The sequence below is a fragment of the Pelobates fuscus genome, chromosome 3 (assembly GCF_036172605.1).
Source record: "Pelobates fuscus isolate aPelFus1 chromosome 3, aPelFus1.pri, whole genome shotgun sequence".
NCBI classification, from domain to species: domain Eukaryota; kingdom Metazoa; phylum Chordata; class Amphibia; order Anura; family Pelobatidae; genus Pelobates; species Pelobates fuscus.
In genome coordinates, this window is record NC_086319.1 from 334437304 (window position 1) to 334509392 (window position 72089).

General features: G+C 41.7%; 1 protein-coding gene across 4 annotated transcripts; it reads left to right on the forward strand.

Moving 5' to 3' along the window:
- The first annotated feature begins 2488 nt into the window (after positions 1 to 2488).
- Positions 2489 to 37581, forward strand: LEO1 (LEO1 homolog, Paf1/RNA polymerase II complex component). Of its 4 annotated transcripts, none has more exons than XM_063449049.1 (12): positions 2489 to 2622; positions 5452 to 6729; positions 20609 to 20713; positions 21858 to 21952; positions 22286 to 22431; positions 29843 to 29927; positions 30611 to 30705; positions 30852 to 30986; positions 34236 to 34371; positions 35241 to 35424; positions 35801 to 35901; positions 36985 to 37581. In XM_063449049.1, the coding sequence occupies exons 1-12, from the start codon at positions 2559 to 2561 to the stop codon at positions 37093 to 37095; spliced, it is 2535 nt and encodes an 844-aa protein (XP_063305119.1). In that variant the 5' UTR covers positions 2489 to 2558; the 3' UTR covers positions 37096 to 37581. The 4 variants fall into 4 exon arrangements, with proteins under 4 accessions (XP_063305119.1, XP_063305117.1, XP_063305118.1 ...); XM_063449047.1 differs by lacking the exon at positions 36985 to 37581 and having other exon boundaries at positions 5452 to 6311; positions 6348 to 6729; positions 35801 to 36046; XM_063449048.1 differs by lacking the exon at positions 36985 to 37581 and having other exon boundaries at positions 5452 to 6052; positions 6116 to 6729; positions 35801 to 36046.
- The last annotated feature ends 34508 nt before the right edge of the window (positions 37582 to 72089 follow it).

The window sequence follows — 72089 nt, forward strand, 5'->3', positions numbered from 1 at the left end:
ACAATTGCCTCAGTATAAACCAGAGTTGCACATGCAGAAAGCTTTAAAAGCCATGAATACATAGCCCTTTTTTATTTATTACAGCACGGCGGAACTACCGCTGGCACAACCAGTGTGGCAGCATCAGGGCCCTCGCGCTCAGGGGGGGGGGGACGACATCTGGTGGCCCATGAACTTGGGGTACTCGATGGGTAGTGCAGAATAGGGGCCTGAACAGGCAAACATTACATACAAACACACTACTGTTTTAAAAAAAAAAAAAGATCTCTAGCTTGAATTGCATCTAACTTTTGTCCACACTTGCACAAGAGGGAGTGCGGGGGGCAAAACTATTTCTTACACCAGGGTCCTCTCTACTTTGGTTATGGGAATCCTTTACTATCAAGATATTTGGTTTGATATTTTACTACTCACAGTCACAATGTTTCCCTGAGCAGGCAGGTGTCCATGTGCACACATCCACATAGCTTACTTTAGCCCTGCCTTCTTCATGTCTTAATTTCTCCGATAGGCAGCCTTTGCAAGATGTTTATCACACCCAAAAAAAATGTACATAAATAAATACATGTTTTCATTAGGGGAATAAAAACTAAATAGTGATTTTTATTTTGCCAATGTGGTGTTCCCTTTAAGTATCTGTATATACACTAAATATACAGAGTATGCATACTAAATAGTGATTTTTTTTTGTTTTAATTTGTTTTTGCCAACGGAGTGTTCTGTTAAAGTACAGCTGCATATACAGGGGATATATATATTAAGTAGTGATTTCAAAAAATGCCAATGGAGTGTTACTTTGAAGTGCAGTTTTTTTTTTATATTTTATAAAAGCAAAAAGAGTTTGAACTATTTAATAAACCATAAAACTATAGCAAATAAAATGTAAATGCTGATTTTTGGTTTGTGACTGTTATTTGCAGTCTGACTGAGCTGTCACTTTCTTGCAGTAGATTAGAAGAATAAATTATGTTAAATTGGCAGTGGTTGCGTGTGAATTCTTTCTTCTGCCCAGCCTTATTGGAACCACTCTGGAGCATGGCACAGTCAAAGCGGGAAAGGCATGTGACGTTGATCCATGGTGTCATGTCCCTATTCCCAACCGCTCCTTTAGAGTTCAGACCTCCAAAGCCTTCTCTATAATACAGTGGTACCTTGGTTTACGAATTTAATGCGTTCTCCAGGACTTTTCTTATTGCGAAAAATTCGTAAACCGAAACACGGTTTCCCATAGGAATGCATTGAAAACCAATGAATTCGTTCCGGAGGTCAGAAAAAAGTCAAAATGAGCTGGCATGGAAAGAAACCCACAATGCAGAACACATAGTAAAAGGCATGCAAACGACAAAGCTCAGCTTCCTACCTTTCCACCGCTTGAGAAATGCACCAAAAAGTTCCAAAAAGTCCCAAAACCGCTGCGAATAAATTTCAGAATGGCTCCAAAACTCAATGCAAAAACTGCTCCAACACCTCCACACTCGACGCCACGTTCTACCCACAGACTACAGCATGCACGGTGGTGGCGCTATTAACCTCCCAGGTGCAATGCATCCTGGGGAAACTTGCTTCGTATTGCGAAAAATCTTTGTAAACCGAGGCATTAGTCTGAATGGAATTTCATTTGTAAACTGAAAATTATGTTAACCTAGGCGTTTGTAAACCGAGGTAACACTGTAAACGGTTCACGCTGGAGGCCTGGAGTAGATAACTGTGTGCCTCCGAAAAGGAGTTTAAGTTGCAGTAATCAATGTAGCACATCCATGCAGCACCAGGTAGACTGGGCAGTTAAGGATCAGGCAGGTTAGCAACACTTCACACACACAGCTCAGCTCCGTTGGCTGTTTCTGTACAGAGCAGCCTCTCTCCTTGCAGATACTGGGGGGGGACAAACACCTGCAATTGTAGCGGTATTTAAATATACTGGTATCGGATGGGCAGCCTCAAATACTAGCTATGCCAGTAAAATACCGTCCGGCTGGCAACCCTATCAAGTTTGGTCGTGTTGGATGTTCTTCTTCTTCTTCTTCTTCTTATTATTATTATTATGATATTTATAGAGCGCTGTCAAATTCTGCAGCGCTTTACAATGGGTGGACGAACAGACATGTTATTAACTATTTTGCTGCGGGAGTAGTAAAGAAGGAATTTAATGCATAATATGAGCCTCCTGTCTGAGATAAAATCAACACTATATAAAGGGAATGCCAGGCCTGGACTGACCATTGGGCAAACCAGGCATTAGCCCAGTGGCTTGGATGGCTATGGGACAAAGCAGAAAATAAAGAGAATTATAAAATTCTAGGTCAAAATAGTCAAGTGGGAAAAAAATATGTTTCATCCAGTACAGCTAGTATTTTGGCCCCACATGTAGCAGTGAGATTTCCAATTTCCCTATCTCTCTTCACTGTCACTTTTTAGTCTGGTATCTGATCTGTCTGTCAGTGTTCGCTTTTTTCCTTGTTGATAAAGTTATTGACAGAGTGAGGCTTGCGCTGTCCCAGCAGGCCTCTCTCCCTCCCTCGTCGTGTCTCCCAGTCTGCCAGCTCTTCCGGCTCTCAGTCATGGCGGACATGCAGGATCTGTTCGGGAGCGATGCCGACTCCGACAACGAGCAGAAACGTATCGGTGAGTGACAGATGGTCCGACCGGGAGATATTCCAAACACCGGGTTATTCACATTACAGACCGGCTGGACCCCCACCAGCTCTCCTAATACAGGACTACAGCCTGACCACCTAATATATAATATATACACTACAGCCTAGCCACCTAATATATAATATATACACTACAGCCTGACCACCTAATATATAATATATACACTACAGCCTGACCATATAATATATAATATATACACTACAGCCTGACCACCTAATATATAATATATACACTACAGCCTGACCACCTAATATATAATATATACACTACAGCCTGACCACCTAATATATAATATATACACTACAGCCTGGCCACCTAATATATAATATATACACTACAGCCTGACCACCTAATATATAATATATACACTACAGCCTGGCCACCTAATATATAATATATACACTACAGCCTGGCCACCTAATATATAATATATACACTACAGCCTGACCACCTAATATATAATATATACACTACAGCCTGACCACCTAATATATAATATATACACTACAGCCTGGCCACCTAATATATAATATATACACTACAGCCTGGCCACCTAATATATAATATATACACTACAGCCTGACCACCTAATATATAATATATACACTACAGCCTGGCCACCTAATATATAATATATACACTACAGCCTGGCCACCTAATATATAATATATACACTACAGCCTGGCCACCTAATATATAATATATACACCACAGCCTGGCCACCTAATATATAATATATACACCACAGCCTGACCACCTAATATATAATATATACACTACAGCCTGGCCATATAATATATAATATATACACTACAGCCTGGCCACCTAATATATAATATATACACCACAGCCTGGCCACCTAATATATAATATATACACCACAGCCTGACCACCTAATATATAATATATACACTACAGCCTGGCCACCTAATATATAATATATACACTACAGCCTGGCCACCTAATATATAATATATACACTACAGCCTGGCCACCTAATATATAATATATACACTACAGCCTGGCCACCTAATATATAATATATACACTAAAGCCTGGCCACCTAATATATAATATATACACTACAGCCTGACCACCTAATATATAATATATACACTACAGCCTGACCACCTAATATATAATATATACACTACAGCCTGGCCATATAATATATACACTACAGCCTGACCACCTAATATATAATATATACACTACAGCCTGACCACCTAATATATAATATATACACTACAGCCTGACCACCTAATATATAATATATACACTACAGGCTGACCACATAATATATACACTACAGCCTGACCACATAATATATAATATAGACACTACAGCCTGACCACATAATATATACACTACAGCCTGACCACATAATATATAATATATACACTACAGCCTGACCACCAAATATATAATATGTAATATATAAACTACAGCCTGACCACCTAATATATAATATATACACTACAGCCTGACCACCTAATATATACACTACAGCATGACCACATAATATATACACTACAGCCTGACCACATAATATATACACTACAGCCTGACCACATAATATATACACTACAGCCTGACCACCTAATATATAATATATACACTACAGCCTGACCACCTAATATATAATATATACACTACAGCCTGACCACCTAATTTAGAATATATACACTACAGCCTGACCACCTAATATATAATATATACACCACAGCCTGACCACCTAATTTAGAATATATACACTACAGCCTGACCACCTAATATATAATATATACACCACAGCCTGACCACCTAATATATAATATATACACCACAGCCTGGCCACATAAAACAGATATATAATATGTACACTACAGCCTTGTCACATATTACAGATATATAATATATACACTACAGCCTGAATTCATAATACATATATATAATATATACACCACAGCATGACCACCTAATATATAATATATACACCACAGCCTGACCACCTAATATATCATATTTACACTACAGCCTGGCCACATAAAACAGATATATAATATGTACACTACAGCCTTGTCACATATTACAGATATATAATATATACACTACAGCCTGACTTCATAATACAGATATATAATATATACACCACAGCCTGACCACCTAATATATAATATATACACCACAGCCTGACCACCTAATATATAATATATACACCACAGCCTGACCACCTAATATATCATATTTACACTACAGCCTGGTCACATAATACAGATATATAATATGTACACTACAGGCTGGTCACCTAATACACAGTGGGGGTAGGATATATAATATGCACACTATTGCCTCGTCACCTAATACAGATCTATATACATTACAGCCTGGTCACCTAATACACAGTGAGGGCAGGAGAGTGCTATGATATATACAGTACAGCCTGATCAACACACACACCCACAGCCTATCCACCTCAAGGGAAGTAAACAAATTAACAAATGTGAACCGTAGTGGAATAAATACATATCTTAGATATTATTTTGTGATTATTTGTGCACATTTTCGATATAGCAAAGTACTCACCAGCATAAAATAAATTAATTGAAAAATGACTTATATTTATTATGTTGATCTTATTAATATTATTACGATTGTAGATCTTTATTTATAAATAAATCTGTAAAAAATAAGAAAACAACCAAGAGTTACATCTTATAATTGAAACATGCCTGTTTTTTGTGTTTTTTTGTTTATTGTTTGGCATAAATGAGGTGTGATAACAAATGTCTTGCTTTTCATACTTCCCATTTGCAGATTCTGATTCTGCTTCTGGATCAGATTCAGAACCAGGAAATATTGGTTCAGTAAGCAACCCTTCAGCAAGTGAGAGTGAGCAAGATGAGGATGATGAGCATGCTGTGGTAAAGCCAAGCAACAAAGAATTATTTGGAGATGATAGTGAGGATGAAGCAGTGTCTCAACACAGTGGCAGTGACAATCACTCAGAAAGGTCAGATAATCAGTCAGAAATAGCACACTCTGATCAAGAGGAAAACGATCAGTCGGATGCTGAGCCGCATAGTGGTTCTGAGGCCCTTCATGAAGATGACAATGAGGGAGATGGACAGAGATCTGATCACAGTAGTCATCATTCTGAGGCAGAAGGTTCAGATAGAGATGGCCACTCTGAGGATGAAAAATGGGCAAGGGAAGACAAAAGTGACCAGTCTGATGAGGATGAGAAAATGCAGGATTCTGATGATGATCTCCAGCATTCAGACGATGAGGGCCACCAAAGATCTGAAAGATCAGATGATAATGTGCATCACAGATCAGAGGATGATGATGATGGACATGGGCATAACATGTCAGATGATGAGGGACATCTCCGGTCAGATGATGAGGTACAGCACAGGTCGGATGATGATGATGAGGGACATCACAGGTCAGATGATGATGATGATGAGGTACGTCAGAGGTCGGATGATGATGAGGTACGTCAGAGGTCGGATGATGATGATGAGGTACGTCAGAGGTCGGATGATGATGATGAGGTACGTCACAGGTCGGATGATGATGATGAGGTACGTCACAGGTCGGATGATGATGATGAGGTACGTCACAGGTCGGATGATGATGATGAGGTACGTCACAGGTCGGATGATGATGATGAGGTACGTCACAGGTCGGATGATGATGATGATGATGAGGTACGTCACAGGTCGGATGATGAAATTAATCATCAATCAGATGGAGAAGAACGGGAAACACACCAATCGGATGATGAGGATCACAGACCTCGTATTTCAGATGATGAAGAAAATGAACAGCAGCATTCAGATGATGATCGCCAACATTCTGATGATGATCACCGTCCGTCAGATGGCGAAGAGAGGGAACAGCAGCACTCAGAAGATGAGGAGCATGAACTTCAACATTCTGATGATGAAAACGATCGCCAAAGGTCAGATGGTGAACTTCAGCACTCTGATAATGAACGCCGGCGGTCTGATGATGAGGAAAGACAACATTCTGATGATGAGGAGCAGGATCGCCACCGCTCAGATGGTGAAGAGAATGAGCACAAATCAGGTAGGAACACTATGGAATTAAACAAACTATTTAGGTTCCTGGTCACCCTTAGATCGCATGGAATTATGTTAAACTTACCTTTTTTGCCATGCTGCGGCTGGCCTTGTCTCCATGGCAAAACGCCACGCTGCTCCAATCAATACATCTCTTTTGAGAACGTTTGGAGATGCTGAATGTCGGTGCTGCACACTGTGTTTTGTAATGAGCATATTAAAGTTTGTTTTTATAGGTATTCCTAAAGTAACTGAACTGTTAGCATTGAATTCTCACTTGCTGGTTTTATCCATAGACCACAGGCCCAGGGAAATTAGATTTCTACATAGCAATACCTTAAATATCAAAGTTCCCACAGCTAATTTATTTTCTTTCCTTTTGGTGTTGTCCTGCCTTTTGTACCCGACACCAGATTTCTTCTGTAAATAAAATTGTTACTGCCCCTGACATGGCACTTATCATGCTTCTACAAGGATAGTCCCAGGATCAGTAATATCTACTGGAGCTGCCATAGTTAAACACTACCTCCAAAACTGACAGAGTACAATAAGTAACTCTCATAACCTGACTGAATAATCCAGTGGACTTTTTTTTTATTTGATCATATAAAGTATTATACTAGAGATTAGTATGTAATGATAATTAGTATTGTAATTTTCATAACTGATGAAAAATACACAAATGCCTCTTTTTAAAGGGAAACTATAGTTACCAGAACAACTACAGCTTAAAGGACCACTATAGTGCCAGGAAAACACTAGTTTTCCTGGCACTTTAGTGCCCTGAGGGTTCCCCCACCCTCAGGGTCCCACTCCCGCCGGGCTGAAGGGGGAGGAAGAGGGTTAAACGAGGGAGCCGGCGCAGGGGACTCTCCTCCTCCTTCGGTCGTCATCGGCTGAATGCGCATGCGCGCGCATTCAGCCAGTCCATAGGAAAGCATTCTCAATGCTTTCCTATGGACGCTGGCTTCTTCTCACTGTGAAAATCACAGTGAGAAGCGCCTCTAGCGGCTGTCAATGAGACAGCCACTAGAGGCTGGATTAACCCATTGTAAACATAGCAGTTTCTATGTTTACAGCAGGCAGGGTTAATCGTAGATGGACCTGGCACCCAGACCACTTCATTAAGCTGAAGTGGTATGGGTGCATATAGTGGTCCTTTAATATAGTTTTTCTGGTGAGTATAGTCAGTCCCTGCAGGCATTTTGCTGTAAACACTGCCTTCTCATAAAAAGTGCCTTGGAACACCTGTAGTGGCCACTCCTTTGACAGCCACTAGAGGTGCTGCCTGGAGCAGTGCTGCACAGTGTGTAGCACTGGTGTTTAACTTCTCCACTTTCTGGATGGAGACACTGAACTTTCCCCATAGAGATGCATTGATTCAGTACATTGTTCGAGAAAAAGCTGATTGGCCAGGCCTATTGGATTGGTTCTGATGATGTCAGTCAATAAGGCGGATTGGGGGCGGAGCCAGTGCAGAAGGACCTGTGCGACTCTGGAAATAAGGTAAGTTTTATTTATGGAGGGTAAGTGGCGGGGCAAACCATCTATATAGTGGTTATAAAACTAAAGGTTCAGCAATACACATTTGTGTTCCTGATCCTGTAGTATTCTTTTTATCTACTGAACAAAATTCAAATATGTAGGTAAAAGTAGTGGCACTTGTTCACCTGCAAGTTAAAGCAGGTTTGTGTTTTGCAGGGAAACACAGAAATGATGTTTGATCAGCCCCATAACACATTAAAGAGTTACTATAGTGCCAGGAATACAAAGCTGTATTCCTGGCACTATCGCTCCCCCTTTATTTATTTACCTTATCACAGTGCCACTGTCCTTCGGCACAGGGCTGGCACTCCACCCCCTCCGACATCCTGCAATGAGCAGGCGCTAATGCGCAATGGCGGCAATTCCAGCAATTCCAGCGAGCGCATTAGACCTCCATATGCACGCATTGAATCAGTGCTTTCCTAGGGGAAAAAAAATCTGACTCTGGATGTCCTTATGCAGAGCGTGAGGACGTCCAGCATCAGATACTGGACCAAATGTTCGCTTTGATCGAGGAAGCCCTCTAGTGGCTGTCTAGGAGAACTGCAATGTTTAACATTGCAGCACTAAGTTCAAAAGAGACACTGCACCCAGACCACTTCAATGAGCTGAAGTGGTCTGGGTGCCTATATTATACCTTTTAAAGCTGAACTGTCACTTGTGGAATTTTTGCACAACCAAATAGCTATAGTTCAGACGGGTCCTGCCAGGCATCGCTTTGTTATGGTACTTTTTGAAAGTAAACCAAAATGTTTAAAGTCTATCTGTTCCTGTCCAAATCAATAAAATTAAATTGCGTATATACGCTGAAGTAATTAAGTCTGACACACGAGGTTCAGGTTAAAATAACTTCGAGAAAGTTTATTGGCAAGTGAAGTAAAAGCGGGCGCGCAGGCCCTTTTAAGAGGCATTTTGCGTCATCATTGATTATTAGAATATCAGCAAATAAACATCATCAATTGGATTAATTGTTAAGTGACGGAGTTAGTGTCTTACCTATTGGTTAGTAAAATTAAGAGGTTAGTCCCGTGCCCACCCATCAGAGGTGGGATTATTCTGGACACGGGTGGGGGACAAGGGGGTCCTAAGCGTCATTTTACACAGTCAATGATATCAAGCTTTATGTCCAGGTGCAAGGTCTCTTATGAATAGAACATTTCATTACTACTGTGTTCTATGGCCTTCAAACTGTACTATCTTACAAGCTCTTAAGGAGTAGCCAGCAAGTCTTAAGGAGTAGCCAGCACCTCCTGGTACTTGTCCTTGAAGGAAACACGGTCTTTGTCTACTGTATTAATTGGGTTGAGAAGTTCAGTCACGTAATGTAGTTTTAAAATGAACAAGTTAAGTCATGAGGACAAAATGGAGGATTGAAGAAGTCAGGTTAGGAGGACAAAATGGAGGACGAAGTCACAGTATAAAGTTAAAATGGAGTTAGTACAATAATTCAATACAAGTACAATAAAGATTTTTAATAATTCCACATCAGTCCCCCCTATGAAATGTTAGATTCTAAGAGATAAAACTTTATTATGTTAGTATCAGAAGACGTGTTAACCCAAAGGCACAAAAACCCCGTGGCCGCTAGCTAGATGTTAATGCAAAGTGCAAGGCTGTCCCTAGATCTGACCCTAATAGGCTAACCATCCGTCAGTATGGCTCTCGAACGCTTCACACCCAAGGGTATCCCATGGCAGCTAACCCACCACTTCTCCACATGGGGCCTTTACCATTCACTGACAGATGCTGTCCCTGAGCTAGTCCCTTCCTAGAATTCCTGCACTTTATCGACAAAAGGGAATGTTTGCAACGGCAGACAGGGTGAGTTGATGTCTTGAGATTCTTGGTCATCAACTTCGAGATGGGTAAAAGCGGGTGCCGCTTGGTCAACAGTCTTCATGAGGGATTTTCTCAGACATGGGAGGACACAACAAAAGAGAAGAGCAAAAATAAAGAGAAAAATTAGTATAGCCATACCAATCTGCATTAAAGCCTTTTGCCATCCTGTCATCCAACCAAACCATCTTTCCCAGGGATCTTTTATCCCAGAATTCCTTTTTAACTCTTCAGACAAGTCATTTAATTTTTCTATAGCTAGTGTGACTTTACCATTAGGGCCTGTGTTTTCTGGGATGTAGGTACAACATGTCATAGTGTCGGGCAAAATCTTACAAACCCCTCCTTTTTCGGCTAAGATCATATCTAGGGCCATCCTATTCTGAAAAGTCATTTGGGAGGTGGCCTGTAACTGTTCGGCCAATCCCTGGAGGGCGTCTCTGGTGTAATTGACAAAACGCTGTTGATTATAATAAATGTAATTTATCCAATTTAGATTCTTGTTTGCGGTAACTATGGTAAAAATTGATTCAAATCCTGCAGCAACTTCATCCCTAGCTTTAAACTCATTGGGCACCCCCCTGGGCACTCCAATGGCATCAATATATACATGAGGATCAAAACTTCCTTTCACTGGGGCGTCACGTTTAACCTTAGTGTGGCTGAACTCATGGGTGTTGAGGTGTGTGTCAGAAATAATATGTATAGGCATAATGGCCTTAGTCAAAGTACACTCTCCCCACCATTCTGTGTCCATTCTGGATCTTAGCTGTAAATCCCCACACAACCAATAAATGTCTCCCAGTGACCTAGTGTGATGTTGCAGCAAACGTACAGGGACAGTTCTGTATGTAGCACAATAGCCTTTGGAAAAGTTACCTACAAATTTACCAATACCATCGTACATGGCATAGCAAGTGTAATTACCTTTATATACGGTAATACCATCAGGGGGTTTGACGTCTTTGGCTAGAAGAGGGTACTCCTTTGTCCATGCAATACATATGGACCTGTTAAAATTATAGTGATAGGCAAAAAGGCTTAAAACACATTCTTCTATATCTACGGGTAGGATTAAAGGTACGGTACCCAGGTGAGGCCGGGCACCTCCACACACATAACATGCGGTTCTATTATGCTTATTAGCATTATATTTCATCCATTCTAACCATAAATTTACATCATTAAAACCTGTTTCAGCGGCCATGGTATCTTCAAAGGTGGGGTTAGCAATGGCCATCATGTCCTGAAAGGTCTGGATATGGGGTTTTAATGGGTTAGGGACCATATGGGTGGCCCCTTGCCACTCAGAAGAGTTGCACATATCTTTGAGGTAGAAGTGCCCTAATTTCTGGTAGGAACCCTTTTTCCAGTACATTCCCATCACATACTGGTCTGCATCTGTTGGGCTTGGGCGCTCAATGTTAAGGATTAATTTCATTGGTGTGCTCCCCCCAGGCTTTCTCAAAGTCATTCTCTGGAGAAGCGATCTACCATGATCATCTACTTTAGCTACGGCACTTTTTGGTTTATAACCCCAGGCAGGCCCGGCATTCCATCCTGCTGCCCCCCAGTGATCACAATTGTGCCCCCATTGTTTGTCAACTACGCAAACATATGGGTCTTTCGAATGAGGGATATCTCTATAGATGCTCTGGATTTGTGGTGTGGGAAATGGGCATTCTACAATATCACAGTAGTCAAAGGTATAAGTAGCCACCTGGGTGCATGATGAATTATACCAGAAGGTGTACCCACTAATGTCTTTGGTAATGGCTACTTGCTGGGCCTTCATAAGGCTAATTAAGGAGAAGGTGTACCAGAGATACATGTTTGTGCGATATTCGCTTCCTCTGGGGCAGGAGATTTCTTGCAGTGGGAAGCGTGGATCCAATTTGGCCTACCGGCCAATTTGACGGAGGTTGCGGTAATCAGGAGAACTTGGAATGGACCGTCAAATCTTGGTTCCAGGGTATTTTTCCGCACAAACTTCTTGACCAGGACCCAATCTCCGGGGAGTAGGTTATGGGAACCTGTATCCAATTCGGGATCTGGAATTGAAGAGAAAACTTGGGCATGTATTTTGTTTAGGACATTTGCAAGTTCAGTTACATAGTCTACTAAAACATCTGATTGGAGTTGCAACTGCTGCGGATAATAACAACCTAGTCTGGGTGCTGTCCCAAATAGGACCTCATATGGGGACAGTGAATGCTTCCCTCTAGGTGTATGCCTAACACTAAATAGAGCTATTGGTAGACTTTCTGGCCAGGGCATCTTTGTTTCTTGTGACATTTTTAACATTCTAGTTTTTAAGGTGCCATTCATGCGCTCCACTTTACCACTACTTTGTGGGTGGTAAGGGGTGTGGAAGGCTAGAGTCACCCCTAGAGCAGTCCAAATTTCTTTAGTCACAGTTGCTGTAAAGGCTGGGCCTTGATCACTCTCAATAACTTCTGGGAGTCCGAATCTACATACAATATCTGTAAGTAGGCGCTTTGCGGTTGTTTTTGCAGTGATATTGGCCACTGGGTAGGCTTCTGGCCAGCCTGAGAACATGTCCACTATTACTAGTGCATATTCATGGGGCCCACTCTTGGGCATTTGGATGTGGTCAATTTGAATCCGCTGGAAGGGGTACATGGGCTTTGCCAGGTGTTTCGCAGGTACTTTAACTGGTTTTCCTGGATTGCATTTTGCACAAATGACACAGGCCTTGCAGAAGCTATTGATCAATGTTGTGATTCCAGGTGCTTCATAATACTTCTGTATGAGGGCGGCCATCAATTCTTTTGACAGGTGTGCAGGCCCATGTGCCCATTGGACAACTGCTGGATACAAATTTCTGGGAAGACAAAATTTGAAGTTGTTGTAATATATTCCGTCCTTTTGGACAGCTCCTTTCTTTTTCCATTTCTGGACTTCTTCAGGAGTAACTGCAGCTTGCTGTTCTTGTAAAATTCGCAAATCAGTAGGAAGAGTTTGCAGGGCAAAAATAGGGACTTCTTCTTCTTGTCCGGACACTTCTTCGTCCACTTCCTGCAAATCCCTGGCCGCTAACTTAGCAGCCTGATCAGCCAAATGGTTGCCCTTTGCTTCATCTGTATCCAATTTCCCATGGGCCTTTACTTTCAAAACGGCCACTTCTTTGGGGAGTAGGAGGGCATCCATTAGCTCCTTGATTGCAGTGCTGTGTTTGACTGGTGTACCGGCGGTGGTAAGAAATCCTCTAGTCTTCCAAATTAGGCCGAAGTCATGTGCCACGCCTAGAGCATATCTTGAATCTGTATAGATGTTGGCACGTTTTCCTTCGGAAATTTTGCAGGCTGAAGTCAGAGCCTGTAATTCAGCTTCCTGTGCAGACATTGCTGGTGGTAAGGATGATGATTTAATAACTTCATCTGTTGTGGTTACGGCATATCCTGTATGATATGTTCCTCCTTCATCGGCATATCTCGATCCGTCCACAAACAGGGTAAAATCCGGATCTGATAATGGGTTCTCATGCACAGTTGGTAAGTGCACTGTTTCCATTTTCATCTGTTCAAAACAGTCATGAGGTGTTTCTGGGTCATAATCATTCTTTATGACCAGATCTTGAAATTCCTTTTCCAGGAAATGGCGTGGCCACGCTTCTAGAAGGTCAGTTGTTGGGTATTTGACAATACCATTTTCCTGTAGCTGTTCTTCAGTCATGGTGGCCCATAGTTTTGCCATGGGCCCAAGATCATTCCATGACCTTGTCTTCAACTTGGTAACAGGAATATGTGGGATAGCAGTATCCCAATGACGGTAAAGGTAGTTAAGTTGTTGAGGTAGCTGGATCAAGACCATACTATTGCCGTCAGAGTCACAATAGAAGTCTTGTGCAGTAAGCTTTACATCGGTCCAGTGGTAAAGCTCATCTTCATAGCAAGGTTCAGGGGTAATGTTTGGTTTGTACCACGTGGTGCAGAAGGCGTGATCTGGGCCTTCACAGAGAGGTTTTTCACCTTCATAAAATGTCAAATGTGGATGCATGACTTTTTTGATACATCCACAGAGCAGGTGAATGTAGGTTTCATCCGTGATAAATCCATAATAGATACCCCCCTCAGGGAGTGGAAGAAGAGTGGACGGATTAAGCACCTGACATCTTTGGATGGAAATGTTGTCAGGCAAAAGGAGATGACACTGTAAGCGCAGGTGTCTGGCTGGAGACACGTGCTTGAGCTGGACTTGGTTGATGATGGCAGAGATGTCATGAGGGGCCAAAACAACCAGAGGGTGGCCAAGGACCAGGTCTGAGGTCTTCTCTATGAGTTCTCTCGCAGCAAAAACAGCCCTGAGACAGGAAGGAGTCCCTCTGGCCACAATGTCCAGTTGACATGAGAAATATCCAATAGGCCTCTGGCGGCCTCTTAAGTCATTAGTTTGGGTGAGCACTCCTGTTGCGTGGCCTTGTCTTTCAGAGACAAACAATTTGAAAGTTTTGGAGTAGTCAGGGAGGCCCAAGGCAGGAGCAGAAGCAATGGCACGTTTGAGAGCAGTGAAATTGTCCATAGCTTCTTTAGTTAAACAGAAAGGGTCAGACTTAAGTGCGTCATAGAGAGGTTGCATGAGCAGAGAGGCTTCTGGGATCCATGCTCTGCAGTAGGAAATGAGGCCTAAGAAGGCATGAAGAGACTTAGAAGTCCTTGGAGGCGGAATATCCAGCACAGCTCTTACCCGGTCCCGAGTAAGATGTCTGGTACCTTGAGATAGGCAGTGTCCAAGGAAAACTACTGAAGGTTGGCAGAACTGTAACTTGATGAGCGAAGCTTTGCATCCTTGTTCTGCCAAATAACAAAGCAGACTAATTGAGCACTCTTCGGTAGTGGGTATGTCATCTCCACAGAGCAGCAAATCATCCACATACTGAAGCAGAACAACTTCTGGGTGCTCGGCTTGCCATGGGTCAAGGATGGTGGCCATGGCCTTTGCAAATTGACTTGGTGAATTTTGTGCCCCTTGGGGCATGACAGTCCAGGTATACTGCTGCATCTCATGGGTGAAAGCAAACAGGTATTGGCAGGATGGGTCCAGTGGGACACTGAAAAAGGCATTTGCTAGGTCAATGACTGTGAAGAATTTTGCAGATGGTGGGACTCCAGAAAGCAGAGTATGAGGATTTGGTACCAGAGGGGTGTCCAGGACTGTAGCTTCATTAACAGCACGGAGATCCTGAACCATCCTGTACTTCTCTGGCTCACCCTTCGGAGTTTTCTTCTTCACAGGAAATAACGGGGTGTTGCATTCAGATTTACATTTGACAAGGGCACCCTTCTCCAAGAGTGCCTTAATGTGAACAGAAATTGCAGCTGACTGTGCTGGTTTTAATGGATATTGTGGTTTTCTTGGTAACTTAGCTCCTGGAATAAGCCTTACCACCACAGGGGGAACATTTAGGTGACCTATGTCCTCTGGGCCTGAGGACCATAACTTTGCGGGCACCTGTGTTTTTAATTCCTCTGGGAAATTGGACCTTAATTCTGCTGTCTCCTCACAGGGCTTTTCTAAATGCAACATCAGAGGCAAAGAGCATAGGGCTGAAGTGTCTGATACAGACAGGGGTGTAAACATTTCTACCTGCCCATCCGGGGTAAAAGTGATGGATGCTTGCAGGCGTGAGAGGACATCAGCACCTAACAGGTTAATGGGGCATGTGGAGGATACTACAAAGCGAGCGAGCAGGCTAGAGCCAACTCGTAGCGGGGTTGTTAGAGGGCTATGTCTCGGCTGGCCATCCACTCCAACACAAGAGACATCAATATTTGACAGAAAGGATGGGTCTGGCAAGTCTTGTTCTCGTAGAACACTACGGGCTGCACCTGTGTCAACTAGAAATGTGGTGGGGTGGCCTTCAATGGGCAAAGTCACTGTGGCAAGTGGCCCCCCCTTATCCCCTGTAGACACTGCCATTACAGGGGTTACAGACACAGGCTTGCCAGTTTCCTATTCATCGGGTTCCTCAACTATTGGGACCCCTTTTTCGGTCTTAGTGACCGGGGCAGGTCTGGATGGCTTCCTTATCTCTCTTTTGGGTTCCGGGCAATCACTTTTAAAATGACCTTTAGCTTTGCAATTAAAGCAGAAGCTATCCTCTGGTCTGGTACCCCTGGGAACAGGGATACTACGTGATACCATAAGAGGAGCAGAGCTTGGTCTTTTGGGGGTCTGGGCAGATTCTAGGCCCCTAGCGACTAAAAGCAGGGTATCCAGGGGAACAACCTTATATTCAGGGCGTGCAGCAATAATTCCCTTGCGTATAGAGTCTTTAACGCCTTGGACAAACGCGCCTGACAGCATTTGTGAATGAATTTTGTCAGTAAGATCAAACCCCAAATCTGTGAACATTTGATACAGTCTTGCATGAAACTTTTCCACGGATTCTCCTTTTTCTTGAACAACATCAGTAAGGCCAGCAGCCTGATCTGCAAGTTTGTCCTTAGCCCATTCTCTCAATTGGGTGCAAAAGGTTACCCCAGAGGGGTAATCAACATCACTGGAAAGCAGATCTGTACTGAGGTGACGGGCCATACTTGGCCAATAGGCATCCCCTGCTTTAATAGCACAAATGCTGAGTAGATCACGCCATGCGGCGGAATAAGTCTTTTGAATTTGAACTATCCCTCGGTAAAAAGGCATAGGCTGTTTTTCTGGGTCGGGGAGCGATTTCATTAATGCACTAGCTTGAGTGGGGTTAAAGGCAACATATTTAGAAGGGGCCGGTTCTCCCCGACCCTTGTGGCCAAAAGGGTCATCGATAGAACGGTGAGTTGGGGCTCCCGGGGCTCCCGCGGCAAGCTCCGATGAGACATGGGACACCCTGTCCATCTCGTCATCATCGAATTCTATGATATTGGCTCTTTTGCGTGGTGCAGGGCCCGAATGAGGTGAAAGGATCGGTGGTTGGGAACGAGCCCCAGATGCGGGGGTGGCTAGTGAGTCATAACCTGGGGATAGGTAGTCACCGGGGATTACCGGCATCAGGGCCGAACTGGGGGCCGCCATATTGGTGGCCGGGGAAGGTGTTACAGTAGGGTTAAGGGAAGAAGCGGCGGCCATGTTGGAAGAGGGCACATCCGGGGCGGACTGTGTCGGACTGGGCATGACCGGGACCTGGGGAGTGGCTTGGGGAAGGGGTAGTGGATATCCGGGATAGGGCAGAGTCATAGGATACGGGAAGGGGTAGGGCCAGGCTGGGGAGGGAAAGGAGGTGGGGTATTGGACTGGGGTGGAGATGGGAGGGGGCGGAGTCGGGGCGGGGGTGGAAGAGGTGGTTAGTTGGGCGGATGAAGAAGGGAGGGGGTCATGAACGGAGAGGGAACGTAGGGAAGGAATGGCAGATGAAATGTTAGGGGGAGGTACAGCAGGTAGCGTAGGGATGGACGAGGATGATGGGAATGTTAGGGACGGGGAGGGGGAAAAGAAAGATCCATCAGAATTCAGGACCGGGCAAACAGGGGAGGTGGCGGGATGAGTGTTAGGAGGATTGGGAGCGGGGAACATAGTCAGCTGGCTATCACCTATTGCTGACTGAACCTTGGGGATAGACGTCCCCTGGGCGCCACTTTGGGGCGCTGGCTGAGGGTAGACCCCAGCAACACAATTCTGATGATACACAAACAATTTCACACCCTTGTGATTTATTTCTTCCTCAACCCAACCTTCTAGCTGAATAGCCTTTGCTACTCTGTACCATGCTTCAGCAGTCTTTAATAAACCATTATCTGTAAGCTTGCCTTTCATTTCTGCCAGTAACTTACGCCAACTTTCTGGTTGCAATCTTCCACCCGTTGGTACAGTAATTTTACATACTTTTGCAATCTTTACAACACCTTTAACCATCTCCTCGCCCTCTCTGTTTTCTACCAAATCACATGCTAACCAGCCCTTATTGGGCTTGCTTAAATCCTGCCCCATAATCCCTTTACCCCTATACCAGCGTCCTAGATATAGGGAGAGAGAAGGAAAACGGAACAAGAACGTCTACAATGCTCGACTGCCACCCGAGAACCGTAAAACTTTCTCAGGTGCGTCTTCCCAAAACGTAGACTAGTCACTGAATCCGCCTACCCGGGGTGGTAGACACGGATTGGAGCGAGGTGAGAAGTGTGTGACCAATCACTTCTCCTTCAAGAGGAATGGGAGTGGATAGTATAATAATATAGGAAGTACAGAAAAGATGAAAGGCAAGGAAAATCCTTAGAGACAGACACAGGAGTACATAAGACTCCTAATTAAACAGACAAGACAACAATACAGTTGAAATACAGTGCATGCATCACAGTTCAAATGAAATCAACAGTAATTCCTTTCCTTTACTCGTGTGCTTACTCCAAAGTCACCTCCCTCAATCCCGTAGTATCTTACTACCAACGGCCAAGGATAACAACTAACACCGGTCCGAAATCCATATGCCTCCCTCGTCACAGCAGCCCACTAATAGTGTCTGCGCTACCCTCACTCTTGTAGTGCCCCTATAAAGACCCACTTTATAAGTCCCACTACTCCGTGGTGATGAAGACAGCAATGCCTGCCCGAATTCACACACCACAAAATAAAAATTGGAATGGCTCCAGCTCAGCGCTCAAAGCTGGAGGGTACCACCACTCTGCAAGCAGAGTAACGTGCACAGAGAAGCTAGCTAGGCTATCAAAGTGGCACAAGAAGGATCCCCAGGAAACTATGAGTCTACACAGTCTCCACAGATCCAACACACCTCTTTTTCCCTACAGCCCCAGCCACGAGGCTCCTAAAAGAGTTAAACAGGAAAAGATGACCCCCAGGAACACATCCACAGGTCAACCCCCCTTTTTCCTTACAACCACAGCACCGTGGTTCCTAAAAGAGGTAAAACAGGCAACAGAAGACCCCCAGGAACGAATCCACAGGTCCACCCCCCTTTATCCCAAAAGAGGTAAAATACAAACAGATAAACAGACACACTGAAGACCCAGGCAAATCCCCTCAGGTCCACCCCCCTTTATCCCAAAAAGGGGAAAACAGGCAAACAATTCAAACACACCCAGGCAACAGATAGACTAAAATGCAGGTAAACAAGTGAGTAACGAGGCACCGGGCAAGATATTACCTGTCTTTGATGTCCTCCCGGGAAGCAGTCACAGACACGTGGACGGGTCAATCAAAGGGGCCGGAACGTACCGGTGGCTCTGCAGAAGTCTCTACCGTGTATCTGGAGGTGATCAATCTCCCTTCCTTCCCCCTGGATTCCTCCGTCCACCCTTGTCTTCCTTAGGACGGCTCACCGGCCAGACATAGCCCGGTGCCCCACGTTGGGCGCCAAGTTGTTATGGTACTTTTTGAAAGTAAACCAAAATGTTTAAAGTCTATCTGTTCCTGTCCAAATCAATAAAATTAAATTGCGTATATACGCTGAAGTAATTAAGTCTGACACACGAGGTTCAGGTTAAAATAACTTCGAGAAAGTTTATTGGCAAGTGAAGTAAAAGCGGGCGCGCAGGCCCTTTTAAGAGGCATTTTGCGTCATCATTGATTATTAGAATATCAGCAAATAAACATCATCAATTGGATTAATTGTTAAGTGACGGAGTTAGTGTCTTACCTATTGGTTAGTAAAATTAAGAGGTTAGTCCCGTGCCCACCCATCAGAGGTGGGATTATTCTGGACACGGGTGGGGGACAAGGGGGTCCTAAGCGTCATTTTACACAGTCAATGATATCAAGCTTTATGTCCAGGTGCAAGGTCTCTTATGAATAGAACATTTCATTACTACTGTGTTCTATGGCCTTCAAACTGTACTATCTTACAAGCTCTTAAGGAGTAGCCAGCAAGTCTTAAGGAGTAGCCAGCACCTCCTGGTACTTGTCCTTGAAGGAAACACGGTCTTTGTCTACTGTATTAATTGGGTTGAGAAGTTCAGTCACGTAATGTAGTTTTAAAATGAACAAGTTAAGTCATGAGGACAAAATGGAGGATTGAAGAAGTCAGGTTAGGAGGACAAAATGGAGGACGAAGTCACAGTATAAAGTTAAAATGGAGTTAGTACAATAATTCAATACAAGTACAATAAAGATTTTTAATAATTCCACATCAGCTTCATACCGTGTTAGTTACTGTAACTACCATGCACACAGCACATATGAGTGTATGCCACTACTGATGCAATGAAAGAGCTCACATGTATTCGTACAACATTCCTATCTAGATACCTGAGGCATCATGTGGTGGCAAAGTGCAATGGAGGTAATTGTATAAGCGTTTACTGGAGTGAAGAAAAGTAATATTTACTCCTTAAAGAGGGGTTGGGTGCTATTACCATCCTTTATTGCCACTTTAAGGATTACTACCTCTGTTAAATGCATTGTTTTATTTTAAATTGTATTTTATTCTGAAATAACTTATGCTTTGCTTAGATTTGGTTTTTCTAATATTTATATCTGAAGTTTTGGGTTTAAAATCTGCTTTACTTTGAAACCTTACATTTTGGTTGCTTTAATAGAGTCTGCTAAAGGAAGTGACAGTGAAGAAGAAGTAGTTCGCCAAAAACATAAAAAGATTATTGCTTCAGATTCTGAAATGGATAGTGATGGAGAAGAACCCAAAGGTAAAAAACTGTTCTGCGATGTCCAAGTGACAGGACACAAATACAATTGAGTTAATTTAGGAAGAAAAAAGGAAAGTGAAATTATAGCTTGTGCTAGTTTGTTAATTCCGTCTTAACATATACCACACCAGCCATAACAAATTGTCAAACATTCAGAATTGTCATCTGATGATAATCAATTTAGCACAAGAACGTTAAAGCGCCATATAAGAAAGACTGTGACGTTGTCTCCTATACTTTTTATGGATTACCTACACGCCATACTCAAGTATGTTTAAACTTGATAAATGTGTTTTCTGACCACAATGTTTAAATCATTCATCACTAGTAGACAGTGGAGCATGTAATTTGGAACTTGGTCCCCTGCCCCAATGTAACCACAGGGATCTATGGAATGCTCCTTGTTTGCAATATGAACATTAGAGTTTGAAGATCTTATCAGCCGAATTGGTCCAAGACCATCACTGTTATGTAGATCACCCACAACGTTTTTTCCTTTACAACATTACATAAAGAATTCACCTCCATTTATGATGACCTCAAATGCTGAAAAGCAAATTGTTTTGTTCATTCTGCCTTTTGTGCCTTAAAAAAAGGTTTATAGCAAAGTGCTGATTGATTATCATGTGCTTAACACATGTAGGTATGTGCTAATATCACTGGTATCATCCACTCCTGCACGGTTATTCACCAAAGGGAATTCAAGGAGACTGGAACAATTTAGGCTAAAGTAGCTGAACTAAAAGCATAGCTTGTAGAGAATTTTTATAATTTTCCAATCTCGGCCCTAAATGTAAAAATTCACTTTGCCAGGCTCTTGTGCTGAAGTTGAGGTTCCTGTTCCCCCAGAACCTTTTCAGTAATATAGATAAATAAAATCCTCAGCAAAATTATTATGACTATTTGCAGTTATTTTGCTTCGTGTTGAGGACTTTTTTTTATAGGCTTAGTCCTGTGAACAGACTAAATATATTAAATTTCAATTTGTGTTATTACATTGACTGTGTACCAGACAACTTAATGTCCCTTGAAATGTTTTTAGAAGTTGTATAATAGCATGTGCAAAATGAAATCCAGAGTGTTTTTATTCAAACTATTTATGTTAGTCTTTATACCGGCGTTTATATTTGATTTGATTTTACAGCTAAAAGAGATGCTGCTGATCTGTTTGGAGATGCAGATGACATTTCTTCAGGCAGTGACGGGGAACAAAAGCCAGCTACTCCAGGGCAACCGATGGTATGCATTTCTGCCAAGAATTATATAGTCTCCCATTACTGAACATCACTCTTAAGTAACAGCACCAGCGACAAAGTTCTTGCCAGTATTCCATTTAAGTTGAACAGCTAGGACTGAAAATGGGTTTTACATGGAGTCATTTTCCCATAGACATTAGTCACGTTGTCCTTAATTGTTAGACATAAGCAGTTTATTGATATTTCTGTGAGATAAGTTCATTTATAATGAATATTACCAATGGTTAAAGCTGTTTTATTTATTTATAAACTAGTATCAATGAAACATGGTGGCACGTCACCTCTACAGCCCTTTAACTTTGTATGTATGATACAGGATGAAGATGGAATGGATCAAGATCAACCTGAAGAAGAAGCAGTTCCAGAAACTCGCATAGAAGTCGAGATACCAAAAGTCAATACAGACCTGGGCAATGACTTGTATTTCGTGAAACTTCCTAACTTTCTTAGTGTTGAGCCCAGGTAATGTTTAAAAATGCCCCTCATAAAGAATTAGTGCTGATTGACTCTCTGTGGGATTCATTGTACTGATGGATTGTGAGTAAATATGTCTACAATTGATATGGAACCTTGGTGAAAGGTACACTATAGGCAAAAAGTTTTAGTGGTTATAGTGCATGTGTCTGAGGGTATCAGATCCTGCAACAGGGTTTGCTCACCATTTAGAAGAGATACTCAGTCAATTGCAGCCTGACCTCCAATGATGTTATTACCAAGGCATAGTTACACTACATAACACGCGTGGCAGGCAGTGAAAGCTGAGCCCTCCCAGCGTATCACTGCCAGCAATCCCTGGTATGATTTGATATGAGGCAGAGTAAAACTCAATTTTTACCATATAGTAATTGGGGGGCCTGTGCAAATGTAGAAATGTGTGGGTATGTTAACTTGCCTCTGTTTTTTTATAAACGTGTATCTGGTTTAATTTGCCAGTGTGTAGGATTCTACAAAGACTGTGGTCATTTGATCTCATGTCACCTTTTGTTTCTTGCTCGGAAAAATAATCCTGGGGTTGTTTTTAGTTTTTCTTCATTAGCCTAGCAGCCAAGCCTACTGGTAGACCATAAAGCTGTGTGCTGAAAGTCCATTACTTAGACAAGATTCCTTCCTTCCTAAAAGGGGTGCGTCACTATCAATGCTTCTCAACGACAGATGTTTTTTTTCCAATGTATATTTTTATTGGTTGAAATAAACATGGGAATATCAATCACAATAAAGTACATTATACAGCAGCATATGCGAGCAATACAGAGTATAATACGGTGGTGTAAAACCTAGCATAGCAATTCATAGTAAAATTTGTAGAACACAATAAAGCAAAGTAAGGTACATTGGTACAACAAAATATATGAAAGTAGAGTATTTACTTATCGCTGTACAACATAACCCAAGAGCATCAATGTCTGTAGTATTATACTTTTAAGTTGTTGTAGTATCGGCAGTAATCCTATTGCCTTATCTCAACTTGCTGTGCTTAACAATTATTAGCAAATTTTTCATCTAGCGCATACTGTAAGAACTTGACATAAATACAACCTTTGAGGGGGATAAAGTGATGTGATACACGTTGCGTGGAAGTATGAGACAGCGGGGTACACATTAGTACTACCGATGGGTGGGTTCGTAATAAAACCATATAAAAACGCAAGCTATGACATAGAACTAATGTGACATTAGTGTTAATGAAAGCTCTAGTATGCGGTTCTTTAAAAAATCAGTTTTGGCAACGACTATAGATCGATACGAAAGCATAACCCCTTAAACATTCCTCGAGAAGAATTGGATTTTTGCCTGTCGTATTATTCTACAGAGGAGTGCCGTAAGAATGCTATACAATCACTCCTCAACTCGTGTTTAGCATCCTATGTATGCTCGTGTGAGTGAAATGAATTCCCATAGTAATGTTACAAATTCGTAAGAAAAGACTACGTTAATTATATTAACAGGGGAAAAGAGGGGTGGGGTGGGGGAGCAGATAAGAGTATCAATACAACAGAATACATATTAAGATAGTTATTGGGTGTTGTCTGCTATTGTTTCCCAGTTTTGCCAGAGTTTGAGGAAAGATGGGTTATTTCCTCTATGTGCCCATTCCCTTTCGAAGATGTAGGTGGTATGGACCCGTTTTATGACCTCCTGAACAGTGGGGCACAATTTGCTTTTCCAGTGGGCGGCTATGCTGAGTTTAGCTGCCACAAGGATGTTTAATACTGCCGCTCTGGACGGGAGGTTGTGTATTTCAGGAGTCAAGTGAAGGAGATATATAGCGGGTGAGAGTGGAAGAATGTAATTGCTAATTGAGGCTATTAAATGCTGGATTTGTGACCAGAAGGTGTGCAGGACCTTACAATCCCAAAATAGATGCTTCAATGTACCGTTTGGATCCCCGCACCTCCAGCAGCACCTATTTGAACCAGAATAAATCTTTCCTAATCTAGATGGGGTCATGTACCACCTCATTAATATTTTAAAATACGCTTCCCAGTGAGTAACACATTTTGATGATTGTTTGGTGTAAGTTATGGCGTTTGCCCAATTGGTCATGGGGAATGTTTCATCTAGCTCTTGTTCCCAACGAAGCATATAAGGCAATTTAGCATTGCTTTTGTCATTGTTCAACGCCAGGGTTGCATAACAAAGGGAAGGAGATTTTACTATGGGTGTCTTTTTATGCGCTGTGAAGCAGATATGCCCCAGTTTGCTCAATACTAGAGAGCGGACATGTTTTACGGATCTAGACTGTAAGATGTGTTTGACCCTCAGGTACACGAAAAGGTCCCTTGAAGGTAGTGCGAAGATTTTTTGCAGATTAGGGAATGGAGTTAACCCCTTAGCTGAGTACAGTGAGTGAACATGGGTTATACCCTTAGATACCCAGTGTTGCATAGGCAGGTCTGGAGAAATGACCGTAAGTGCCTGTAAGGGAGCAGTAAATAGCAATTCGGGACTTGGGCATAACCGGGGGCTCCAGGACTTCCATGATCTTAGTAAAAATTTGGAAGCTGATAGCATACATTGTGATCCGGAGAATGAAGAGGACCACAGACTATGCGATATTTGCTGTAAGTTTCCACATTTCTCCTCTAGGTGTAGCCATACTGGGCTGGTTTTGTGTGTTATTATATCGATTCCTTGCGCTAATACCGTTGCTATATAATAGTTTTTGATGTTAGGTATGTTTAGGCCACCACTTTCCATGGGGTGCCACAGGGACCTAAAGGAAATTCTCGGGGGCTTTTTCTTCCATATGTGAGCGTTTAAAAGTTTCTGGAATCTTTGTAAGAGAGCGTTGGGAAGAGCTATGGGCAGCGTCCTAAACAAATATAATTTTATAGGGATTGCCATCATTTTAAGCGAAGAGATTCTACCCAGCCAGGAGACATTGGCTTTGTCCCACGTTTCAATTTGTTTTGAAAGCTTTGTCAGGGTCTCCACATGATTCTTTAAAATAATTTGTTTTGTGGTATGAGCTATTTTGACTCCTAAGTAGGAGATAGAGTTTTTACGCCATTCAAATGGATACTGGGCTTTAAGATCATCTATCGTTTTGGAGTCTAGGTTGAAGGGAAGGATTTGTGTTTTGGCATTGTTGTTTTTATAATACGATATTTTACCGTATGACTGCAAAGTGTGTACAACATGAGGGACTGAATGCGTCGGGTCAGTGAGGAATAGCATGATATCGTCCACAAAAAGTGCAATCTTTTTTTCCCCAGCTGGCGTGATAAGGCCTGGAATTAAGGTGTCTTTTTTAATAAATCTAACCAGTGGTTCCAGACATAAAATAAAAATATAAGGTGATAGGGGACAGCCCTGTCTAGTACCATTTTTTTATGGAAAAGCTACGAGAAGTGAAGCCTGTATTGAAGACCTTAGCAGAGGGCGATGAGTAAAGGGCCTTAATGCTAGTGATGAAGTGGCTTGAGAACTGGAACGCTGATAGTGTGTGTTCCATATAAGACCAATTCAGGCGGTCAATGGCCTTTTCAGCGTCCAAAGCCATGAAGGTACCTTTCACTTTGTTTGTGGTAAATCAACCTGTGACAAATAATTTTTAATTTCTTCAGGATTGGGCGTATGGATATCTGTATTTGTATGTAGATTGTAAAGGTCTTCGTAGTAATAGGACAGTTCGTCCACAATCTTATTAGGGTTATATATTTTTGAGTTCGATTTGGAAATGATGTAGGGAATTTTTGTCTGAAGGTATTTAGCTTTCAATTTGTTTGCTAGCAATTTACCTGCTTTGTTTCCCATGTGGTAATAATGTTGTTGCAGCTTACGTGCATTATTATGGTAATCCTGAGCATGTAATTGGCGAAGATCATCTTGAACTTTGGTTATTTGTTTAGATAGGGATTTAGATGGAATGGTCTTATTGGATTGCTCCAGTAAAGTCAATTTTTGGGTTAACTCGGTGAGCGAGTTTTGGAAACGTTTTTTATGTTGGGATCCCAATTTTATGAATTCTCATCTGATGACCGCCTTATGGGCAAGCCATACTGTTTCAGTAGAAGTGATATCAGTGGAGTTGGTCGTGAAATAGTTATCTAGTTCCATAGCTATAGTTTTATGGTTATTTGGGCAGTCTAAAATTGACTTGTTTAGTCTCCATTTACCCCGCCCTTTGGCAGGATAGGGAACTCCAATAACGGTTTCTATCGGAGCATGGTCAGACCATGAATGTTGTCCAATTGTTTGACTTTTGAGGTGTGGTAGTGTAGATTTATCAATCAGACAGAGGTCTATGCGTGTGTACGTAGTGTGGACATGCGAAAAATAAGAGTAATCTCTAGCTGCGGGGTATAAGTTTCTCCAAGAGTCATACAGGTCAACTGAGTGCAGCAAGTGGGAAAACAATTTGCCCATGTGTACAGATGCCTTGCTAGGTGGTTTGTTTTGAATGCGTTGTGTGTCCATTTGCGGGTCTAGCGTGCAATTAAAGTCGCCACAGAGTATTAAGTGGCCTTGTTTGAGACGGGATATTTTGTTGATGGCTTTCTTTATAAATGGATATTGGGCTACGTTCGGTGCATAAAGGGAGGCTAATGTTAATTGGATACCATTCAGGTCACCTACCAGTATGAGCAACCTGCCCTCTGGGTCAGAGTATTGATTATTTAGTGTAAAGACCCAGTCTGAATGGAAGAGAATAGCCACCCCTTTAGTTTTATTGGGTGCTTGCGCATGATAACTGACAGGGTAATTTTTCGAGTAAAGTTTAGGCGAGTTCGCTTTCTGAAAGTGAGTTTCTTGCAAACACACTATAGCTGCTTTTGAAGCATTCATTTCTTTTAATACCTGCCGTCTTTTATTAGGACTATTCAGGCCCTTAACATTGATGGACAGAATTTTCATATTATTTTGAGACATTATGATGGGTTGAGAGTGACTCTAATAGTATGGTCTATACAAATGCAGGATAGGCTACCCAACAAAACGTTTACAATCTGCAAATTTATCCCAATCAATCTCTTTATAAAGTCTGATGTACACGTGGAGAACTCTGTTAGGGGTTTATAGGTAATTAGGGAAAGGGGGTGGAAAATTGGGGGAAACAACGAACTGAAGTATATACAACAATCTCCATTATGAAGGAGATGAGAAAAGGCCATATAGAGAACATCTCAAGAGGTGACCTTGGGTGGTGGGGAAACGTGGAGCTCCTGTCATCCTGATAGGGTGTAACACAAATAACTATAAGAGGCGTGATATATATTTAGGCATGAAGAGAACATAACAAATCCATATCTGCGATAGAATATCGCACAGTCAGCGGTTAACATCGAAGTGTATACAAGCAACATATTGAGAAGGTGGCGAGGAGTTACTAAGAGCCCCTGTGAACGCCTGTGAACAGCACTGTAAGCACAACAACAGTACCTGTAATGCCATTCGGCAGACACTTAATGTTCTTACGGATCTCAGACGAAGTAAGAGGGAAGGGGTTCGGTTGTCTGAGATTGTTACGTTTGAGTGGTCTACGAGTGATGTTTCGACTGTAAAGTCGTTAAACGTATAGTGATTCTCTAGATCTGGCTTGTGGATCGACCTCATCCCTCTGGATATCTAATGCAGAAACAAGACCACAGGGAGTCCACATCGTTTAAATGGAGAGTATCAACTCCAATGTTTGTTTGGAGTCAGTAATCATAACTATAGCCAGGGTGCAAGTGGTGCCGTTCCGTAAGCGGTGAACACAGTTATAGGGTGGCAAATGAACGGTTAACGTATAAGGGAAGTTAAATTATATAAGATCTGTAAATGTGAAATAAACTAACGGTAGCATTGTATTTCACGAGAGGAAGCCCAAGAGGTTACATTTAAGTTGGTATTAGCGTTAGAAAATTTAGTGGATTAACAATCCCTAACGTGCCCTTAGGTAATCGAAAGGTGGTTTGGTACCTATTGATCCCGTGAACGGGTCCGGCACAAGGGGGCTTACGGATCAAGTAAATAACATTCTCAACAGTTAACATATACATTGATACATCATACCCAAGCTGCTTAATAAATCTCGATGAGTGGCAAACAAAGTTCATTTCTTTGTAGACTGTGCTCCCGCCATGTGCCAGTCCGCAAGAATCTTCTTCGGGGAGGCTTCTCCGGATTCCGTGCTTTTGCCGTCCGTATTGCGCCATAATCCCCATTCCGAGAGGGCCTTCATGCCTTCACTAGCGTCGGTGATTATCCAGGTAGAGCCTTGTCTCCACACGATTAGTTTCGTCGGATATCCCCACTTGTAGTTCACGTTGTTGTTCCTCAGCGTTTTGGTGATGGTGACAAATTCTCTGCGTTTTGCCATAGTGGCAGCTGATAAGTCCGCAAATAAAGCAATTTTGGAATGAGGGTCCGGAAGAGTTGACAGTTTTCGTGCTGCTGATAGTAAAGCCTCTTTATGAGCATAATAGTGAGCATAATTACGTCTCTCGGTACTTCTGGAGATAGCCGAGACGGACGTGGAAGTCTATGCATGCGGTCGTAAGCCCAGGCAGAATCTGGCAGAGCAGGGACTAAGGCCTTGCATATGGAGAGCACGTATTGAGGGAGAGTATCCTGGGAGACGTCATCTGGAATACCTCTAAACCTGACGTTCTGCCTTCTCGATCTGTCCTCCAAGTCTGCCAATTTTAGTTTTAGGGCCTCATTGTCTTCCGAAAGAGATTGAAGTTTGTCCACCACTGCATTGTGTGCGTTGCACAGATCGCCCGTTTTGTTTTCAAGATGGCTCGTCCGATCACCCAGACTTGCCAATTCTCTGCGTAACTCACTATCTATGCGGTGAAAGTCCGCTTTGATCGTCGCTCTTAATTCTTGGAGCATCTTGTGGAGGCTTTTCTCTGTAATTGGTGAGTCAGAGTACTTTGAAGAAGTCGAGTCGTGATCTGAGAGTCCGTCCGACATGGCCTCTATCTCTTCGCTGCCATCTTTGTTCAGTATTTGGCGGTCTTTTTTCTTCGATTTGGTCAATTCATGGACCTTAGGCTGTTTGTAAGGTGACATTTTCTTATGTCTTGTATGCCCCACAGATAGTTGTCGGTAAAATAAACGAGTTACTGCTTTAAGTAGCTTGATTGTAGCTGATCAGGATGAAATATCGCCGGAGCTCTTATTCCATGCGACTGAACGCGCCGGAAGCCAGACACGCCCCCCCCTCAACGACAGATGTTTACTGTCCGGGAGAACATACACTGCATTTCCCCCTAAAACTAATGTATTTCTCTTTTTAATCCCGGCTTCTTTAAAGTTAAAATGTATAAGCTACTATTAAACCTTGTAATGGTTCCTATATTTATAATGTTTGCTTCTTTGTTCTAAACCTTTTTACAATTTTTTTTTTTTTTTTTTTTTTTTTTATGATTTACTATTTTAGACCCTTTGATCCTCAGTATTACGAAGATGAGTTTGAGGATGAAGAGATGTTGGATGAAGAAGGTAGAACAAGATTGAAATTAAAGGTCTGTTTTTGCTACTTATTGTGGATTGTGCTAGCAGCAAACTATGTACTTTCACAGTCATGTAAATCATGTAGAATGGTATTATTTGACATGAAGCAAGAACATATAGTACAAACATGACATGTACTCTATTCTTGCTGAGTTTGGCAAATTCTTCCTGTTTTTATAGAAAATTGTAAGTTGTGCTGAGGGGGGAGTACTCTCTATCTACGCATAGGTGTAGTAATATAAGTGGGGCCTGCTCTGCCAATGCCATATGTAAGATTGCACAATGTGCAAACCACAAGCTCATTTGCTCCCCACGCATACCTCCTTCTCATACTTCCGCTCAGAATACTGTGCAGTGTGCATGGATGCACGGGGGAGAGCTTCAAAGACTTCTCAATGAAAGGCTTCTGATAGGTTTTTTTCTCCACAAAGAGGCTGTTAGTCTCTTCCAGGAAAAAAGGGGAGGGTTTGCAAGTGCTTTTAAGATATACATGTAACTTGTCAATTTACCTACAACTTTTCTTTACATTCTAGTATCTAATAAACATACAGGCTTACATCCACCCTTATTCGTGCAGGTTAAATGGGGAATATTGTTTGATTCCGAATCCTGAATTTAAAAAAAGAAAAATTTGTTTAATCATGGTGTTAAATGTTTTTTTGATTGTCTTTCTGTCATTTCCTGCTGTTGATAGGTTGAAAACACAATCCGATGGCGGACGCGCCGGGATGAAGATGGAAATGACGTTCGAGAGAGCAATGCCCGTATTGTGAAGTGGTCTGATGGCAGGTCTGTGTGTTTTCTGTTGTTGTGGATTTTATGACTTTTTGTAAAATGGTGAAAGAAAAAAAAACACCTGTCTTATTTTCATGCTCGTGCCCATGATGTATTTAATATGACCCCTAATGATCTGTTTTATGTTTTCTTCCACGTAGCATGTCATTACACTTGGGCAATGAAGTGTTTGATGTATACAAAGCTCCATTGCAAGGAGATCACAACCATCTTTTTATAAGACAGGGAACTGGTCTGCAGGGCCAGGCTGTGTTTAAAACCAAACTGACCTTCAGGTAAGTGTGTGCAGTAAATATTCAACCAAGAAACCTATAACCAAATTGCATGATGTGCATGCCAGTGTCCCTTCTCTGTTTGCTTTCTCTACCTTGCTGTGATTGCCTAAAGATCCTATTCTTCAGTCTAGTTTCTTACAATATAAATGTCTTCTTATTAGAACATTAAGGTGGTTTAAAAGATTTTAGAATCCCTGTTACTCTGTCCCTTATGACATATTAGCCTTTTCATTTCCCTCTACATGTTTGTCCCAAATATCTTATCTTGTAGCTCGTTGTAATGATTATTATACACATTGTTTTCATATTAACTTGGTAGCTCTGCCCCTTGAATAGGTCATGTTGTTCTCTGCACTTTTTTTTTTTTTTTTTTTAATTCTTTATTTTTGTTGTGCATGGCAAAACAGTCGGCTCACTCAGCCACAATAGCAGTCGTAAGCTCAGAACAATCATCATAAACTTAACATGGTATGAAATATTCTGCACAAAATTTTTGAAGATTTTTATAGGGAACATGCTGCACCATTTTAGATAATATGCATAACAACAAGTCTAATACAGTTTAGGCATTGGCAGAAAAATAGTAGTATACTGGCATTCGGCTAGGTGCACGCTAGTAGTGTAGGTACAGTCAAGGTTGGGAGGTACTGCACTGAAGTGCTTTTACGATAACATCATGCTGAATAGCCAGAAAATAGTGTATGAGAGGTACAAGTAGCGAAAGACAGTTAGATTATAAGGTTTTGTTCGTTAGTGCATAAAAGGTTGTAACAAAAATGGCGTTAGGTACCTATAAGGTCTCGATACCCAACTTATCGTTGGAAGGACCGTGTGCAATTTTAGGAAGTGTCATGACAATAAACAGTGTATTTAAACATATTTTAAGTTTGAACGGAGAAAGAAAGAAAAATAAGTGCTGTCTAAAACTTGTGGTAACATGCTGTTCTTAAGTGATGAAGGTTTTCTCTTAGGGTGCGTGTTAGTCGGAGTGTTACTGTGGTATGCACAATATTTCGTTGGTCAGTCAGCGTACCTACTGTGTGTTTCCGTATCCTAGAGTGGTATACAGGCTTAGGGTAATGTACATGGTGGTCCTCGTTTAGGGTGTGTGTTTGGCATGATAGATTTTAACAAATCGAATGTGTTTGTTGCGCCGCACTAGCGGTGGACAGTCGAGGAGTACCTGTATGCAACTAGGCTTTAGGAATATTGTGCAGTTTCGCCGACATTCCGACACTTGAAAAGCTGTGCGTTGTCTCAGCCTAGGTTAATATGCAGGCTTTGTGTGGGATATGTGAGGGTTCTCTGTGAGGGTGTAAGTAAGACATAGCATGGTTGTACTTCTATAACAAATTGGCATAGTGGGGAGGATAAGTTAGCCACGGTGTGTCAAGTGGTTTGCATGAGGTCCAGAGAGTCGTGAGAGTATACTGTCACCTATATTACCTGTGAGCTGTGTAGGTGTGGCATGTGCCTGCGTTCAGCATTGTATGTGGAAGTGGTGGTGTAATCGTATGTTAAGTCGCTACGCTGGTAGTGAGGATTGGTGCCCTAGACTAGGTATGCGGTAAAGTAGTAAGTCTAACAATACATTCAACAATGAAGAAGGAACGAGCTAGAAATGATCTTGAGTAGTGATCTCAGTCTTTTTCAGAGGTTTTGGTGGTTTTGGCTCCCCCTTCTCATCCGGTCTACGAAGGTAACTTCTCTCGGGGAAAGCACCTCTGGTGCCCAAGTCACTCACAAACATACGTGGGGGGTGGGAGGTATCTGGGGCAGTTGGTTACTGACCCGGACTGTCGAGAAGGTATTGGGGTATAACGTATGGCCCGACTGGGTGAGTGTGCAGGTTGAGTTTCAAGTCAATCATGAAGGCGGTGGAGAACGGGCTCTGTCGCCTTTAGGTAGTGGCCCGGGCGTAAGGCTCTGCTGTGGCCGATCTTGGCTCAAACACTGCTGCCGACTGTGGGTTCCAGTGGTGCCGGTGTGCGGGAGGCTCGGGTAGGGTATGGGCTGTGTCCGTGAGGCCTATGTTCTGTATAATGGCCGCTGCTTCCTTGACGTCCTGGGCTGTGTGGGATATCTCCCCGTGGTAGATGGTTAGGGCACGTGAGAAGTGCCAGCGGTAGCGAATTTTGTGCTGCTGTAGCTTCAATGTGAGTGGCCGAAATTCCCTGCGCCAAGCTAGAGTGCTGCCCGATATATCGGCATAAAAAGTGATCTCCATTGCTTCAAAGTGGTATGGCAGCTTGTCCCTAGATGCCGCCAGCAACGCCATTTTGTCTCTCCCATTGCGGAATTGGACCACCAGGTCTCTCGAGGCATTAGGTGGTGCTTTCGGCGGTTTGGGCACCCGGAACACTCCTTCTATCTCCACGGATTTAGCCTGCCGTGGTGTCATCAAGGCCGCCAGCAGGCGCCTGACCATGTGGGGCAGCTCTGCATCGGGGACTGTGTCCGCGACCCCCCTTATTTTAAGGTTGTTCTTTCTACGTGTGTCCTCCTGAACCGCAAAGCGGCGTTCGTATATAAGATTTTGCTTTTGTAGGTCATGGACTGCCGTTTGAAGTGATGCAATTTGTTTTGTACCTTCGGTGGAGGTTCTTTCCAAGTCCCCGAGGCGGCCTGTCAGGCCCTGTATATCTCTGCGTATGGTAGCCATGTCGGCCATGAGGTTCCGCTGCAGGTCCGCTAAGAGCTCCTTCATCACTGCCGTTGTTACAGGGGCAGAGTTGCTGTGCTGCCGAGGTGTCTTTGACGCGGCTGCCTGCATGACTGGGTACTCCTCGCCCAGATCCGTGGACTGATCGTCGGAGAGGTCTGAGCAGTCTCCCATGAGGGCCGCCATCTTGGCCTCCTGCTCGCCGTTTGCCTGCCGCCACATGTCGCCGATGGACATCCCCAGTCGGGGTTTGTCAGGTTTCATTTTTTTCGTTTTCCTCCCCATAGTAGTTCTATTAGTTTGGGGGACTTCTCCGGTCCAAATGCGCTCGTGGATGAGGTCGTTTAACGCTGTTTTGGGCCTTAGTTTCCAGGAGCTCTGGAAACATGCGACCGCTCGCTGTGGCTGTTAAGCTCCGCCTCCTGTTCTCTGCACTTTTGATCTAAACATCAGGGTGTGACAGATATGATGAGATCTTAAAACGGACAGAAAAAATGTTCAGGAGGTATTGTGTATGAGTAATTATTTTTCAAAAGACAAATGCAATGTTGTAAACACACCAAATTCTGTTTTATTTTTCATGACAGGCCCCATTCTACAGACAGTGCCACTCACAGGAAGATGACATTGTCCCTTGCAGACAGATGCTCGAAAACTCAGAAGATCCGCATCCTTCCAATGGCTGGACGTGATCCAGAATCTCAAAGAACAGAGATGATTAAGGTAAAAAAAAAACGAATGGATTTACATACACCTATACATTTAGACTTTGAATGTTATATATTCAGTTACAAGAAAATCAGCTGTCCAAGTTTAGTTCTCAGAGGCTATGACAAATTGACTTTTGGTATTTGTGTTTAGCAGTGTTACCCAAAAGTAACGTGAACAGAAAACTCTTGCCGGCCCTATAGTCCTAAGGAAATGTATACATCCATTATTTAGGTACATTCTAATTCTATGTAATAGTTTTTAAGGAATCTGTTGGGCATTAGTCTTTACTTGTAAGGGAATGCATGCTGTGATGTAAATGTATGTTGATGGGTGAGATGTAAATTACCCCTTTTGTGTTCCCCAGAGCCAAATTCATTGACGTCCGTTTTAATGTGTATGTATAAAGTATTTCAAACCACATTTTGTGTGTGTGTTCTATAGTATGAGAATTAATTAAGTTTTTTTTTTTTTTTTTTTTTTTTTATCCCCCAGCTGCTTTGGCTCTAGTAATAATAATGTAATACCAAATATCTAGAATTTTAGTTTGAAAATGTATATTCTAAATTATTTGGTATATCTGATTACACAGAAAACAAGTAAATTGAAGAGAAGATATGGGGTTCAATACTATATGTTGATCTACACATCACCATTTATTTTTTACATTGCCTGTTAAGACATAAATAAGATTGATTTCTTCCCATGCGTGCATCAATGGGGATTGTTGTCAAATATTCTCAGGTTGCACTGGATGTTCCCAATATATGCATAAATGAACTTCGTTATCCACATATAGAAAATCAGTTGTGAATTTTGGCAATTATTTGATGGGCCTTTCCCAGCCCAGATGATTTACTGTTAACCTTGTTCCATCTTTGCAGAAAGAGGAGGAGAGATTAAGAGCATCCATCCGTAGAGAATCTCAGCAACGCAGAATGAGAGAGAAGCAGCATCAGCGTGGATTGAGCGCCAACTACCTTGAACCAGATCGCTATGATGATGAGGAAGAAACAGATGAGGCTGTAAGCTTAGCAGCCATTAAAAACCGCTATAAAGGCGTACGCGGTAAGGAAGCTTGTTTTAATTGTTGAAGATATTTATGAAATTAATATTGGCACACTAGTATTTTGATTTTTCCAATAATTTAATCCAATTTAAATTGTAGTTAACACACAGGGAATTGCTGTTACATCTTTGATTCTCTGAAAACATGTTATACGTTTGTGTATGAAGTCTACCCATTGGAACATATTACAAATGTGTCATGTGTTTGCATGCTGGCTAGTGAATTTTCCTTAAAGAGACTAAACATCAAACAAATTTAAACTGTAACTCTCATGGTGCATAAATCATTATTTTAAATTATAGGTGTGTGCTATCAAATGCACAAACGTTTCATAGTATATGTATATTATAAATGATTGCTGTTTCTGTATAACAGAGGAACGAGCTCGAATTTATTCATCAGACAGCGATGAAGCTTCGGATGATGACAAGGCTCAGAGACTTCTTAAGGCAAAGAAACTGAACAGCGATGAAGAGGTAACACTCAATTTATCTCTCCTGTAAGGTGTTTACTTAACAGTTAATTGTGGTGATAAAAATCAACTTGCAACATTTAGGACAAAATAGAGTTGAAGTTTAAAAAAAAAAAAAAAAAATTCCAGCCAGGTTGGATTTTAGTTTTCATATTAAAAAAAAATAAAAAAAAATATGATGTATGTACATGTATTTGTCCAAACGAAAATACTTCCAACACAGGATAGAACCAATATCCAATCTATGTGTAGCAAAATAAATCATTAAAGGACCAGCTTAGGCACCCAGACCACTGCGGCTCAATGAAGTGGTCTGGGTACCAGGTCCCTCTAGTTTTAACCCTGCAGCTGAAAACATAGCAGTTTCAAAGAAACTGCTATGTTTACACTGAGAGTTAATCCAGCCTCTAGTGGCTGTCTCACTGACAGCCACTAGAGGTCGCTTCTGCAATTCTCACTGTGAAAATCACAGTGAGAAGACGCTGACGTCCATAGAAAAGCATTGAGTAATGCTTTCCTATGGGCGGTTTGAATGCACGCGCGGCTCTTGCCGCCCATGCACATTCGGCAGGAGGGGGAGAGGTCACCAGTGCCAAAGGAGCCCAGCGCTGGAGAGAGGTAAGTGGTTGAAGGGGTTTTAACCCCTTCAGCCCAGCAGGAGGGGAGCCATGAGGGTGGGGGGGACCTAAGGACTACATAGTGCCAGGAAAACGAGTTTGTTTTCCTGGCACTATAGTGACCCTTTAAGTAATAGCAAAAGACACTGAAAAAACGGCTATACCTCTTCTTTTATAATAGTAGATCTTTTTACTTTCATATACTGCAAGTGGTCAGGAGTCAGCAATATAAACCGCATTGAAACTCGTCTACCAGTTTAGTGAGCTGATAACACTCACGATTAGGAATATTCAATTAATAGCCATTAAATGGTATACTGTGCTACAGACATACATTGCTTAGTTGAACAATATCTAGTTTAATGTTATAAGATAGATTTGTTGATTTTACGTGTGTGTGTATATATATATATATATATATATATATATATATATATATAACCGGTTTCTTTGTTTATTCTCCTAACCAGGAAGGTGGTGAACCCTCTGGAAAGAGAAAGGCAGAAGATGAGGATAAAGCAAATAAGAAGCAGAAGAAATATGTAATTAGTGATGAAGAAGACGAGGATGAAGATTTGTAAAATGTGTATATATATATATATATTTTTTTTTAACGTTGTACAGTTATGAGCCATGATGTAGTAAACAGTGGAAATATTTTTGGTTAAGTCCCCATGATGACAATATGTCTATGTATAAAATAAATTGTAACTAGAACGTTTGCTTCATATTTTTTACCTTGACATGAAATCCATTTTTTACACTCACACTTTCTTAATATCTGTTATTTTCTAAATAAGTATCATGAACAAGGAACAATGATAGAATAAGCTTAAGATTGTACCAAAGAATAAACGTGCACAAAATTGTATTTCGGACAGTTTGTTCAAATCAAATTCCTTTTAGTCCACTCCTGAAACAATCGATTATCCGGAATTTACCTGTGGAGTCTTATTCATTATATGTGACTGCACATGTAAATCCCAGACAATAGATTCAAAGAAATTTGATTAACCCAGACCATCAAACTAACCTTTGCACAAGTCTACTAGATAACACCTTATAAAAATATTGTATAAGGATCTGGGCGGGGGTTTGAGCCAAACCCGTCATGGCCAGTCAGCATCTCCTCATACACATCAATGCATCTCTATGGGGAAAGTTTAGCCATGGAGATGCTGAATGTTGTGAGCAGCACTGCCCCAGGAAGCACCTCTAGTGGCCGTCTGAGGAGTGGACACTAGAGGTGTTCCTAGGCTGTAATATAGCCTCGGAAAAGGCGATGTTTACATTAAGAAGCTGGCCGTGCCTGACTATATTCATCAGAACAACTAAAATAACCTGTAGTTGTTCTGGTGACTATAGTGTCCCTTTTAACATCTGCGTATGCTCTTTGTTTAGGTGCAGTTATTTCAGAGTATCATTCCCTTTCCAATATGGCTATTAACCACACAATGGTCCTCTGTTATTGTACCTTAGATTCCTGAAAGCGGCACTGTCATGGCCACATCTGTTTCTTGTTTGTTTTTAATTCCCTCCTGACTACAACTACATTTCATTATTCCCCCTAGTCACCCTGAAATGCCCACAGATCCTCTATTTCACTTTTATTTATTTTTCTTAACCGGTTTTTGGTTTTTTTCTTGCACAGATCTAGGTTCTAGGTGCTGCCATCTCCTTATGGGCAGATGAAGGCCTTGTGGGACACGTTATCTGCCCACACTAGCTATCACTGTAAAAATCCTGTGCATGCCCAGTTAAAAACATTTGCTATTCGTTCATTCGAAATTACAAAGAACGAACGAAGACCACTCTCATGTCTATTAAACAAATACAAAAAGAGAAGTCCTGCGCTCACTCCCATCACTAGTGGACTGGCAGCAATGACTACAGTACACATCAGGCACAATATATAGTAAAAACCAAAGAAAAGAAAAAGTTACCTGCGCTCTCTCCTTAATCCCTATGTATATTTAGACAAACGGAGGTCATTTAGTTGCTCCAATGGCCATTGGAGGGAATGCCAGCCTGCCTAAAGCTGGTCCTACACTGACCCTTCTGCATGCTTCCTTGAGCTTCTGGCAAAAATATCTCCAATGAGACAGAGAGGGCTATTTTTTTTTATACACCCCTGTCTTATTAAACAGTGAGTCATTTAGTAAACAAATGAAATAAACTAATTCAAGTACTAATGCGCTAAAAACAGACCAAATAAACTAATTGTGAAGAAGCTGTACCTCACTCAGTGTATAAGCTCAAAATGACACTCAAGATATAAAACCAAATAAGGTGCGCTATGTCTTTAAGATGTATACTTAATAAAATGTTGTATGATGAAATCTTATATAGATATTATTTCCTAAAGTGCATATATCCTTAAGTGCAATAAATAAACCACAATAAAGTTCTGCAATTTCTGTGCAAAAAGCAGTGTAAAGTGTCACACTTCACTAACATGATAACACATAATATGCATTGATATTAGTTGGCTCCACATTAAAGGTACACATGTAGAGCTCAGCCACCAGCCTGAACGGACGCCATACATGCAAGCTCCTCCAAGCGACAGAGAAAAAACCCTAAATAAACCCAAAACGAACACCCAGACGGAACCCAAAACCCGCCAGTCACGTTCCCCAATATCCCACAAGGCGATAGATGCCTTTTTTTCAGCCAAAGGCCCAACCCGGACGAAAACGGAAAACCGGGGCCTACCCCACGTTGTCCCTGCCAAGCCTAGAAGCACTCCTCCGGCAACGGGCGAACGACTGCTCTCCCCAGGCACCACCGGAGGCCTCACCCCACACGCCAGCGATGGGTCGCCGATCGCAAAAGACGGCAGTGGTGGAGCACAGAGACATCGGAACGATGTTCCAGAGGCCCATGCAGCTCCAATCCACACCCGCGGAGCCCGCGCGGCAGGCCGCTGATACAAGGCCTGAAACCCACACTAACTCTCACGAACAAGCAGGAGCGGAGGGGCCGATGGACACTCACCTGCAGCCGTCAGAAGCTCCCACAGACACTTCACCAACGACCAGGCAAGATCTAAAGGTACTACTGATGGACTTTCACAAAATACTAGCTGCCGAACTAGCTCCAATTAAAAATAGCATGAAGGCCATCACAGACCGGGTACAGGCCTCGGAGAGGGACATAGCAGAAGTCCAGACACAGATACATGAACTCCAGACCTCGGTCCAACAATTATGGTCTCACCAAAGGGCTGTCACCTCACACATCACAGCAATGGAAGATCGTCACCGCCGCACCAATGTTAAGATAAGGGGTGTCCCAACTGCAGTTACAGCAGATGAGCTCCCTCACTATGCCAGACGGTTGCTGACTTCCCTCTTGTCCCCTGCGGTAGCCAAAAAAATTATTCTTGAAGGAATATACCGCCTACCAGGACCCAGGGGGACACCGACAACGGCACCAAGAGATGTGATACTAAGGTGCTCTACAACACAAGATAAAATACTCATAATGTCATCTCTCAAGGGCAAAACCCCCCTGCAATTTGAGGAAGCCTCCCTGTCGTTTTACCAAGATCTCAGAAAAACGTTCCAACCGGTGACCAGCCAGCTTCAAGCAGCTAAAATAAGCTATAGATGGGGAGCAAACGGATCCCTGACGGTATCCAGGAACGATGGCGTACACACGCTCACCTCTATGGAAGACACTGCATCATTCCTAACGACCCTGGGACTGGCACAGCTACCGGACACCACAAGACAAAGAGCCTGCACCTCAACGTCGACCTGGAACCCGGTGCATGCAACACCCTTCATCCCGAGAATGAGGAATGAGAGGACGGCAGAACCAGGAACAAGCACCAGTGAGGACCCAACATAAGACGACAGCCCAGCCGAAGACCAGCCAGCCACACCAGCCGGTCTCTAAGTTCACCTTGAGACTGTCTCAGGACATTATGTATATCCCATTGTTCTCCCAGTTCCCCCCCCCCCCACACACCCTATACCAAGGGCCGTGCAACTGTTTATTCACACCAATAATAGGGCACTGCAGATACATAGGCAACCACACCTAAGGTTGGGGACATCACCAGCACTCTACCCCCCATAACGGGGAATAGCAGCACCCCACCACATTCACACATGTGGCAACCGCCAAACTTCTCCCACACTCACCACCCCCCCGCAGCTCCCATGGTCAGGAGCCACTACACACTACACTAGGCGTACTTTATATACTCAACACCCCCACGGGACTCACACAACTTACGCCTTGTACCGAAGAGGCTACAAAACACGCTACACCACAAGCCCATAAGCTGCACGAACAAACCATAGGACCCTCTACGAACAACCACAGCACACCGACTCTCACCCATAGATCAGCTAATACACAAACACCTCAGAACAGAGTGATGACACAATAGCGATCAAGGCTTACACAAACATGTTAAAAAAATAAAATAGTGCGAGAAAGTAATGTGACCCTGCTCAAACGCAAAATGTCTAAGTTCCTCTTACCGAATGCTGTAACGACCATACTTCGCACTGAAAAATAAAGAATTTAAAAAAAAAAAAAAAAAAAAAAAAAGGTACACATGTAAAGAAAAAAAAAAAGAAGAAAAAACGACCTCATAGGGCAATATTGTAAAATAAACTAAAATATTTTAGCTTCAGAAGAAAACAGTCACAAGGGTAGAGCAGAGGAGTCTGCTCTTACTGTAATAGCTTCAGGATGTACCACTATGGACACTGCCATAGAGTTCTTCCTGAATACCACCACTGCCGGCTGTGGAAAACCGATTGCTGAAACTCCGATAGCTCCGGGGGGTGTGGCCAACCAATGCGTGTGTATGATGTCAGGGTGTGATGATGCATTTCGCCAGTATCCCGGCTTTCTCAGATCTGCCCTCATTTTGCCCACAGTCAGTATATAAAGGTGTGAATCGCCCAAATAGTTCCCAATAGAAAGATGTCCATAGGTTAAGGCTTAATGTCTCATCAGTGTTCATTGGTTGAGGCTTAATGTCTCATAAATATGCATGAGTCCCAAAAGCCTTATCAGTTCCTTTTCAAAAAAGGGGTTATATCTCCTAAATGTCTGAAAACATACATTGATACCAAAACACAGCACATAAACATATTAAAATGATAACCTACTTAAGGAGAAAAAGAAAAAAAAGAGTTAAAAGAGATTCTGCACAAACATCCTAAATATTAAGTAAAACATATGCATAAGTGATTTTCCCATGGCTGCAGGTAAGAAATGAAGTAAGACCTAACAATCTGAAAAACAGTCTAATAATTACTGATAGTATACTAATAAAATTAGAAAAGTTAGTTACTAATAAATAATTTAAAAATCTTTTTTTTCATAATTTTTTTTATATTTATAAAAATGATTATAAAAAATGTAAAATGTTAAATTCAATATTCAAACCTTGGGGTGACAAGGTTTTAAGTCTATGCACCCACTTCATTTCTTCCCTACCTTTCTTTTAAACATGGTTGTGTCCCCTCTCCCTCCCCCTCCCCTATATGGTTTACTCACTATCTGAATACCCAGAAAAGTGAGTCCTCTAGGGCAGTGTTTCCCAACCCAGTCCTCAAGGCACACCTACCAGTCCAGGATTTAAGGATTACTCAGTTTTGTCCAAGGTGTTTTTAGGGAAACACTGCTCTAGGGTTCATGTTGTGGTGGTCTTTGAAGTGTGCTGAAACACTATGCTGGGTGTAGCCTTTCAAAATGTTATTTACATGTTCAATAATTCTTACATGTAGTGGGCGAATAGTGCGACCCAAGTACTGTAAGCCACATGGGCATATTAGAAGATACACAACATTTCTAGTAAAACGTGATTAAAAAAACTCCTCACTTTATTAGAGTTGTAAAACAAATAAAAGACCCCCTTTTTTCCACTTAGGGCCCCCACCCACCACTGATGTGTGGGGGTTTGGGAGGACACTGTACCCCCCCCAATTAATTATTTGAATAGAGCTCCCATTATAGATTTCGAGGAGCGGGGGGTTTGCAATTGTGAGCAGCCACAGGCTGTTCAGTATACATGCTCCTACTCGCGGCATAAAGAGGGAGATTTTAATCTCCCTTAATTATTAATACTAAGTATTTTTCATTTAGAGTTAGTAAAGTTGGCTGAAAAAACAATATTGGTGTTTCAGCTTTTTAGTAGACAGCTCCCTCATCCTTGTGGGAATTCGGGGGCTATCTACTGAACGGCTGCAAGATGCAACAGCGGCTAGAATCGAATCGGAATTTAATTCTCTGTATGAAATTCAGAACTGAACATAATGACCGAATTTCATCCAAAAATGAATGGACAAGCTGTGGGCATTCGGTTTAGCCAAAATCTGGTCAATTCACCAGCACCTTAGTCTAAATGACAGGACGTTCGAGAACAGTGTACGAAGCATCGCAAGATAATTTGGGAAAGGTGAGTATTAAATCTCAGTTAAAAACTGTGATTCCATCTGTAACCCTTTGAAGGCCAAAGATTGGCCCAATGTTGAGCCACACATCAAGGAAAAGTGCAACTAGAATATGCCATTTATGTCTAGTGGAGGATGTGCAGATCAGTTTGTCTTGACCAACACCATGAAAATGAAGATCTGGGACTGCAAAGTCAGCTGACAGTTTTTATTTATTTATTTTTCTTAGTTTTTTTACATGATCTAATCCAAAGTAAAGTGTTTTTGCTGCATGCTTTAAATTCAACAGGAAATTAATATCCTTGTTCAAACAGTGACTGATCTAACTATTGCTGGGTTGGTTTTCCCAGATAGTAAATTATTATCTTGTCCTCAGGGAGGCAGTGTAACATTACAACAAATTATATCTTAATTGAAGGTTCTCTGTGCTGGACAAAAGAGATTGTGACACTTTGTGTGCGATAAATCCTCTTTTAGTTAACCCTTTCCAGACCGTGGACGTACTAGGTACGTACAACAAAAACGGTCCTTAAGACCATGGATGTACCTAGTATGTCTGCGGTATTCTTAATTACTTACCTGATCGCCGGCGAACTGTGTTCGTCTCCGTCTGGGGGGACCGTCTGACAGGCCCCCCTCGGCAAATTAGGACACCGCGTGACAATAGGCGTCCATAGTGCTGCCTGCAGGGGGACAGCCAGAACTGACAGGCAGCCCCCCTGCTGGTGAAAAAGTAAAATAATAAAAGTTAATAAATAAAAAAAAAAATATATATATATATATATAACGTCATACTACGTGTAATTTTAATAATATATACATATATTAATATAAAAAATAGGAATTATAAAAAGCGCTAAAAAGGCATTCAGGGAACAAAAAGCAAAAATGGGTAAAACACTTACAAATGATTCCCCTTATCATGCAATCAAAACAATGCTACACTGTGCAAATATATCAATAAGCTACTGCACACTTAAGTGTTGTGATTCCAGATACAAGCACACTTAAGGTAGGAAATAAAATTAAAAAGTAATAAGTATATATAATTAAAATATGGAGATAGATGAGTTGGCAGTAGGTGAGCTTTATGCGGGCAAAGAGGCTCCGCTACTCACAAGCGCTTTGGATATGGGGTCAAATGGAGTCAGCAGCGATGTTACTTTCGGTCTCCTCCTTTACTTCCCAAACGGACTATGGTATTGCCGATAGCCGCCCTTCAAATCTCCGCTCACAGTGGTGATATCCCAACACAAGGCTATTACAGGGGACCCGTGCGTTCTGCAGACCGTGTCCGGGTTTAGGATCGATTTTGTTGAACCTCTGAGACAGGTCACCGATCTGCGGCCGATACGCATGGATGAGGGATCTGGCTCTCGCGATAGGCCTGCTGCCATCCTCCATTCAAGCCATCTTCCCCGGTCCTCTGCACTATTGGGCTCTCCAACGCTTGAAATCTCACTACCTCAGGTCTTCGACCTTGTACAACAAGGTCATGTGGCTCTCGGACGAAGCTCGTCTGGAACTTCATTGGTGGCTTCGACATATGGAGGCCTGGAAGGACAAGGCGATTTTCGGATCTCAACCAGACTTTGTTCTGTAATCAGATGCCAGATTTTGGGGCTAGGGCGCTGCTTGCGATGGCGTGGCAACAGGAGGACTCTGGACTCAGGAGGAGAGAGCCCTTCACATCAACTGTCTCGAACTGATTGCAGGGTCGTTTGCCATTCAAAGCTTCACCAAGGGGAAGAGTCACTGTTCGCTGCGATCCGCTCCATAAACTGGTTGAGAGGCTCCCTTCCAAACTACTGTCGGACCTCATGAATGATCTCTATCAATACTGTCTGGACAGGAACTTGTCTCTCGTGGGACAGGACAATCAAGTAGCGGATTTCTTCTCCCGCCACTGGAGAGAAGCCAGCGATTGGCAACTCCACCCTCCGGTGTTTGGATTGTTGGTCTCACTTCGAGGCACTCTTTATCTGGATCTGTTCACATCCAGGGTGAATCATCAAACCAAATTGTTCTTCAGTTGGCATTCGGATCCCCTCAGTGAGACGGTGGACGCGTTTCTCCAAGACTGGCCTCCCTCGGGGGTGTATGTGTTTCCCCCTTTCTCCATGATACTTCGGACGTTGCATCGGACCAAGCTTTTGGGGGTATGGCTTCTCCTGGTTCAACCGTGGTTCCCTCTCTTGCTGGAGTTGTCATGCGAAGAATCTCTACAACTCCCTGTCTCCATGTTTCTCCTACGGGATACTCAAGGCAATCCACATCTGTTGATGTTAGAGGAACGCCTACCGCTGGTGGCTTGGACTGTTTCCATGGTTCCTGGGATGTGTTGGGTCTATAGACAACAACTCTGGGATTTTTAGGCTCCTGGCACCAGGCGGTCATATCTGCACCAGGAGGTCATATCTGCCTGGCGATCCTGGCATGGCTGGTGTCTGGAGAGGCGTTTGGATCCCTTTATGACCCCTATCATGGCTGTCTTGAATTTCCTGGCGGAGTTGTTCTCTCAGGGTAAGCCATCTCGGCAGCTCATGTGCCTTCTCAAGGTTCTGGTGTTGGTTAAGACCCCTCGGTCTGCAGACTGCTCCGAGGTGTACGCCTTTAAAGACCCTTTAAAGACCTTTACTTCTCGCTATTCCTCGTTTTGGGATTTATCGCTTGTTTCGCGATTCCTTGAGGAATGGCCTGATAACGGGGGCTTGTCTATGCGCCAGCTTCTTGCTAAGCTGGCTCTCCTGTTATGTCTTGTGTTGTTTCATTGTGTTTCTGATGTTCATGCTTTTGATGTAGACTCTTTTTCCTTTTCGCCAGACGGTGTGTCTGTCTCTATCTCATGCAGGACGAAATCTAATTCTTCTTCTATGTCGTATCCCTACATTCCTGATAGACCACGTCTCTGTGTGGGACGTTGTCTACAGACATATCTCTAGGACCTCATCCTTTCACCCTTCTGCTCATGGGCAGCTGTTCATTTCCTATGTACGGCCGTTTAAGGCTGTTCCTACCCCTACGATCGTTCGTTGGATTTGATGGCTTCTATCATCGGGGCACATTCGGCTCTGGGGCTGCAGCTTTAGCAGCCCTTGAAGCCGGGGGGTCCCTTACGAATATTCTCGGTGCTGCTGATTGGTCTAGTAATTTTTATTTCTGCCCACGATCTCATGTTTCTTCTGCCTTTATGTCTGCGTGTTAAAATTACAAATATGAAGCCTCCTGTCTTGTCATAAAATTAGGGATTATTCTAGCCTCGGTGAGCGAAATTCTTTTAATAAGGACAGGAGGTGAATATTTCCCTCCCTTGACGTTCCCCTCCATGGAATTGTTTTTTCTCTCTTATGTTATTGGAGTTATTGTCAATTTTGCAATGTATGGTCTCATTTTGTTTAATAAATGTTTTTTCTTACTCGGTCTTGGTTGTCCGTGTGCATCATATACTATATCGTTGATGTAATATTGTAAAATGGTATGACATTCTGCCTTGGCAGTTTACTTTCACAATGTCTCTTTTTCCTTGCAGTGTAATCTGGTTTCCCTCTGGTTTTGGCGATTTCTTCTCTAGATGTGTCTGCTACAAGTTGGATTTGTACGTTTTCCTTGCTCTCCTGCTCGACCTCATCAAAGAATAAGGAAGTGAAAGGGTCTGACTGATAGATTTTATACTGCTGTTATTTTGTTCTGATTGGTTGTTTGAAAAAGTTCTCTTAACTATTTATTTGCTGCTGGAGGTTTTCAGTAAAGAAGGTAAAGCAAATATTTGCCTCCTGACTTTAATAAAATGTACATTATTCCCTCACTGAGGCTAGAATAATCCCTAATTTGCTAGCACTGTATTTAACCCTGGGGGTGGGAGGGGTGGGAGGGGTGGGAGGGGGGGGGGGTGAGAGGGGGGGGGGAGGAGGGTACTGTTTTACATGGGCTGAACACAAATATGAGTTTTTCCAGTAAAACCTATCCAAGCAATAATATCAGTGAAAGTGATGTTTTTCGCATTTTTCACACACAAACGGCACTTTCACTGATGATATAATTGTTGTGATACGTTTTACTTTTTTAAAACACTAATATTTATGTTCAGCAAAGTCTCCCAAGTATAACAGTACATGTACATGTTTTATCGTGTTTTTGAAAGTTACAGGGTCAAATATAAGGCTTGATTTTCCATTTTGTTACATTGAAAATTGCCAGGTCGATTATGTTGCCTTTGAGAGCGTATGGTAGCCCAGGAATGAGAATTGCCCCATGATGGCATACCATTTGCAAAAGAAGACAACCCAAGGTGTGGCAAATGGGGTATGTTCAGTCTTTTTAGTAGCCACGTAACATGATCTAGAGCACGATATTTAAACCTGAACTTACAGGGATTCTTTTCCCCTTTGAAGAGCCGCTTACCGGCAAAATGCGCGTCGGGGCTTGAGATCACAGAAATCTGATAGCCTCAGCCTCTCTTGAAATTTCTTTAGACCACTCTTAATTAGATTAAAAAAATTTGGGGGGGATTTCCTTTGAAAATTTATCTAAACACTTTGGGTGGCTTGGGGCTTCGAACCGATTAAGCCCTCTGCAAAACCACGGCGAGCGCTGATATAGCGCAGATATATATTTACACTGCAAACGAATATATGCTATTATACCCAATGTACAGCGCTACGGAATGTGATGGCGCTATATAAATAATAAAATAATAATAATAATAATAATAATTAAGTTGATGCAATGTTGTGTCTTGCAGGGGGTTTCTCTTGTTAGTTAGCTAGCTGTCCAGTTACTATTTGGGGTAGGTGCCCTTGAAGGCACAGTTGTACTTCACATATCTATTAGAATTCATTTTGGATGTTTCGTTCTATGCATGCGAGCACCAGACAGAATCTTCAGGCAGGAAGCGAACCTAGCAGCTGATAATACTGACAGTTGCCCCTGAAGGCACAGATGATAGTCACATTTATCTAATAGATTAACTCTGCAATCTTACCTCTAAGGCTAACTAGCACTAACAGAATCTCCAGCATTGTCCGTAACCCAGGAAATACTTGGAGTTAGTAAGCAGACCGGAAAATAGAATTTCTTTTGTTTAGTCTTATTTCATTGACAGGCATTTCAAAGTACATACTGTCCTGATAACAAAATAACGGTTTAGGTGATATACATTTATTGTTGGGCATATCGCTTGGATCTTGGCAGTAATATAACTGTTAATAACTGCTAATAAATACTTGGATCCTGACAACCTGTACCTATGCTCTTCATATTGCTACAGCAATTGTATACTTTATTGCAACATTTACAAGTTACATAGTCTAGCCCTTACACATTTGTATACCATACTAATAAATTAGACTTCACAATTTATAGAAAATACATATATTTTTCCTCAGGTCTGTCTACATAGACATTATGTCCAAAGACATTGTGTCTATTAGTGTAATACTTTTTTAAAGTTTCATTCTCTTCCAAATCCTTTCTCTCACATTTAAGGTTTTTGAGAGTAATTTTTTTTGTCTACACTGTAACTAATATTGTTTATTTAATATTTTTTTATTTACATTTATTCTACTATTAAAAGTTATGTTTTAATCAAAAAAATCCTTACATAAGTGTTTCTTTCCCTCTCTATTCGTATTCCTCAATCAGGTTTAACCCCTTCACTGCCCTAACGACCTATGCTATACTAGACTTCCACTCTATTTAATTTTGTATGTATTATATTTATATATATTTATAATATACAGGCCAACCTTCTCTTCTTCTTTTTCTTTACTTATAGCTGGGAGGAAGTGATCAGCTGTCACCTCCTCCCAACTAGCCAATACTACAGGGGCCCGGACGTGCTCTGTTTGGCCATAATACCCACAAGCTGACCTTAAATACATAGGTCACCTGATGAGCTCCTTCAGCGCGGGGTCCCCAGTGGTATTTCCACCCAGGATTTGTGTGAGACTATTTGGTGCTTCAGGCAAGACCAACTCACCCCCCAAAAAAGCAAAAAATTGCCAGCCCCTTTGTGTGCCTCTTTCTCTCCCAACTCCTTTGTTTGCCTTTCTTTCCCCTTCCTCTGCCTCTCAGTGTGTCTCTTCCTCACAAGCACCTTAGTGGGTCTTTTCTCACCCCCATACCTGTGTATCTTTTCCTTCTCCCAGCCACTTTTTGTGCCTCTGTTTTCCCCTTCCTCAGCTCCTCTGTGTGTCTTTTTCCATCACCATTTTGGGTCTCTTTCTCCCCTCAGCCCCTTTATGTCCCTGTGTCACCCAGCCCCTTTGTTTCTCTTGACCCTCCTCTGCCCTCTGTGTGCCTCTTCCCCCATCAGTCCTCTGTGTGCCTCCCCCCCCCAGCCCTCTTTGAACCTCTTCTCCCAATCAGCCCTCTGTGTGCTTCACCCCTGCCCAACCAAAGAAAATCCCTATGCATATTTAAATAACTGGAGGATTTTCGTATCTTGAGTGTAAGCTCACCTGCCATGTTGGGGTTTAGATAAATAACCCTTTATTTCTCGTTAGAGATGTTTTTCCTGAAGCTAAAGCAAGCAAATTGAATTGTTAGTGTAGGATGCACCTTGAGGTTTGCCTTGACATGGCAGGTGAGTTTACACTTAAGTTGCCACTTGATGGATGCTAAAACCCTCCCGTTATTTAAATGTGCATAGGGATTTGAAATGGTGTGCAAGTAACTCTTTTCTTTGTTTTTTTTAATCGTATGTATTGAGGCTGATGTGTACTATAGTCATTGCCCCCGCCCGGGAGTAGTGGGAGTTTGAGTGCAGGATCTATTTATGTAAATACATATAGAGGCCTGCAATACAAATAAGGCGCCAGAATTGGGTCCCTATGTGCTTTAAAACTGTGTAACATTCCCACCAGGAACACTTGGGTTTGAGGCCAACTGGGTGAGATACATTGTAATAATCGTTTCAGAAACACCATGAATTAAAATCACTAAGGAATATTGTTACCAATATGTCCCAATGTGTCAGCTATAAATACCAGGTGATATACCTGAGCCTTCGGATGGATGAGAATCACAAACCCGACCATCAGAGTCAGTAGACAGTGATCTCAGGTGGTACACTCAAACATATCCAGGAATGCAATAATACAGCTTCGTGGGAGCTTAACTTTGTAGTTTCAGAGCGACCATTATCTTAGAATAGGTTATTTAGGATGATTGGCCAGAAGCAGATTTGTAGGGAGGAACCTCAAATCTTCATTGTGGAACTGTTTTCTCTCTTTCTTCCCTGTTTGGAGAATAATGGTAATGTTAGCTCACAGAAAGAAAGGGAATATATGGCCAATAAGTGAATGATTCACTCACTTGTTAGACATCAGACATGCTTTGTCAGACATCAGATATTGCCCGGCCTTTTTTTTCCTTAACGCTGAGATAAATTACATTTTATACTTTTGTCAGGTGCTGCTGTCATATACACAAAGAGACATGGATCACTTGACAATATTTTTTTTTTTTTTTTAAACCAGCAAGCAAACATTTTTAAACACATCTACAAACCAAAATAAAGCATGAAAACGTATAAAGTATGTAATAGCATTTATAAACTTACTAACTTGGTCAGATTGCATAATTAGGCATGCCTCTCAGCTAGGGGGTTTCTACTGGCTTCCCCCCTCTCTTACCAGTGGCGGATCCAGGGGGGGGGGGAAACGGGGCAATTGCCCCCCCCCCCCTGAAATTCCCCCCTGCCGGCTAATGCAGGGCTGGTATTGACCAAGCACCAGCCGTGCAATGTGCTTGCGGACCGGGGAGGGAGATCAGAGAGCCGACAGGGGAGGGAGGGAGAGAGGACCCGGGAGCTCTTATCTGCAGCTCCTCCGGGTCCTCCTCTCGCGAGCATGGAGCGTTGCCGCGGTTACCATGGCAACGCTCCAAATCTCGCGAGAGTGAACTCTAGCCCTGGAGCTATGGGTTCACTCTCCCCACTGGGACCACCAGGGATTCCCACTGGGACCACCAGGGAACAAAATATGTCCCCACTCCTCCCATTAAAGGTAAGAAGGGAGGGGGGACATAAGAATATTTGTTTTAATTAAATTCTAATTAAATAAGAAGGGTTGGGGGGGGCTTTTTTTTATATGTGTTTGCTTTTTTAAATTTAATTATGTATTTATGCATGGGGACAGTGTATGTGTGTGTGTGTGGGGGCAATGTGTGTGATAAGAAGGGTAGGGGGCTTTTCTTATAATCACACACACATTGCTCCCCCCCCCACACACATACACTGCCCCATACACACATTGCCCCCACACACACTGCCTCCATACACACACTGCCCCCATTGCACACACTGCCTCCATTACACACACTGCCCCCCATTACACACACTGCCCCCCATTACACACACTGCCCGCATACACACACACTGTCCGCATACACACACACTGCCCCCCTTACACACACTGCCCCCCATTACACACACTTCCCCCATACACACACTGCCCCCATACACACACACTGCCCCCATACACACACACTGCTCCCCCACACTCACACACACTGCCAATGTCACACACAAATACTGACCCACACATACACTGCCCCCTAGCACACACACACTGCACCCCTGAAATATACTGCCACCCTCACTCACACACTGCATCCTTCACACACACACTGCTCACACACTGTCCCCCTCACACACACCACTGCTCCTATGCCCTACAACAGCCCCATTTCCCAGCAGACCTCAGGTAAGTTGTCAAACTGTTCTTAAACGGTTTGACTACTTACTCTGGGAGGGGGTCCCGGCACTATTGACACCATAACCACTACACTGAGCTGTAGTGGTTATTGTGTCTGGATTATTTCTTTAAAAGAAATAGGGCATCATTCTGCAGCAGCAAGAGAGAGAAGTCTGACACCAGAGCCTGTTGCAAGTGAAGAGATCGTCTAACTGCACATATGTAAATCATGTTAAGCATGCCCACCCAATGCACTTTTCCAGCATTCCCAGGGATAGGATACTGATTGGTTAGATCAGTGACCCCCCCCCCTCCCCCCCGGAGTGGGTGTGGAAAGTGTAAGAAAGAAGAAGCCGGTAAATATGAAAAAATAACAGAATATTTAGTTATTTTTCAGCCTGCAGAGTGAGGCAACTATCTCATTCAAAGCTAAAGTTTTTGAAAGAGACATTTGTCTCAAAGTGATGCATATCCCTTTACATTTATGCTCCCTATCAGTCATTCTGTTTTGCTCTGTTTTTGTTCTCTTTTTAGACTGAGGTCTCGAGATACCCAGAAATTAGTGTCTCGGGAAGAAGACAAACATCTATAGAGATTCATGATGTGCGGCAGATACACACTAATGGACACAGTCACACACAGAATCAGATAGTTCAGTCTTATCGAACAGTATACAGCCGTGCATCAGAATTCTGTGGTCAGTGTCAGCTTTACTCTATGAAACAAAATGTTTTTTCCCAGACAAAACTACAGATTTAGATAAGATTCAATGTTATGATTGCTGTTACTGTTACTGTTATTCTTACTGCACTTTACTTCACCAAGTCCCTGAGGAAGTCCAACCTAGAGGACGAAACGCATAGGACGCTTTATGGTGACATGCTGTTTATTTGATACTTGAATGTAAGTTATTAAATTATATTTTTTATTACACTCTGGAAGTGCACTACATTTTTGTATATATTTTTCTCTTTGAGACATATACACCAATTAGTTGATGAATATGTGAGAAGTGTCAACAGACTGGACACTGAAAGAAAAGATACCACTCAAGGCTCTTTTTATTTTAAAAATCTGTGAGTGACCAATTGTGATTTCACATTAGGGCCAGTCCCCACACAGTTATACGCTATGTTTTTTTTATTTTATTTGCATTTAGCAGATTGTCCCCTATCCTATATCGTAAGATTCAATGTTATGTAGCTTTATCTGAAGATGGTAGTACACATTGTCGATTGGCCAGACGGGTATGACTAAGAGACAGATCATCGGGCTTCTACTACAGTTCTCATTATGTTTTCTTTATCCTTAAATATTACTTTAAGCTGCATACTGTTTATAGATCACTGTAATTTTCATGTTGCCTTGAGTGTCCTGGAGCCATCAACCAGTTTTTATATAGCCCCAACTTGTTCCCCTGCACTTTACAATTAGAAAAAGGGTTGAGTAAGCCCGCTCAAACGAGTTTGCAATCTATCAAACTATTTAGGAATGATTTGACATAAACTGGGCTCTTCCCCATGGTCTAGTGCAAGGATAGGCAACCTTCGGCACTCCAGATGTTTTGGACTACATCTCCCATAATGCTCTTACACCCATAATGATGGCAAGGCATCATGGGAGGTGTAGACCAACACATCTGGAGTGCCAAACTCTGCCTATGCCTGGTCTAGTGGCTGCTTCCTTGTAAACCACATTATTAATGTGGACTATCGCTGTATTGTTATCAATAATCCAGAAGTATGAATTCATATACAAAAGTGGCTGAGGATGTGGTGTTCCTACATGGTTTTTCACATTTAACCAGGGGGTTGTGATTCGTGGTGTGTTCTTAGAGTGCCCCTTTTGGGTCTCTTCTGTTTTAACTTACATTACGAAACTTTACATCTTTACTTTTAAGTACTAAACATATAGTCAAATGTACCATTTCAGCAGAAATTGAGAAACAAACTAATTGGATGTCTGCCATTACTATAAGGACAGCTGTAAATGGCAAACAGCACTGTGGATTCAACTATTTTTATCCTTCCAGACTATGCAAATTCTAGCAGAATTTTCCCATTCACTTTGGACCATTTTTTTTTATAATTTTGTGTGCGGTTTAACTTATGCTGAAAAGGCGTCATTATTTTAGTGATGTTGAATATTGAAACAATTTAAATCTTATACATAAAAAGTCCACAAAGCTTTAACTTCATAAGAGTCAATGATGTAATAATGCATCAAAGACAACCAGTCTCTAACGTTCCTAAAATGGGATGTCTCATTCACTTAATGAAGGCAGGGCTGTATAGAGCTGCAAATGCAAAGTAAGCAGTATAGGGTCTTTAATTATGGGTACGAATAAACACTGTTAGGAATGAGGTCCTTAACCCCTTCACTGCCAAAACAGAGTATAAACGGTTTCATTTTCATCTGTTTTGCAGTATGAAAATTTAATCCCTAAAGCATCGCTCACCCTCATTTATACTCTAGTTATAATTACCAGCCTGTAGAGGAACAAATTTCTCTGCTAGAAGCCACTAGTTACTGAAATAATACCTGCAAGTTTGTTGAAAATTTAAGCTCACCCCCTCCCAGGCCCCCCAGCAGTATTGATTTCGGTGGGACAGTCATTATTTTGTCCTGTCCTGCATCCTGATTTTGTGTTTGGGGACACCAGGGAACTGTCCTCGAGTATCACAGCACAAGTACTTCATTAGAATGGGCATTAGGACCTTGCGTAGGACACTTCAGAAGCGCTCGATGCAAAAGTCCTGTAGGTTGGGACCAATCAAACAGGCTTCTTTCAGTATGTAGGCCTGCCCTTTTTTTGACCCACACACTATGGGTGTCACCAGTGATGAGACTTACGTCAATTCAACCTTCAGTCTCGCCCATCCAACCCCATCCCATACCTCCCAATTGTATGTCCTGCTTCCAAACAGTAAAGGAAATTTCAATGTGTCATAGCATTCAAACAGTAAGGGATGGGGGAGGAGTGAATAGATTCTACCATTTCCCTGTCAGCATTCAAGAGAGTGATAAAGATTGCTATAGTCATTTCCAATACCTTTATTTGAGGAATATATATATGATTTAACTGTTTACTGTATGTGGGCATTATGCATTAAGGCAGACATTCTTTTTACATTCTGTTGCCAATTTGCAGGGCACTTTTCTTATTTCAGTAAGCTGTACTGCTAGTCATGCCTTTAGGGTCCTTGTAACCTATAAGCAAGGTATGAGTGTATCTACGTTTGGCACACCTACTGTATGTGAGAAAATGGCTTTATTATTTTATTCTGTGTGATATATTGCAAGATTAATGCCAAAGCATTTAGTTCCCCAATATTTGTATAAAGAATGAAAAAAAGAAGTGAAAAAAAGCATGTGTAAATTTACATAATTTTAATGTTTAAGTTTGTCTGCAAAGGAATCTATACACAAAATTGCTATGTTGTGATATGTTTATATGCTAGCTGTGCATCCTTTGCTTCAAATAAATGTCATGCTAATATTACAAAGTGCTTATTAGTGAGAGGATTAATGGGTTAAATAATGCTTAAGCAAGGGTGTTTTCAGAACAGTCATGCAGAGTTGATGACTCTCAAAATCCATCACAGGTAGCAATCAGAAAACAACCATAAACATTTAGGCTGAAGTAACCCTAATAAAAGTCTGATGAGCAGTACAGTATGCCATTGTAAAGTTATAGTACTTCAAAGGGTCCATGCATTGTGCCGAACTCCCGATACTTACAATGACAGGTTAGAACATTTATTGGAAATAGTGTGCATGTAATGAGCCAATACTACTGGCAAATGAAGCATAATCTACTTAACAGACTAGATGGGCCGAATGGTTTTGCCGTCACATTCTATGTCACTAAAAGAGTTGTAGAAAGATACAGTTAATTAGCAAATTTATATTGCTGTGCAGCCTTGGTTTAAAATATACTTGTCTTGTTAATCTATTTTGATCAGCAGACAATGCATAATTACTTAAAGCTCATCAAATACAAAAATATAAAAGAATCAAAATGTCTTTAGGCATCTCAACAAAGGACACATGATGAGTACGGTACATGGTTCTCTGGTGAGACAATGTAATGTGACGACGAACAGCTGTGCTGGATAGTGTTGTTAACAGGAAGTGTTTTCTTTAGATTTCTTAGTATGATGTAACCAGGTGATGGACGGGGTGACAGTCTGTCTAAGTATATCTCTCGTTGACATAAAATCAAGACAAAAGGGTGACCCAAGTCACTGGAGCTTCATGAAAAGTAATAGTTGAAGATTTAAAAAATAAATATGCCTACTAATAAGAAAAGAATTAGAGACCTAATCCCTCGAACACAAAGTCATTTTAAGCTAATTCTCTAATAGTGTTGCTGGAGTTGTCAACACGTTAAAGACGCTATGATCTTGGGCTGTACAAAATAATGATTTTCTGGGTCATAAAATGCTTCATATTTTAGCCGAGTCAATGAACTGTGCCTTCCAGTTTAAGAATGCTGCTCGCTACTTAAAGACTATAATTCGTTTCATTTTACGAGCTAAATATTAATCTGGTGCTCTTAAAGGGAAATAGAGGGCAGGGAGCTTTTTGGGGGGATGTTTTTTGGTTTTGTATTTTTATAGATGTATTCTGCAGTACTTTTGACATGTGCAGGGCCCTTCTCACCCAGTCATTATGTCCACCCACTGCACAGCCCCCAATGCAATCTCTGGGTGCTGGATGTCTAGCAGTTAATGCAGTTATCCAGCTAGCAGAATTGTTAGTGTAAGTGACCATCCATTGTATCATTCATACCTTTGGGGACTTACAAAGAACAGGGCACATGTAGCTAATAATTCACTCACTCTGCTTAGCTCTCTCACTCATTTGCTCTTGCTTTATCTCCTAACTTGGAACTCCCCTCTGTAGTTTCCCATGTCATATTTGGGTGTTAGTGCTACTGCCTGTTAATAAAATGATATGTGCAGTTTTATTACCCCCCCAGACCTTTGTTAGTAATTGCCAACCCTGTGCTAAATAACCACATATTCTATATAATGCAAGAGGCAAACTTTCAAATGTTGTGAAGCAGTTTGGCATTAAGTAAAATATTTATATAGGAATACAGTGTAGATATTGTTAATGTTGTAAATGACTATTGTAGCTGCAAATGTCTGATTTTCAATGGAATATCTACATAGGAGTTCAAAGGCCAATTATCAGCAAACATCTGTCCTGTGTTCAAATGGCACGTTGTTTTTGCTTATCCAAGTTTATCAATTATAAAGGCTAATTGATCATTAGAAAACCCTTTTGCAATTATGTTAACACAGCTTAAAATTGTTGTGCTGATTAAAGAAGCAATATATCTGTCCTTCTTGTGAATAGATGAATGTCTGGATCGTCAACAATTATGGGTTCGATTAAAGGCTCAAGATGGCTAGAAGAACTGAGCTTTCTTCTAAAACTTATTCTATTCTTGTTCTGAGAAATGGAGGCTATTCCAAGCACGAAATTGCCAAGAAACAGAAGATCTCGTACATCGTATCTATCAAGTTCAGCGTTTCTCACATCTGTTTTTGCTGTTGATCCAACGGAAGACAAATAATAACCAGATTGAAGCTTTCCAATTTTGCAACACACTAGGAAAAAATCATTTGTGACTTTAGAAGAGCAGTTAGATCCCTCTTTGGATCATGAAGCTATTACCCCACTAATTAAAAATTATATCCCTGCATAGTGTGTTTTTTGCAAGTATGTATCTAATTGCTGTATAATCATCTGCATAGCCTCTGATAAAACCACATCTGCAGGCAGTGAATTCCACATCCCTATTGTTCTTATAGTAAAAACCTTTCCTTTGCCGTAGACTAAATCTCCTTTCTTACAGTCTAAATACATGACCTCGTCTGGAGTGTCCAAAAGGGTAAGATGTAACACTCAAAGAGGCAGACTACCACAGAGATAGCATATATACCTATTTAAAATGTTTCATGTAGGAACCTCATTGATATAAAAAATTGATTTCTTTTTAAAGTCTTGTTTTGACAATGTGAATTGACTGGGAAGGTGGATAAGTTTAAATTTAAAATATTTAAAAATATATAAAAAATACCCCTTTCTGTCTCATTAGAGATATCTTTGCCAGAAGCTCAAGGAAGCAGGCTGAAGGGTCAGTGTTAGGACCCGCTTAGGGGGGGTCTGCCTTGACGTTGGCAGGCGGGCATCCCTCCAATGGCCATTGGAGCAACTAAATGACCTCCATTTGTCTAAATATACATAGGGATTAAGGAAAAAGCGCAAGTAACATTTTCTTTTCTTTGGTTTTTACTATATATTGGGGCTGATGTGTGTTGTAGTCCTTGCTGCTTTAGCGCAGGACTTCTCTTTTTGTATTTGTATTTACTTTGTATCACACAGCCTGGTTACAATGCTGCTACCCATCCCATGTGTTCCCTATTAAGGGTTAATAAGTAAAGGGGTGTATATAAAAAATACCCCTTTCTGTCTCATTAGAGATATCTTTGCCAGAAGCTCAAGGAAGCAGGCTGAAGGGTCAGTGTTAGGACCCGCTTAGGGGGGGTCTGCCTTGACGTTGGCAGGCGGGCATCCCTCCAATGGCCATTGGAGCAACTAAATGACCTCCATTTGTCTAAATATACATAGGGATTAAGGAAAAAGCGCAAGTAACATTTTCTTTTCTTTGGTTTTTACTATATATTGGGGCTGATGTGTGTTGTAGTCCTTGCTGCTTTAGCGCAGGACTTCTCTTTTTGTATAAGTTTAAATTTAAGTTTAAATTTGAACGCAAGTTATGCTTAACAGAATTATTTAGGAATAAACCTGACACCACACCTAAACCACTCCCTCCTACATTAAAACTTTGCAGAACATTTGATTCACTAGCTACTAATGCTTCTCTCAAAGTTTTGGAACAAAATTTGGAACATTTGCAACATCTCTCGAGCCAAGATAACAGCATTAAATGATCTAGCTTCCAAGTTATCTATCAATGTACCCCACAGAAAAAGGTGGGTTAATAGTTCTCATGAATCACGAGGAATATAGATTTGAGATCCTTAAACAACTATCAGACTCCAATACTTTCACTTATAGGGAGACAGATCCAGCATAGGAATTTGGTCCTCCTATACATGAAGCACTAAATCATAAACTTGAAGCTAACTACATAGCATAAAGTGTATTTGATAATCTTCTAGAAACATCAGAAGTGCCAAATCCTGTACACATTGCCTAATATTAATAAAAACCTGATAAAGTCAGTGGGACCTCCGATAGTATTGGGAATTGGAGGATTATTTGAGCATATTGGCATTTGGCTCGATGTTGTATTTAAAGATCCGGTTATGTCTTTACCCACATGAGTCACGGATACATGCTATTATTGATAAAATCAAGGACATCAACTGGAATCCTGCTAGCCACAATAGACATGAGCAGCTTACACGATAATCCTACACCAAGCTGGTATCCAAGCAATGCTGGATGTCTTACATAACTGCGACATATGGGTAAGCTATCCGACTGAATTCACACATGAAATGTTACAGTTATGTCTTACTCTTAACTTTTCCATATTTGAAAAATTTGCAAAGGACTGGCACTTTTGCCCCAGGGCAAGTAAAGACCGAAAGACTATGAGTGCTGCGCCCCAATATATATATATATATATATACAGTATCTCACAAAAGTGAGTACACCCATCACATTTTTGTAAATATTTTATTATATCTTTTCATGTGGCAACACTGAAGAAATGACACTCTGCTACAATGTAAAGTAGTAAGTGTACAGCATGTATAACAGTGTAGTGTAAATTTGCTGTCCCCTCAAAATAACTCAACACACCGTTGGCAACAAAAGTGAATACACCCCTTAGTGGAAATGTCCAAATTGGGCCCAATTATCCATTTTCCCTCCCCGGTGTCATGTGACTAGTTAGTGTTATAAGGTCTCATGTGTGCATGGGGAGCAGGTATGTTAAATTTGGTGTTATCGGTCTCACACTCTCTCATACTGGTCACTGGAAGTTCAACATGGCACCTCATGGCAAAGAAATCTGAAAAAAAAATGTTGCTCTACATAAAGATGGCATATTCTATAAGAAGATTGCCAAGACCCTGAAACTGAGCTGCAGCACAGTGGGCAAGACCATACAGCGGTTTCACAGGACAGGTTCCACTCAGAACAGGCCTTGCCATGGTCGACCAAAGAAGTTGAGTGCACATGCTCAGCGTCATATCCAGAGGTTGTCTTTGGGAAATAGACGCATGAGTGCTGCCAGCATTGCTGCAGAGGTTGAAGAGGTGGAGGGTCAGCCTGTCAGTGCTCAGACCATATGCCGCACACTGCATCAAATTGGTCTGCATGGCTGTCATCCCAGAAGGAAGCCTCTTCTAAAGATGGTGCACAAGAAAGCCAGCAAACAGTTTGCTGAAGACAAACAGACTAAGGACATGGATTACTGGAACCATGTCCTGTGGTCAAATAAGACCAAGATAAACTTATTTGGTTCAGATGGTGTCAAGTGTGTGTGGCGGCAACTAGGTGAGTAGTGCAAAGACAAGTGTGTCTTGCCTGCAGTCAAGCATGGTGGTGGGAGTGTCATGGTCTGGGCCTGCATGAGTGCTGCCAGCACTGGGGCGCTACAGTTCATTGAAGGAACCATGAATGCCAACGTGTACTGTGACATAATAAAGCAGTGCATGATTCTCCCCCCCTTCGGAGACTGGGCCGCAGGGCAGTATTCCAACATGATAACGACCCCAAACACACCTCCAAGACGACCACTGCTTTGCTAAAGAAGCTGAAGGTAAAGGTGATGGACTGGCCAAGCATGTCTCCAGACCTAAACCCTATTGAGCTTCTGTGGAGCATCCTCAAATGGAAGGTGGGGGAGCGCAAGGTCTTTAACATCCACCAGCTCCGTGATGTTGCCATGAAGGATTTGTAGAGGACTCCAGTGGCAACCTATGAAGCTCTGGTGAACTCCACGCCCATGAGGGTTAAGGCAGTGCTGGAACATAGTGGTGGCCACACAAAATATTGACACATTGAGCCCAATTTGGACATTTCCACTTAGGGGTGTACTCACTTTTGTTGCCAACGGTTTAGACATTAATGGCTGTGTGTTGAGTTATTTTGAGGGGACAGCAAATTTACACTGTTATACAGGCAGTACACTTACTGCTTTACATTGTAGCAGAGTGTCACTTCTTCAGTGTTGTCACATTAAAAGATATAATAAAATATTTACAAAAATATGTACTCACTATTATTATATCCCTAAAATCCCTTGATTCACACTATTATTATATCTCTGGAATCCCTTGATAACATTATATATATATATATATATATATATATATATATATATATATATATATATATTATCAAGGGATTCAAGTGATATAATAATAAATCAAAAGACTGAAGAATAGGGGTTCCTTCAATTTAATGTCAGCATTGGGATTTGCATGTCTTGCCTTCCACTGGTGGGAGTCGAGATATACGTTGTGGCGGCAGCTAACAATATTTGGCTACTCTTTTTAATTTTACTTCATCAAATTACTGACACACTGAGAGAAGAGCTTAGGACAAGTAAACAGCATGATCATCTCTCCTAGCATATCATTAATGGGAGAAGAGCTAAACTAACTGACAACCAACTAGTTATCAAAATATAGCACCTGGTTATAGTTCTCAAATTCCTGGTGAATGGGAGTTCTGAACTTGCAGTTTTGTTTAGACAGCTTTGGGCTGGCAAGAGCTAATATATGATCATATAACAGATGAAGGCATTCATGGATCCACATACTGCAGAAAGTCCTACACCATTGGCAGATTAGATGGCTTCAATATTTGTGCCAACAGTGGCTGTTATGTGCTTGCTGACGACTTAGGGAGGAATGAAATGATGTTCCTGGCAGCATACATTGTTCTTGGATGATATTCATGAACTGTGCAAGAACACACTCTGTGGCATGTGTGGAGAAACACCTCACATTAGATAATTATATCATGTCTGCCACTGTTGATGACAGGGCATTAATGTTGAAGATATAGAATATATCCGCCTCCATTTTATAGTTAGCTAGTTTGATTATAGCTGATCTGTAACAGAGACCTTAGGTTATTTGACCAATGTGACTTTACCTGGTCCCACATCAAATCGACAAAGAGGGGCACTTTAATTTTAAGGTAGGATTGGGGGTATAGTCGGAGCGGTGGGTGTTCCTCTGAGAAATTTTAGGAGACTTACTAATGATTTATGCACCTAGTATATCATTTAAAACAAGAACAATGTATCTTATTTACACAGAATAAGTATTAAACATATTTATTGTAGTTTAAAGACACATTACTGTGAGATGTATTGCTGTAGATCGGTTAAGTACTCACATGCATCAACAATATGGAGCTCCCAGAAAAGAGGGGCATCAGGAAAAATTTAAACAGATGGATATGGGACGACATATGGATGCACAGCAGTCTGCAGATTCAGCAGTCAGTGTGTATGTATTTAGCAGTCTGTGTATGTATTTAACAGTCTGTGTGTGCGTGTATTCTGCAGTTTGTGTGTATGTATTCAGCAGTCTGTGTGTGTATTCAGCAGTCTGTGTGTGTGTGTATTCAACAGTCTGTGTGTGGGTGTATTCAGCAGTGTGTGTGTGTATGTATTCAGCAGTCTGTGTATGTATTCAGCAGACTGTGTGTGTGTATTCAGCAGTCTGTGTTTATGTATTAAGGAGTCTGTGTATGTATTCAGCAGTCTGTGTGTGTATTCAGCAGTGTGTGTGTGTGAGTGTATTCAGCGATCTGTGTGTATTCAGCTGTCTGTATGTATTCAGCAGTCTGTGTGTGTGTATTCATCAGTCTGTGTATGTGTGTTCAGCAATCTGTGTGTGTGTGTGTATTCATCAGCCTGTGTATTCAGCAGTCCGTGTGTGTGCTCAGCAGTCAGTGTGTGTGTCTATTCAGCAGTGTGTGTATGTATTCAGCAGTCTCTGTGTGTGTATTCAGAAGTCTCTGTGTGTGTGTATTCAGCAGTGTGTGTGTGTATGTATTCAGCAGTCTCTGTGTGTATTCAGCAGTGTGTGTGTGAGAGTGTATTCAGCGATCTGCGTGTATTCATCTGTCTGTATGTATTCAGCAGTCTGTGTGTGTGTGTGTGTATTCAGCAGTGTGTGTGTGTATTCAGCAGTCTCTGTGTGTGTGTGTATTCAACAGTCTCTGTGTGTGTATTCAACAGTCTGTGTGTGTGTATTCAACAGTCTGTGTGTGTGTATTCAACAGTCTGTGTGTGTGTGTATTCAGCAGTGTGTGTGTGTGCGTATGTATTCAGCAGTCTGTGTGTGTATTCAGCAGTGTTTGTGTGAGTGTATTCAGCAGTCTGTGTGTGTGTGTATTCAGCAGTGTGTGTGTGTATTCAGCAGTCTCTGTGTGTGTGTGTATTCAACAGTCTCTGTGTGTGTATTCAACAGTCTGTGTGTGTGTATTCAACAGTCTGTGTGTGTGTGTATTCAGCAGTGTGTGTGTGTGTGTGTGTGTGTATGTATTCAGCAGTCTGTGTGTGTATTCAGCAGTGTGTTTGTGTGAGTGTATTCAGCGATCTGTGTGTATTCAGCTGTCTGTATGTATTCAGCAGTCTGTGTGTGTGTGTATTCTGCAGTTTGTGTGTATGTATTCAGCAGTCTGTGTGTGTATTCAGCAGTCTGTGTGTGTATTCAGCAGTCTCTGTGTGTGTGTGTATTCAACAGTCTGTGTGTGTGTGTATTCAGCAGTCTGTGTATGTATTTAGCAGACTGTGGGTTGTGTATTCAGCAGTCTGTGTTTATGTATTCAGTAGTCTGTGTGTGTATTCAGCAATGTGTGTGTGTGAGAGTGTATTCAGCGATCTGTGTGTATTCAGCTGTCTGTATGTATTCAGCAGTTTGTGTGTGTGTATTCAGCAGTCAGTGTGTGTGTATTCATCAGTCTGTGTGTGTGTGTGTATTCATCAGTCTGTGTATGTGTGTTCAGCAATCTGTGCGTGTGTGTGTGTGTATATTCATCAGCCTGTGTATGTATTCATCAGCCTGTGTGTGTATTCAGCAGTCTGTGTGTGTGTACTCAGCAGTCAGTGTGTGTGTGTCTATTCAGCAGTCTGTGTGTGTGTGTATTCAGCTGTCTGTGTGTGTGTACTCAGCAGACAGTGTGTATGTCTATTCAGCAGTCTGTGTATGTGTGTTCAGCAATCAGTGTGTGTGTATTTAGCAGTCTGTGTGTGTGTATATTCAGCAGTCTGTGTGTGTGTATTCAGCAGTCTGTGTGTGTGTATATTCAACAGTCTGTGTGTGTGTATTCAGCATTCTCTGTGTGTGTATTCAGCATTGTCTGTGTGCATGCGTGTATTCAGCAGTCTGTGTGTATGTATTCAGCAGTCTGGGTATGTATTCAGCAGACTGTGTGTGTGTTTTCAGCGGTCTGTGTGTATGTATTCAGCACTCTGTGTATGTATTCAGCAGTCTGTATGTGTATTCAGCAACCTGTGTGTGTATTCAGCAACCTGTGTGTGTATTCACTGTTTGTGTGTGTATTCAGCAGTCTCTGTGTGTATTTAGCAGTCTCTGTGTGTGTGTGTGTGTATTCATCAGTCTCTGTGTGTGTGGATTCATCAGTCTGTGTGTGTGTATTCAGCAGTCTCTGTGTGTGTGTATTCAGCTGTCTGTGTGCATACAGCAGTCTGTGTGTGTGTATTCATCAGTCTGTCTGTGTGTCTTCAGCAGTCAGTGTATGTGTGTGTATTCAGCAGTATGTGTATGTGTGTTGTGTGTTCAGCAATCTGTGTGTGTGTGTGTATTCAGCAGCCTGTGTGTGTCGATTCCTGACACTTTTCTTTTTCTTTCTTTATATTTTAGCTACATACAGAAAGTACTATGTTTTTATTATTTGTATTTTCCCAGATACATTTGAGTATACCTTGTGTGTACACTTTGGGTATATATCTTGCAATTTTTTGAATGCAAACATGTTGGAACACTGGAAGGCAACTGGGACACCGGTTTAATACCACCTGAAATGATTATAACAGGGTTTCTATTTTCCTTCTGGGCAATCCATTCCTTTAGCGTTTCCTGAATACCCTAGGCATCTCCATACCTTGCTCCTTAAAGGGACACTATAGTCACCAGGACAACTATAGCTGAATGTAGCTGTTCTGGTGATGATAACCATTGCCTTCAGGCATTTTAATGCAAACACTGCCTTTTCAGAGAAAAGGCAGTGTTTACATTGCCACTAGGGATACCTCCAAGTGGCCACTCCTCAGATGGCCACTGGGGGTGCTTCCTGGGGCAATGCTGCACAGTAGGCAGCACTGACGCTCATTGTCTCCACGCACTGAGGAGGTGCTGATTAGTCAAAACAGCGTTTGGCCACGCCCTCTTGCCGATTTTAGCCAATCCAATGCTTTTTTGTGGTGCGATAGGGCAGAACTGTGAGAGATTGGGGCATTAATGAGGGGATTTGGAACGGTGGGAGGGGGATATGGATAGTATTGTGGGTGTTGGGGCTTTAGTGGGGGGACAAGAGCAGTATTGTGGGGGACTGGGGCTATGGTGGGAGGATAGGAACAGTATTGGGGGCAGGACAGCATTGTTTGGGACTGGGGTTATGGTGGGGGGTAGGAACATTATTGTGGGGAGTATGGGAAGTATTGTGGTGGACTGGGGTTGGTGGAGGGTAGCATTGTGGGGCGTGGGGCAACATTGTGGGCAAATGGTGCTATAATGGCCGCCACCCTTAATGTGGGGGTAGGGAAGCATTGTGGGGGACTTGGGCTATGGTGGGAGGGGGGTAGGGACAGTACACACACACTTATTTTCTACAATTCACCCAGTATCCCTACCTGAGGAGCTGGAGTGGATCCTGGGGTCAAGTGTGCTGCCTCTCTGCTCCTCTGAGAGAGCTCCGTTCAATATCACCATGTCCTGTATAAGTATATAGCTTGCACGTTCGCCCCCCCTAGTGGTGCCTGGGCCGGAATGTGACTTCATATTCTGGCTCCCAGGACCTATACAGGGCCCACGAGGGAGCTATACAGGACTGACACTCCGCGCTGGGCAGCCAAGGTACTGGTGCTCGGCCACGCTACAGGAAATGACCGCCAGGAAAGGAGCACTGTGCGCTTCCCTCCTGCCGGTCACCCGGATATTTGCCCCCCTGGGCCAGTTCGCCCTAAGGCCACTGGCCCTGTGCGTGTCACCCAAAATGTCTTGGCGTGTCACCTTTGCCATCACAGCCCTATAGTGTTCCTTTAAAGTATTGCCTACATTTTGCAAATCTATTTTAGCAATTATTCTTACTATTTTTTATTGTTTTAAAAAATATTGTTGTTACCCTGAACTTGGGTGCTTTTGCCTGCTGTTTGGAATAATTATACTATCCACTAGTTTATGAAGAGTGCGCCCAGAGGTGCGCTATACCGAGACTGTCTGTGACTCATGTAAAGATGAGTTTCCGAGTAGGACTTGGACGTTTGGAATAACCATCATTCATTGTACTCTATGAATTGTTTTTCTTTCTCTTTTATCTCATTATAGCTATGAATTGATCGCTTTAGGATCGCTTTAGGAAATTGTGCCATTCTCACTAATTTTTTTAATTAGATTGTGCTTCGATGTTTATTCTATCCAAGTCTGACTTCCAACATTTGGGAAACTGTTACGCATAACTGTCACTTTATAGAATCCTTTTAGGTTATTATTCATTGTACATTATAACGTGCATGAAATTTTTAAAATAAAATGTCTTAAAAAAATAAATAAAAAAAAAGATAAATTGCAGATGTGATAGCAGCAGCCATCCAGAATCTGTGATTTTCTGAGTGGAGCTGATTATCCCCATGGATTTAACAATACAGATAAAAGGAATTCTTATCTGATTGGTCCTTTTACATAGAATACCAAAGGTGCCCATCTAATTGGGTATCATAGGGCAGCAATAACAGAACATAATAAACAAGAGATGTATTTGGTTAATTCCTTGTTTTTTGTTATGATTTTCTAAAGTCGTCAAATCAAAGTGCTGGATTCCAGGAACCTGATCTTATCCTTGCCAACCAGAAGATTATAACTGTACACGTAAAAATTTAATTAATCGTAACTTGTGTTTTCTTTCCTTATGTAAGAAGTCAAATCTGTTTTCTTCTAAATGTTAACAAGTACCCTGATGGATTTAGCACATAATGCTCCTCTCCATGCACTCGAGTTATGACCTGGTAATCCTCTTAGCTCTATGACCCTGAGAACCGATACTTTAGTTCACACCATGAGGTTACCAGCTTCCCTGAGCACCTCCTTTCAATGAAAAACACATGTAATAGGGAATAAATAGAAGGCTTACCTATGCGATACAGTATTTTTCTATAGAATACATGAAGGGTTACTCAAAACAAAAAAGCATTGTTTTGGTAAGAGTTACTTTTCCAATCTCAGAACCCCCTGTGAATTAAATAAATAAATTATGCTAAAACTTATCTCCATACCATCACCAAGACCAAGGGAGACAAGGGATGTCCAATATGCACAGAACTACGTCTAGATTGCCATGGGAGTAGGGCCCTCAACACTTTCTGTAATTGTTTGTAAAATGTTGTATTGTACCTTTGTCTTTTTACCAATTTTACCAATTGCTTTATAAATAAACAACAATAATAATAACAACTGACCTTGGCCAGCGTAAAACTCTGTATGTGCACCATTTCGTAGTCAAAGCACCCTGACCACTTAAAATCACTAAAGTGATCATGGTGCTCGGAGTATTCCTTGTCAACGTAATATTAATATATCGTAGCAGGTATCAGGTCTATGCGACCAAAGCTGAATACTTCTGAGCTAAAAGACATATGAGTGAGATACCTGCTACAATATATTAATGCTAGATTTACTTTTATCACTGATGTGCACCATGTATCCTTCTATCTCCATCTCTTTTGGCGTATTGGTATGAGATCTACAAACAAGATACCTATGCAGATGTTTAGTGAAACTTTAATACACTATAAGTGTTGTGTTGGAAAGCAATGAAAAAGTGGGATTTTAATTGTGTTAGCATTATAAAGGCTCATCATCAGCCGTTAATGTATCCATAAATATTAAATATAATATTGTAATTTCCCTATATGTGAGCAGATTTATTTTCTAAAATTTAAAATAAAACCTACGAGGTTTAGTTGATCAGTACCCAGGATGATCACTGTGTGAAAGAAAGATAAGCTAGAAGCAGTTCTGCATTTGTTGAGAAAAGTGTTCTTTAACATTTCACAGGATGGGTGATAATGGAATTTCTCAATCTGCGCACGAGGCAATAAAAAAGGCATGTGACAAGAGTTTTGAATAACTTGATGCAAAATGAATCCCGCAGTAATAATGCAATACTTTCACTATTTTTCCCATGGCAGTACAAGGACCTCTGTGGTTTTCTCCAACCAGAAATCCTTACTTTCTCCTTACACAGGCCCCCATCTTTCAAAAATACATTGGCTCCTCGGAATCATCTGGTATGAAGCATGAACATAGATCCACAATATTCAGTAATCCTATGTGCTAGAAACAGTATGTGCATTGTACAAAGGCTGCATCTATAAAGATGGAATTTATTTTATTAGCGTTTCCCTTGAAATCGCAAATAAAAACATAACAATTGTGTTATTCATAAAACTAACATTTTTAAAGATGAACTCTTACTATTTGGTAAATAACACCAGTAAATAAAACGTTAAAAGTCACCCATAACAGGTTATTAACGTTTTTTCATGTGAGGCTCCATTTTATTTAAATTTGATTTGAAGATTTAATGAAATTACATCACAATCCACTTCAGACATGACAGCCTCGGCACACGTTGCAGAGGAAGATGAGAAATAGAAACATTGTTTAATTTTCCTCTTCTTCATATGCTTTATATATGCTCACTGTCAGATGAAAAGGACAGAGCTTATAACAATGATTGATAGGGAGCTAAGATAGAGGCACCCAGTTGCATTTGTACTTTTAATTTTAGTTTTGTTTCCCCACTCCGTACGAATATACAGTTGTTAAATACAGGGATAATTGAACAATGTTAAAAACCCTGTGAAATTACAGTTATAGGGTCACTCTGAACCCCAGAAGCTCTAAAGCTTAAAGCGGCACTGTCAACGTCTGGGAACTTTGCATGATTTGCCGAAAACCTTGACGGTGACATCGCTGCTAGGTGGCCTGGGAGGGGGAGACAAAGGAAAGTTCTAGTTACCATAACCTGTTCCTTTTGGGTGTCTCCATCCGCTTCCAGCTGGTCATCTTCTGCTCCTGGCCCTTCAGCTGCCAGGAGCCAATGTCACTGGTGTACTCTCGCGCATGTACAAGATTACAGCATCGGGATCTATGGAGGATCCTCCTAAAACCACAAGATCCTGTAGAGACAGAGCCATCTTACCTGTAGCCGTCACTGGTGTCAAGAAATATCAGGCAGAGAAAAAACACGGAGACAAAATAATGCCTACCTTGTCTCAGTAGGTCTTTTAAAAGGGTTGGATTTTAAAGGACCACTCTAGGCACCCAGACCACTTCAGCTTAATGAAGTGGTCTGGGTGCCAGGTCCTTCTAGGGTTAACCCATTTTTTCAGAAACATAGCAGTTTCAGAGAAACTGCTATGTTTATGAATGGGTTAAGCCTTCCCCCTATGTCCTCTAGTGGCTGTCTCATTGACAGCCGCTAGAGGCGCTTGCGTGCTTCTCACTGTGATTTTCACAGTGAGAGCACGCCAGCGTCCATAGGAAAGCATTATGAATGCTTTCCTATGTGACCGGCTGAATGCGCGCGCAGCTCTTGCCGCGCGTGCGCATTCAGCCGACGGGGAGGAGAAGAGGAGGAGAGCAGGAGGAGAGCTCCCCGCCCAGCGCTGGAAAAAGGTAAGTTTTTACCCCTTTCCCCTTTCCAGAGCCGGGCGGGAGGGGGTCCCTGAGGGTGGGGGCACCCTCAGGGCACTCTAGTGCCAGGAAAACGAGTATGCTTTCCTGGCACTAGAGTGGTCCTTTAAGTGATATTCCAAAAGAGTCAATATGAGAATTTCACAAAGTTTATATCTTTATGAATATTATTTTTTCAGAGGGGGTAACAGTTTCACTTTAATGTAGTGGTTTTGATGCAGTCTCTGATTTTAAGTAGTAGCTCTTTTGTGAAAATGCTGTGTTTACATTTTTCCAGACAGCCAGTAAAGGTCCTTCCTATATTTTATGTATATACCAATATTTGCAGGACTTACATTTGGTGTATTCACTGTTAGCAAGAAAACACAAATGCTCTCCTTGGAGATGTATTAGTATAATACTCAACTCTTCTTTATGGTTAAAGGAACACTATAGTCACCTAAATTACTTTAGCTAAATAAAGCAGTTTTAGTGTATAGATCATTCCCCTGCAATTTCACTGCTCAATTCACTGTCATTTAGGAGTTAAATCACTTTGTTTCTGTTTATGCAGCCCTAGCCACACCTCCCCTGACTATGATTGGCAGAGCCTGCATGAAAAAAAAAACTGGTTTCACTTTCAAACAGATGTAATTTGCCTTAAATAATTGTATCTCAATCTCTAAATTGAACTTTATTCACATACAGGAGGCTCTTGTAGGGTCTAGCAAGCTATTAACATAGCAGGGGATAAGAAAATCTTAATTAAACAGAACTTGCAATAAAGAAAGCCTAAATAGGGCTCTCTATACAGGAAGTGTTTATGGAAGGCTGTGCAAGTCACATGCAGGGAGGTGTGACTAGGGTTCATAAACAAAGGGATTTAACTCCTAAATGGCAGAGGATTGAGCAGTGAGGCTGCAGGGGCATGTTCTATACACCAAAACTGCTTCATTAAGCTGAAGTTGTTCAGGTGACTATAGTGTCCCTTTAAGCATTGGATCAGCCTATATTTCATCAGTAATTACGACCTCTGTCAGGAGTGGAGTAGTGGCTGGGTTGAGACTGGCTTGGTGAGGTATAAATGAGGAGTAAAACTTATTTATTTTAGTCTTAAAAAGGGCTAAATCTAAATATGCCTGAAGAAAACCCCAACATTAGAAAAACATGTTTGCCATTTTATTGTTAGAGTTTTTCGTTCACACCAAAATTTAATTTATGTATTTTTTTCCAATATGTTATTAAATACTTGTGATTTTTCTGAGAGTTCTGGCAGTTTCCCCAATGTGGACATTAATAAATATAATAAACATTATTTTTAAATCTGTGCTACAATTCACCGGATAACAGATTCAGATATTCAATTTCCTATTTTCTTGGTGTTTACTGACAGACCCAATTTATTATTTTTCGGTAAGCTTTTTAAATGATTTAATATTTTCGGACATCATTTTCAAATCAAAAGTTTTAAATTTTAAAAAACATGTCATATATAAAATATCAGTATATAAAAAGATGTCAAAATATTACAAAATTATTTTTTTTAATAATATTAAATATTTTTAAAAGTTTATTAAAAAAATATTAAATCATTTGGAAAGCTTATCCAAAATTATTCCACTGAGGCCATAGTGACAGTTCTGAGCCTGCTTTAGCTAATATATAATTTTGCTAAATGTTCCATTCTGCTCCATTTTTACAGCCATAGGCAATGGTACCAAAATATCTGGTAGCCAATAATGTTTTACTTGACCTTTTTAATGCATCAAAGTTTAACTACAAAACTTTGAAAACAGAATTCTCTTTCATTATGCGCATTTTCACACTGCCTTCAAACAACTGCCAAATAGCAGACTTTGTTGTGCCACTGACGTCAGTGTATTCATTAACGAGTATTTTTGTGATTGCTGGAGTTACCTTAGGGACGGATGTACAGTACATTATGTAAGGGTAAGCCACAAAGCACAAACATAGATATGGCAAAGAACCGCTTTGGGACTGAGGAAACAGAGGAAACAATGAACAGCTCACAAAGAAAACAGTTTTCAGTGAAAGTAGATTTTGTTGTAAACAAAAGGCTTTGAACACAAATTTGGAAAGCCATGTGGCTTTATGTATACACCAATGCAGTGGAGGTATGTGCTTCCCACAGCTCTCAAAGCTTTGACATTCCATCAAAGCATCATGGGATTTTTACTCTTAAAACAGCAGAGGATCTACCTTTTGGCAAACCCGTCTTAAGCCATCCTTAGTCATACACCTACCATATGAGAGGCAGTTGTCATTAATTAAAGATTTGAAGACCAAAGATTCAAAGGGGTCCCTTCTCTCATAAAAGGATGGATTTAATTATATGCAAAGAAACGCAAAACATGTGTTTATGTGATTTCTTTATGTAAAATATATACATTAAAGTGATGTAACTGTAATATATCTACAGAACAGACATCTCCATTCTATTCAATGAGGTTTCCCCAAAGATGATTAGTAGGTAGAACTCCATCTTGTTTGTGTTGGAGTATGTTAT

What these genes read in the sequence shown, in the direction of transcription:
- LEO1 (XM_063449049.1), top strand. Translation starts at nt 2,559, where the DNA reads ATGGCGGACATGCAGGATCTGTTCGGGAGCGATGCCGACTCCGACAAC. An exon ending in GAACAAGATTGAAATTAAAG is followed by an intron (nt 29,928 to 30,610) that starts GTCTGTTTTTGC and finishes TGCTGTTGATAG; the next exon opens with GTTGAAAACACAATCCGATG. An exon ending in GTGAAGTGGTCTGATGGCAG is followed by an intron (nt 30,706 to 30,851) that starts GTCTGTGTGTTT and finishes TCTTCCACGTAG; the next exon opens with CATGTCATTACACTTGGGCA.